General features: G+C 41.5%; 7 protein-coding genes and 1 long non-coding RNA gene across 10 annotated transcripts in view; 4 read left to right on the forward strand and 4 right to left on the reverse strand.

Moving 5' to 3' along the window:
• Window positions 1-19,623: 19,623 nt before the first annotated feature.
• Window positions 19,624-22,770, reverse strand: LOC115743563 (probable glycosyltransferase At5g03795). Its single transcript, XM_048282621.1, has 4 exons — window positions 22,383-22,770; window positions 21,450-21,697; window positions 20,487-20,835; window positions 19,624-20,362 (listed from the first exon to the last, which is right to left on the reverse strand). The coding sequence occupies exons 1-4, from the start codon at window positions 22,707-22,709 to the stop codon at window positions 19,694-19,696; spliced, it is 1,593 nt and encodes a 530-aa protein (XP_048138578.1). The 5' UTR covers window positions 22,710-22,770; the 3' UTR covers window positions 19,624-19,693.
• A 2,903-nt stretch (window positions 22,771-25,673) lies between these two features.
• On the reverse strand, window positions 25,674-28,755 carry LOC115743592 (pentatricopeptide repeat-containing protein At5g03800). The gene has a single exon (XM_030678433.2). It carries the CDS (start codon window positions 28,670-28,672, stop codon window positions 25,952-25,954), a length of 2,721 nt encoding a protein of 906 aa, XP_030534293.1. The 5' UTR covers window positions 28,673-28,755; the 3' UTR covers window positions 25,674-25,951.
• Window positions 28,756-30,805: 2,050 nt separating this feature from the next.
• Window positions 30,806-32,799, forward strand: LOC115743599 (protein CHUP1, chloroplastic). Of its 2 annotated transcripts, XM_030678444.2 has the most exons (3): window positions 30,806-31,933; window positions 32,164-32,185; window positions 32,351-32,799. In XM_030678444.2, the coding sequence occupies exons 1-3, from the start codon at window positions 30,851-30,853 to the stop codon at window positions 32,650-32,652; spliced, it is 1,407 nt and encodes a 468-aa protein (XP_030534304.2). In that variant the 5' UTR covers window positions 30,806-30,850; the 3' UTR covers window positions 32,653-32,799. The 2 variants fall into 2 exon arrangements, with proteins under 2 accessions (XP_030534304.2, XP_030534303.2); XM_030678443.2 differs by having other exon boundaries at window positions 30,809-31,933; window positions 32,164-32,799.
• Window positions 32,800-36,876: 4,077 nt separating this feature from the next.
• Window positions 36,877-42,030, forward strand: LOC115743601 (peptidyl-prolyl cis-trans isomerase FKBP16-4, chloroplastic). Of its 2 annotated transcripts, XM_030678448.2 has the most exons (10): window positions 36,877-37,030; window positions 37,127-37,273; window positions 37,831-37,886; window positions 37,969-38,024; window positions 38,511-38,568; window positions 38,730-38,804; window positions 39,830-39,919; window positions 40,351-40,428; window positions 41,483-41,523; window positions 41,615-42,030. In XM_030678448.2, the coding sequence occupies exons 1-10, from the start codon at window positions 36,967-36,969 to the stop codon at window positions 41,640-41,642; spliced, it is 693 nt and encodes a 230-aa protein (XP_030534308.1). In that variant the 5' UTR covers window positions 36,877-36,966; the 3' UTR covers window positions 41,643-42,030. The 2 variants fall into 2 exon arrangements, with proteins under 2 accessions (XP_030534308.1, XP_048139159.1); XM_048283202.1 differs by lacking the exon at window positions 41,615-42,030 and having other exon boundaries at window positions 41,403-41,512.
• Window positions 38,080-38,544, reverse strand: LOC115743602. The gene is made up of 2 exons (XR_004015710.1): window positions 38,317-38,544; window positions 38,080-38,273 (listed from the first exon to the last, which is right to left on the reverse strand). It is a non-coding gene; the product is annotated as an uncharacterized LOC115743602 (long non-coding RNA).
• A 1,137-nt stretch (window positions 42,031-43,167) lies between the features above and the next one.
• Window positions 43,168-45,677, forward strand: LOC115743598 (wall-associated receptor kinase-like 20). Its single transcript, XM_030678442.2, has one exon. The coding sequence runs from the start codon at window positions 43,449-43,451 to the stop codon at window positions 45,393-45,395; it is 1,947 nt and encodes a 648-aa protein (XP_030534302.1). The 5' UTR covers window positions 43,168-43,448; the 3' UTR covers window positions 45,396-45,677.
• Window positions 45,678-47,541: 1,864 nt separating this feature from the next.
• Window positions 47,542-56,253, reverse strand: LOC115743596 (cactin). Its single transcript, XM_030678440.2, has 13 exons — window positions 55,834-56,253; window positions 55,645-55,736; window positions 53,506-53,605; window positions 51,871-51,942; window positions 51,692-51,754; window positions 51,428-51,568; window positions 49,639-49,734; window positions 49,067-49,351; window positions 48,862-48,991; window positions 48,617-48,759; window positions 48,352-48,528; window positions 47,988-48,254; window positions 47,542-47,899 (listed from the first exon to the last, which is right to left on the reverse strand). The coding sequence occupies exons 1-13, from the start codon at window positions 56,182-56,184 to the stop codon at window positions 47,780-47,782; spliced, it is 2,037 nt and encodes a 678-aa protein (XP_030534300.1). The 5' UTR covers window positions 56,185-56,253; the 3' UTR covers window positions 47,542-47,779.
• A 5,229-nt stretch (window positions 56,254-61,482) lies between these two features.
• The window catches only part of LOC115743600 (DEAD-box ATP-dependent RNA helicase 38), a 9,583-nt gene continuing 1,595 nt past the window's right edge, over window positions 61,483-69,470 (forward strand). Inside the window, exons 1-6 of the mRNA XM_030678446.2 lie at window positions 61,483-61,909; window positions 62,079-62,372; window positions 62,729-62,956; window positions 63,939-64,004; window positions 68,075-68,476; window positions 68,599-68,710. Of these exons, the coding sequence (XP_030534306.1) occupies window positions 61,637-61,909; window positions 62,079-62,372; window positions 62,729-62,956; window positions 63,939-64,004; window positions 68,075-68,476; window positions 68,599-68,710 (1,375 nt within the window). The 5' untranslated portion in view covers window positions 61,483-61,636. The remainder of the gene's footprint in view (window positions 61,910-62,078; window positions 62,373-62,728; window positions 62,957-63,938; window positions 64,005-68,074; window positions 68,477-68,598; window positions 68,711-69,470) is intronic.

Consider the following 69,470-nt stretch of genomic DNA (forward strand, 5'->3'; position numbering starts at 1 on the left):
CCTCTGCGTGCTTTATCCAAGCGGACTTCACATTCGTCTATCTCCTCTACTTCCTTACCATCTTTAACGCTCATCAAATATCCCGAGGATTTCTTCCAGACACCTCCCATCATAGCTTTCATCGCGAATTCCTCGGACAGCATGTCCACAGCCACATATGTTCCTTTAAAAGCGACATCCTCCATTTTTCCTATGACGCCCAAATTAATTAGCTTTTCCAAGCAAGCCTCCTTTTGCTCCCGGGAAATATTCTCTCCTTCCGGGTATTGTGAGGCCAATGTTAAGACATCCCGCATTTTACTCATATCCACTATAAATTCCAGAACCTCTTTCTCTTCGCTTCCAAAAATCGCGTTCACCTCGCGATGCTCGGGTAACGGGTTCCGTTGCACATTCGGTTCAATTTTGTCAAACTCCAAAACCTTACCGTCAATCAACGCTTGTACTTTGAATTTGAGAGCGAGACAGTTGTCCACATTATGCCCCCTTTCTCCCATATGGTATATGCACGTCCGAGTCTCATCAAACCCGGGAAATCTTGGAGGATGAGATCTAGGTGGCTCTTTTGCAACTAGGCGGTTCTCTAGTAGCATGGGTAATAATTTGGATAAGGGTCGGGATAAAGGGGTAAAAACAGGTTGGTTCCTTCTTCTAGGTTCCGATGGTTTAGAAGCGGTCCAAGAGGACGTTCCTTGGGTAGGGGTGGAAGGTGAGAAATTTCCGGGCTTAGGCGGGTTTGGGACAAAGGCCACTTCCCCGACTTGCTCCCTATTGTCCCTTCTCAAAGGGTATTGGCATCCGAAAGGTGCTTCGGGTATCTTCTTTTCACTCGGTGCCCATTCATGGCGTTACGCCACCTTGATTAGGTGCGCAAACGTCCGACACCCAGAGGTGTTCAGCTTGTCGAAATATTCAAAGGGAAGTGCCTTGAGGAAAAGGTCTATTAGTTCTTCTTCGGGGACGGGCGGTTTTACCTGCACGCCCAATGCTCTCCATCTACGAGCGTAGGCGCAAACGGCCTCGTTCTTCCCTTTTGCGGTTCTCGGAAGGTCCTCTCTAGTAAGGGCGGTCAAGGTATTAAACTTGTATTGCCGAAGGAACTCGTCTGCCCGCTTGTCCCAATCGGCGAGCCTCTCTGGCTCCAATTCAATGAACCAAGCCAGGGCTGCCCCAAATAGGCTTTCTTGGAATGTATTGACCAGCGGTGGGATGTTGTCGGAGAATTGTGACATTCGGTGCAAATAATACTTCAAGTGCACCTTGGGACACCCGGTCCCGTTATATTTCCTCACGAAATCCGATTCCTTGTAATCGGGGGGAACTTCAATCTTTTCAAATGGCGCGACCTTATCAAATCTCGAAAGTTCATATCCCCGACTTGCCAAACATTCTTCGATCTTAGCAAGCCTTTTGATCTCCTCTTCCATTTTGAGGACTTGCTTCTCCTTCTTTTCCGGATCTATCACAATGGGAGGATCCTTAGATGGTCGCTCCGGATTCAAAGTGGGATTAGCGGCGGGTGCCGGATTAGCATTTGCTCCATCGGATGAGCCCGCAGGGGCTTGAGAATTAGGATTAACAGGGTATCTCCCCTGACTTGCAATCATCATCGCCTTCATCTCTGCCACCATTGTGGCTATCATATTCATTTGGTTCTCCAGATTGCCCACACGAAGTGCGAGTTCTTCCTGGTCCATTCTTAATTTGCGCGTCTTGCTACGAGTCCTCGTGTTTATCACTCACCTATTTTTCGGAGTATCAAATCAGTATGAAAAATATTAAAGGATTTGGAGACGTTGATCCGCGGTAACTAACTTTTCTACATGTATGCATGAAATGCTCATAAAAGGAATAATATGTATTTATTACAAACCAAATTGTTCAAAAGTGTCCAAAAGATAACAAATATGCGAAATCTAAATGGGGGAATAGATCTATCCAAGTCGAGGACGCTTCCTCTCTTCTTGCTCTTCTGATCCATCGGAATCCCACAAGTATGGGTCTTCTCCTTCTTCGACATACACTTGCTCCGAATCTTCGGGAATGTACGGCTCTACTCCCAGTACGTACGGTATTATGTACTCTGGCTCGTAGGACTCCACTTCTTCAATGCGAGGAGATACGCACTCGGGTACATATGGCTCAACCATTGATTGGCGATACTCCTTAAACTTCTGGATATACTCCTTGGAGGCCCTATGAATGTTCATCTCGTCATCCAAATAATCCGGCCATTCAACTTGTTGTAACGGGGAGTTCTTCAAAGCATGGAGAATAAGCTTAATCCGAGATCGATACAACTTCTTTGATTCCTTGGTGAGCTTTCCTCGTGTCAAATCAAACGAGAAAACCCCGAGACAAACATCCGGCGACACCTCTTGTAGAACTCCAAATTGCCTCACCACTCGGATGGGGTAATACGCCACAGCACAAGTATATCCCAATAAGGGGATAGGGCTATCTTCAACACCAATAATGCGAGCCTCCACAATCTTAGGCCAAGTCAAACGCCATCTAATGTGCTCGGGCTTCAAATTGTCCAATAGCTCAACCCACTTCTTGAACGAGTATTTGGGTACAAGGGATTGACACTTGAATAAGGATTTAAAAGGGTGAACGTGCTCATTGATCTCATAACACCCCACTCGGAGTTGAAAAGTTTTCATATGAGAAGTGAACCACATGTGGAGTAATCCGTTAGATGCTTGGAAAACGGCATTTTTGGAAGTTTTAGAACGGTTTAGGGAGAGAAAGGTCTCGGCTAAAATCATGTACGAATAATTCCAACGACAACATGCTTGTCTGACTATATGGACTATAGAAGGGTCAAAAGTGGTCCTTGAGGTTGGGAATATGACGAATGCAAAGAAAGCCAAAATAAACACCTTTCTCGATTTATGACCGGTTTCGGTGGGTAGAGAGGAATAATTGTCAAAAAGGAATGAGAATGTAAATTTGCCAAAATTGGACTTATAAACTTTTTCTATCTCGGAAGTTTTAAGACGAAGAAAGCTCGATAAAGAACGAGTAGAGTCCATGTCTAAAGGGGGTTGAGCTATACGTTCGTCAAACCCGGCCCCGATAATAGCGGTGTATTCCTCAAGCGTAGGGTTTAATTCTAAACCTTGGAAGTTAAATGTCATTGTGCGCGTGTCCCATGCCTTGGCTACCGCTTGAATGAGGGCCGGTTGATATTCCACTTTGATCGGGTCCACTAATCGTCCCAAACATCCTTCAACGTAGGCCTTGTTGATGATGTCGAGGCGATCCCACCATATAGAAAGCTCCTTGCGCGGCATCGGGATGACTTTGATGTCTCCATTCCCCATGATCTAAAAAATGCAAAAATGATGATCCTAAAGTCAATTACCACGGATTTAATATGAATATGCATGAAATGTGATGCAAATGCACTAACCAAATTCCATGTCATCTTTTGGTAACATGAGGGTCAACTACTCCCATTTGACCCAAATAAGCCAAATAGGGTAGTTATGGACCTAATCTCACCCAAAGATGGCATGTAATTGATTAGGATCGTTTAAGCGTAATCGGGGTAAAAAGTCGCTTTTACAACTCCAAATTTGTCTACTTATAAAATTCACAAGTCTAGTACAATAAAGTCGAAAGAGATAGGACATAATAGCATCTAAAGATGTTCGGACTACAAATGTAAATGAAAGTACACAATTGACTCAAAATGTATTGAACCCTAGAAAATGCCCTAAAGTCATACTAAACTAGATAGTTGAAGTAGTGTCTTCATCGGATGAGATCTCCACTATCTCAGGAAGCGCGATATCTTCTTCATCATCGGAGGATATGGTGATGACCTCCTTCTTCTTAATTGGGGAGTGCTTTGGGGTCGTCTTGATTGCACGAGGTTTCTTCATCAATTTCATGTATAACTCCCAAATTCTCTCTTTTTCGCACTTGATTTCCAAATGGCGTCCACAACGAGTATAATCGCACCTCTCGCCACGAGTGCGGTTCCGTCCATTGAGCTCCCCCGTCCACGGATAAATCCAAAGACTTGAAAAGTAGCGGGTACTCGGTCCTTGCGTCGAATGGTCTTCCGCTCCCATGTGAATACATCGGGGACATCAACATAACTTCGGGGCGCCATCTATCCTAAAAAGGAAAATTTAACCTTCAACCCCGATCACTTAAACGATCTTACAAATTGTGATGACATGTCGTGAAAATGCATGATATGCAGAATTTAAATTTACAAGTTCAAAATAAAAAGGGTAAAAAGTCTTACCAACCGACGTTACTCTTTTTTTTGGCTTTTTGGTTTTAGGTATACCAACCGTCCATTTCACATGCGCATGAGACAGGTGAGGTTCAATTCTAAAGAAATCAAAAAGGCTCGAGTATGGACCTAAAAAGGCTCCCGCTATACGAATCGATGAGCCGCCCACAAGCGCAATCAAACAACAAGTGGGTAGGATCATCAATCTCGCATAGCGAGCGGGATCAAATATGGTCAACCCAAGTGCAATCAAACACAGGAGCTTCGCATACCGATCCCTATCTATGGCAACCTATAAGGGTGATTCGCGGCTCAAGTTTAGGCGCTTGTGTGTGCGATCTCGTGATCCTCAAAATATGCAAGACATGCACAGCAGTTTATATTCAAAACACCGCTTCAATATGTGTATAAATAAACACACAACCCAAAACACCATATCTGCATCAAAAAGGTTAGCATAGACACCACCCCTTATAACTCCCATCTGCATCAACATTTAACACTTTTGTTAGTGGACGTACCTCGCCCTCAAGAGCATCCGTAGAAAGCGGGGTTAGAAAGCATTCAACATTTTTATCGGCTTAAGTCCTCTTAATGGTTTAGCAACCATAGAGTCCCCGGTGGAGTCGCCGGTTTATCGTGACCCTCCGGAAAAAATTTTATTTTAATCTCCCAGGATGAATAGGGCTAACGAGCCAATCCATTTTTATATGGGTATAACCCCGGTTGTCGGCGGGATTCTTAGGATCGCGGGTCTCTCCCAAGACCCATTACTCGAATCACGATGTCGGAGAAAATTTATATCGAACATCGACCTTAGTGTGGTCGGGTGGCATGTGCAATATGTACATGCAATTTGGAGTCGCCACCGATCAATTTATTGGAGGGTATGATCGAAAAACCCTACCGAGCGGTCGGGAGAAATCGTTCGGTTCTACGAGAACCGGAGATTTTTGAGTCCGGGGACTTGGTTACGCCAAGATTTTCATTAACACCCTTTCGGTTACCGATGTTGAGTGATTTTCTAACCTAAGAATTCATGCGGATGAACTTTCGGGTGAGGTAGGGCCTAACGATCTAAGGTATTCATGCAGATGGGAATTTTACTATTCTAACGTTCACAATCATGAAAATTAAATGCGCAATCAAGATAATCACAACCAATCCAATCAATCAATCAAGGCTCGATATATCTAAAAATGACCTTATCGGCCCACGTAAATGTCAAATTTGGACTCTTGGGGTAGTTCGGAAAAATTTGGGGCGGAAGGCCCGGAAGGGTAGAATGGTCATTTTTTGGGGTTCGGGACCCGAAAATCACAAAATCGGGGTCGGGCCAATTGAATGAGGCCATTTCCCATTTTTTGTGATTTTCCAGAATTTTTCTAATTTTTTTGAATTTTTTATTGATTTTCTAAAAATGTTGGGAATTTTTCGGATCAACATAGATCGAGCCTTCGAAGTCTCAAAAAATTTTTATCCAGACTTTATGAGTCCCGAATCGATCTATGAATTTTTAGAAATTTTTTATGAAAATCTGGAAATTTTTATGAATTTTCTAAGTATTTTTGGATTTTTTGGAAATTTTTATGTATTTTATTATTATTTTTTATTATATTCTGGACCGGGTCAACCCGGTCAACCCGGTCCGACCGTTCCCCGACTGCTCACAACACAAAAATGACGTCACATGGTATTTATTTCTAATTGTTTTTGGAATTTCTAAACTAATATTCGAATATTCTGATATATAAAATGAAATGGACGGCTGAGATCAATCCCGCATTTAATCTCAACCGTCGACTCCCCTTATTCAAAACGACATCGTGTCGGACACTCTCTGCAAAACGACGCCTTATTTGACTATTGAACCGACGGCCACGATTAAATCCTAAGACACGACCTGGGCCGTAGACTCTTCTCTGAACAAAACGACACCATGCCAATTAATACTTCGGACGGTCACGATTAACTTCAAGTCCGATCTCAGCCGTTCACTAATCTAAGACCTAAACGGCATCTTATGAATTCAAGGTGTGGACGGTCACGATTAACCTAAGATCTAATCTGGACCGCTCATTCTCTAAACCGCAAAAGGACGACGTAATCACCTATACCCTAAACGGCACCGTTTTGATTTTTATTTTCTGTCTAATATATCTAATATTCGAAAAAAAATACAAAAATTAGATCCGACGGCCGAGAATTAAACTCCTCGATTTATCCTGGCCGTCAGATCAAGTCCGACTCAGCCTATTCGCGCCAACGACTAGGCCGAGTCAGCAATGACCTGGACCAATCTACACGCGACACCTGGACTTTTGACCTCTTGACCGAGCCACGTCAATCATCTTCTTCCCCTCGACGACAACAAATGAACGGCCGAGAGCCCTCCGGCGAGATCCAACGGTGAGATCTCGCCGGAATGGCCTCAAACCAACGCCGATCGACTCGATTTAACCTCTATATTAACATATCTCGGAATCAAAGCATTTCATCCATAAAATCAACAGAAATCGAGCTCACACATTCTAGTAATCGCAGACCTCAATCTCAACATATAGAGCATAACAATCAAATCAAAGCTTCAGACACACTTAGATTAGGCCAAGAATACTTACCTCGGGCTCCGATCGAGCCCGGAGTTGCCGGATTTTTCTGGTCGAAGTCCGACTAGACCGCAATGGATTTGAGGTTCGACTCAAGTTTACAGGCAAGATCGATGCAAGGAACGGATGCGATTGTGGTCAGCAAAGCACAAGGACAAAACGCACACAAGAATTGCAAGAATCATGCATGAATCAATGCGATGCCATTGATGCTCAGCAGAGAAAATAGAAGTTCGACTCACCTCTTTTTGAGATCGCAGGCCGATCCAAGTGGCTCGATCGCTTTCCGGAGCTGCTATGAAGCTTCTGAAGTGGATCGCGAAGCTTGATTTGCTCTGGATTGGCCCGGCGAGCAATGTACGGTTCGAACTCGAGATTTCTTCAATGGCGGACACCGAGGGCTTTCTCTCTCTCTCTCTCTCTCTCTCTCTCTATTCTGTTTCTGTTCGAGCGCAAATGAACCCCCCTTTCGCGAATATTCTCCCGAGCCTTTTATACCAACTTTCAAATTTTTGGCACGTCGGGCAAGCTTGAGTCGGTGACGATTACACGTGTTTGTCATGTGATTTTTGGTCGCTTGAGGTCGGACGGCGACGAGTAACTCGGTGAACTCCGTTTGGTTCTCCGTTAGTCGCGAATTGAGCTTGAATTCATGCGTTACGTGAAATGTTGACTTTTTTGCCTCGCCGAAGCTTTGACTGCTAATTTCGACCCTCTCCGGCGACGATTGTCTGCGCCGGCGGCGGCAATCGACGGGGTATGACCTGTACCACGAAAGCCCTAAGTCAATTTGATCAATTATGGTCGAATTGGTCCCCAATTTAGCCATTGAAATTGATCATCCAAATCTGCAAATGGCTCGTGCGAAAGGTAGAAGATGACATTGTTTGGACCGGTCCGACCGGTCCGACCGGCGTGGTCGAACCGGTCCGAACCGGTTCGGATAGTGTACATTGCAAAATTTTCAAAATTAAACAAAATTGGTTGGGAATTTTTGCAATTAAATCTCAAAATTGCACTTAGGGGCCTGGATATTACCTAGAAATGTGGTTTTGCCCAAAATTTCCAATCAATTTGCACAAAAACCCCAAATTTTTCTAAGTTGGCAAATTAGGGAAAAATTCAATTGAGTGTCAATTTGACCATATTGGACTATGAGACCTATGCCAATTGATTCAGAATGTGTAAAAACCTAGGGGGAGGGTCCAATTTTGCCACGAAAGCCCTTCAATTAAAAGTAATTTCAAAAATTGGCACATTGAAGGACTAAATTGCAAATATTTTGGGGAATTTTGTGCAATTCGCGCAATTTAGGGTGCAATTGATCAAATTGAAGTTCAAAGGGACTGCAATTGAATGTCTAGACTCTAAATGTGCAAAAATTGCAAATAAAAAAACTCAATTGGTATTTTTTGTGCAAATTCAACTCTAGGCATTATGAAGAAACACCTAAAATTGGATTCAATTTTCAATTTTTTATGAGGCCAATATGAAAAGGGATTAAAATAAAAATATTGGACATTTTTCTATATTTTTGTGACCTCGAAAAGTATTTTTTATGAATTTTCTAATATTTTCTTATTTTCCAAAAATATTTAAAAAAATGTGAAAAATATAAAAAATTATTTTTTGTTCCAAATTGGTTCCTTAGGCTTGACCAAGGCTTCCAATGTTGATTTTTTAATTTTTTGATTTTTTGTGAATTTTTAGTGAATTTTGGAAAATAAAACTAAAGAAAAATTGATTAAAAATTAGGTGTCATGAGATGTATGCCAACATCGACGAGCTGGGAGAAAACCGAGCCGTGGCCTTGGAAAAGCTAATGGTTAAAAAACGATGAGTGCCCAAAGCATACAACAAGCATGTGAGAGTTAAGTGTTTCGAGGTGGGAGATTTGGTCCGGAAAACTATTCTGCCTACAAATCTTGACAACAAAAAGTTCGTCAAATGGTCACCGAAATGGGAAGGACCGTATTCGATAACCAATGTTCTCCCAAGAAACGAATATCGATTGATGGAGATTGATGGGAAAGAATTACAACGATCGATCAACATGAAATATTTAAAGAAATTCTATCCATCTATGTGGGAAAAGTAGAGAGGAAATAGGGGGAACAGAATGAGAAAAGTCATTTCATTCCCGGACACCTTTCATACATTTCTCTCTCTCCCTCGTTCCTTTCCCTCTTTCTTTCTCTCCCTTTCTTGCTTTCTCTCTCTCTCTCTCTCTCTCTCTCTCTCTCTCTCGCTTCTCCGGGTGCACCTTCACTTCTGATTGAGATGCTCCTTGAAGCAGACGACAAAATAACGCAGCCAATCCTCAAGCAAGGTGTTCACCTCCCGAGCACGGTACTTGGCATAGGCCGGTTCGTCCAACGAAGCTTCCAGGGCATCCTTTTCACCCTATAGCTGTTGAAGGCATGTAATCCGGGCCTGTAGAAGATCATTGGCAGTATCCACCATGGTCTTTAAGGCCTCGGCAATGACTTCAACAAAGGTCAAAGAACGAGCCTCACAAGCCTCACCCGGTTCGTACTCCCGGCGCTCGGAATCCTTCAAGGACCCTCGCAAACGCCGCTAACCGACCTTCAAGCGGTCGGAGACAAGGTTTCTGAGTTGAAAAACACCGAAGTGGGACAAGAGAAGAGCTTTTTGAGCTTTGCAAAGCTCCTTGTACTCCACTTCTCCATTCTCAACTTCCTCTATCTTGCACCACAGTTCGTGTTCAGCAAGGTCATGCTTGGAAATTGCAACCGCATTTTGTCAAAATCGTTCGAGCCCATAGTCAAAGGTGACCATGAACTCGTCGTAGGTCGCTTGGAAAGGGTGGTCGGCAGGGACATTCGGTGGCACCGCCCATTTCAAGAAGGAGTTCAGTTTTTCAAGAGTCTTGGAACGCACCGTCAGCAATGCGTAAGTATAGCCCGGAAGAGAAATAATTTCTTTCCAAAGGGCGGTGAACTCACTGGTGAAAGGTAAAGGCGAAGAAGCGTAAGAGGTTGTGGGCTTCATACCGGCAAAAACGAAGGCTCGCTCTCTTATTTCGAGTTTGAGAAGTTTGAATGAGGAATCACTTCAAATGAGCCGTGCTATTTATAGGCAAAAGTCCAAGCGACGTCTCATCTCACGATACAGAGAACTGGTCCACGATCTTCTGATTACTATGGCAGTTATGATCGTGATTGAGTATCGAGTTACGAGGCAATCAAGTGCATCGTGGAAAAGTGGAGGGTACAGTTAATCCTAGTGACGTGGGTAATGGCTTCTAATTGTCCGCAATCTCTATCGAGGAGCCGTAGCTATCGGACTTCCGGATAGGCCTGAAACGACGTATAGCATTTAAATACTGCAAGAAAAAGGTGATATTTTGAAATCAACCCTATCAAGCCATGCAAGATTCGACGTCAAACTCGGGAGATTCAGATTGGGAATGAACCAAAATAAGGACAACGTAATTGAAAAAAAAAATCATACCGATATAAGACAAGTGACAACAGATCAGAGTACATGCTGTTTAATGCTTAACACAAAACCGTGAAGCTGCATTTCACTATTACAGTTGACATCAATAATGGATTCCTTCTAATATTTAGCCCTTAACAGCTCGAGGTGTAGAGATTTGCAGATAACCTCTTGCCGCTTGATCGTCTTTAGTTGAACGAACAAAGCTTTCAAGGAGGTATGTCCGTCATTCTCTAAGATGCTAAGTATGCCATGTTGGCGGGACAACTCTTCATTAATAAAGAGAGTGGCCTCTTCCGGTTTGTCGATAGCTTTTAGATCATGTTGTCTCATCTTATATGATTTCAAGGTCGAGCCAAATGTAAAAAAAAGTTCATTGACGGCAAACTCCAAAGCATGACATTGGATTGGGTAAGACAAATGAGCCAGGAAGGTAAAGAGATCTTTGACTTCATTTTCGACGACCACATTGCGACATATATTAGTGTATCCTCTTTCTAGAAGATCATAGAGTCGTAGCCACTTGGCATGGATGAATTGGTAGTTATCACGAAACATATTCGACGAACCAATTGAAACACCTATCATGTTCATAGGAACAGCCCACATGTTGTGGGAATTCCTTTAGTATGACCATCAGAAGCCAAAGAATCACCTATGGTATAATGAAAATCAGTTTAGCACAAGTACTTAGCAAGAAGACTAAGGAAAGGCTTACCTTCATCAATTAGCCGATCAAGTGCAGCATTTGGCATGGATAATGAAGCAGGCTTCCTTAGAGGATGTAGTAGGCCTAATGGAGTTCGACGGACCTTCGAGAGGGCATCGCTTATGCTATCGGGGAACAAAGAAGAACTATAGGCTTGCCACCATCTCTCGAAGAATGAAGAGCTACAAGGGTGGCCGGAAAAATTGATAAATACGAAGTGTTCAAAAGTAGCATATGCAATTTTGATATGGCAAACCATGTCGGCAACATCCCCTTGGCTATCGAAAAAAGGGAAATTCATATAATACACCACCGGCATTGGAACACCCCGAGTAAGTCCAAATTGGCGAGCACAATAATGAGGATTATAAATCTCGAGCCCTAATGAGAATCTGCCACCGCTAGATAAGTTCACTCATCCATAATAGGTAAGCGTCGAAAATGCTTCTTAAAGAACTGTAAATGCCATCTTCGACGGGTAGCTTAAAGAAGTCAAAGCTAGTGAGAGATAACAGTATGACGAGAAGATTATCAAAAGGTGTAGAGCCATCAGACGCATGTCGAAGTGTTCGATTAAAAGCCATGGCACATAGTTCTCTTTAATGGCTGTCAAAGAAGATGTTTCGTCATGAAACATTTGGGAAAAGTAAACCCGCAACCACCAGTGCAGAATCTACAAGGGACGGGAAAACGGATAAGGATGTTCACCCACTAGTGAAAGTTGTGCATCCGTCAGACCACGATATAGCGCGGCCAAGAACATTCGGCCTAGCTCGACATCGATACCCCGTGCAAGTGCATATGCTATATCGAGAAACTTCGAAGATACTTGACATGTAGGGAGGTAAAAGACATACTTGCAGAGCCAACACCGTAGAAAAGCAGTATGTTCTTTTGACAAGATAGGTCCCGAAGTCTTGGTATGGTAATCAATGAATTCATCATAAAGAAGATTGAGGCAATAAGCCATATCAAATAGAGGTTGGTCACTTGGGAGTTGGATATCACACTCGACGAATGGAGAGAGACCGGTCAGAGACCAAATATCAAGCAAAGTAGGGGTCACTAGACCGGTGGGAAAAAGGAAACAGTTCAATGAGGGTGACCAGAAACAGCACAAGCCGCCAACAAGACCATATTCTAAGGGATCAATGGACATACGGCAGAATGATAGCAAGATGTCAATCCTAGCTTGTGCCTAGACGGTAGATAGCTCTCCTTCCAGTCATTTATACCAATTATAAAATTGGTTATCAAAGGAGGGGTATGAAAAGAATCTATGATTATTCGACAACCAGGTGGAGGCATAGATAATGGATTGTTCGATGGGTAAAGCTTCTTTAAAACAACAAGGAAAACAATCCGTCAATATTGAAGAGGTAGCAAGCATGTGATATGCGGACCCAAGCTAATATGGTCATTTCCTAACCGATGGTCCATAAAGGATAGGACTACTTTTCCTTCGTCCTCATAGCGAGAAAGACCGCTAAGACGCAAATGACATGTAATCGCGTGAGCACCTAATCTACTGGGGTAAAAGTTCGCTATGGTTAATTGATATGCAATAACATTCAAAGACGCAGTTATATAAGAAATACCAAGGAACCGACTCGAGTAAGTGGTCAATCGGGCGAACGTGGGGAAGTCACGTTGTTCGTAGACGCGACAAATTTTGGCGCGAAGACACAAGGAAAGAGAAAAAGGACATGATCTCATTAACGGGGCTCGGGATATAGGATTCTTTGGGCTGCCTTAAGTAAACTACAGACGATAGACTCGAACTTCCTATTGAGATCAAGACTAACACTCCTAGCTTGACGTCAGCCTGCTTCTTCTCCTCCAAGGAAGCAGTAGACGTCCCGAGATGTTCCTCAACGGCAGCTTGGCGAGAGGATATGACGCACCGCCGACGCCGGATCTCTTCTATCTCTTTCTCTATTGCCAGTCTCTACTAGTCAAGGTCAAGTTCTCATTCATTTAAGTCAGCAATCTCAATGGTGATGGATTGCAAAGATTGCCGCTCTCGATTCACAAGCTGCTCCGCTTTTTTAGTCTCTATACTAGGTGTGAAGGACTCGCGAGTAGATTTGGTGAGAGCAATCACTTGATTTTGATTTCGACGGAAATGCTCGAAGCCCGTAGAGAAGTGCTCCAAGAAAATTCTGAATTTTTTAACCAAGCTCGCAACGAGTTTTGTTTTAGCTTCTCCCTTGACTAGTTCTTCCATCACGACCCCGATTTCCTGAAGAGCTTCTGGATCATTGACGAAAGAAGCAACCCCAGAGTAGGTTAGATCAAAAGAGCAAGACAACATGATTTTCAGCTTCTCGAAAGCCTTTGTGGATAGAGGAACGTCGGTTTGAGGCACAACTAGGTGGTCAGAAGAAGAAGAGGATAAGTTAGCAAAGTAAGTCCGGACATCTCCCACAGGTGCTAAAGAGGTAGAACAGCAGGAGGATCTTGAATGATCCGGGCACGCAATGGGTTGTCAATTAATAGTGTCGAAGCAACGGTTGGAGTTGAAGAAGAAGCTTCTCCGTGAGCTACCCCGGCTAGCAATGGAATATCATACGATGCAATCCGAGGCAAAGTAGGAGCAGTAGAGGGCTCGTCGCCGGTCTTTGAAAGCAATAGCATCAAAATTATAGCCAGAGCAGCGAGAACAAATGGCCGATCAGCAACGGGGACATTGTCCAATTCTTCAACAGGTCGGTTTGCGCCTTCATACTCGACAGCCTCATCGGGACCACTCGAGGACTCTGTCGAAGGCTTGAGCTTTTTTGTTGTTGAAGGAGAGTCCTTCCTTTTCCTCTTAAGCGAGGAAAGCGTCTCTGCATCAACTTCATCATCCGAGTCATCATCCAATAAGAAAATGCAAATGAGTCTATCTGAGTTGTCGATAGCTTCGAAATTACAAAAGGATAAATGAACTTACCACCAATGAAGGTAGTCGAAATCTTGGGATCGCCAATTTGAAGGGCCTTTGCCGAACCCTTCCTTCCCGTTTTCTTAGACGATGGGACAAAAGGCTTTATCTTTCCGCCTTTGAGAAGTGATGAAGTAGCTTCCTCAAAAGGATCGTCGAAGGCAAATGACGACCACCAAGCTTTGAATTCGGAAGATACCTCAAGATTCGGTAAGATAACAATAGGAATATCCTCAAAGAACCGTCGGTACATCCGGGCAATAACTTGTGCGCAGCGAGCAAAGGATTCGTCATCCTTGATGTTGTATACCTTCTTGTTCATCATAGGGAAATCCATCACATAAGGGATAAGCATAGGCACGGTTTGTCGAAGACCGAATTGACGGGCGCAGTACTTAGGCAAAGTCGAATCGGAAGATCTCTGGGAAAGAGGATGGAGGTCAAAAAATCGTGATGATAAACCACTTCATCGTTCCGGAGTTAAAAAGGAAGCTCAACTCACCAGAATGGTAAGGAAAGAAGTCTACCCGACTTGTCTCTTGGGATACCACCTTTTGAAGATAAAAACGCAGAGGTAAGGCATTGATAGGAGCCTTCAATGGAGTAGCCCTAAGCGGTCGTGTGCCTAGAAGGGAAGGCGCCTCGGCCGCCTCATAATTAGGGACACTCTCAAATATAAAAGGAAAGTAGAATGCTGCCCAAGCCTGAAGAATCCAAAGCGGACTTGCCAAGACACCGTCCTCCTCGGATGACGCCATTAAAGAGGCAGCGTGGGAGATTCCTCTATATAAAGACACAAGAACCAGAGGACCAAGGGCAATCTTCTTTCCCTTAGCCGGACCGGATGCAAGTGCAAGGTAATCCTTGGATACCTTGACGGTTAGGCTAAAAAATAAATACCTCGACAACCAGAAAAGAAGGAAAGCCATCCGCTCGACCAGAGTGACAGCACCTGAAGTTTTGCAATAAGTCTCGAGACACTTCCCGTAAGTAAGAAAGTTGTCAGGAATGGAGATGTCTGTCAACTTTTCAAGGTCATTAATGAGGGTCGTATAAGGAGAAAAGCCAGCAATAGTGAAGGTATCCAAAAGGGTAACAGACATAGGGTCCCATGGAAAAAAGAAGTAGTTGGTCGAAAGGAACCAGAAACCGATGTTGGAGCCTAGTAAATCCCTATTCGGGTCATGGGATAACAGGCTAACTTCAAGAGCCATTTGTATGTTCGCAGTAGTCCAAGAGGAGGCGATCGGCGCATCATCTCGAAGCCAATAGAACCAGGCATAGAATTTGTCATCATATAAGGGGAAGCTTTTGAATCGCTGGGCCGGAGATAACAAAAAATCTTTCAAAGAAGTGGCCCGAATAGGAAGCTTTTCACCTTTCCGCATTAGGAAACAAGATTGAAGAAGTACTGGAATGCGACGATGGTCGTAAAGGCTGGGCCTAAGAATGAATCCAGCCTACTCTTGTTGAGTGTTCGGTTGTATGAGGAAATAGTGGTCAGCATCCTTGCTGTTAGATAGCTCGCCAAAGCGATCAATGAACCGGTGCGAAGTGAACTTAGAAATCTCGGTCGCCATAGAAGGAAAACTCGGGAAACCGGGAAGGGTTTAGGGTTTAAGAAAAGTCTCGGTAGGAAGAAGACGACGACGTAAACCTTTACCCATAAATTAAAAAGGGGGACGAAAAGAGTTGAAGCGTCGTATAAAGGTATGATTACACTTCGGGAAGGCAAATCGAGGAGAAAATGTGCAAATCACAGCTGGTAGCTGTCAAATCAAAGAAGATCTCTCAAAAGAGATAAATCTTCAATTTATATCTTTTAAAGGGGGCATTTGTTAACACCCAAAGTTACTCCAAGAGCCACGTGATAGGCACGAGCAAGAGTTTTGATCGCCTGTGGGCAGGAGTACCGAAGACAAACTCAAGAGAACCTCGAAGATGCCATGTGTTTAAAAAAAAAAAAAATTGGCGGCATCTTCCTTGAGGGACGAAAGGAGAAGTGCGCGAAAAGAGCTACGATCGGGGCGATTAATTGAAGATTGGCGGTAATTCCCACGAGATGAAAAGAAAGGGCGCGAGAATCGAGAAACTGTCAAAAAGCTATCCACACGACTTATCGGAAAAGGATAAAACGTGGAGCCTAAGGAAATAAACCGCTCGACGATTACCGGAGCTAGTCTATAAATACCCCACGGCCACAATACAGGGAAAAAAGACAAAAAAAAAACAAACACCAACATGTATCTTTACAATTAAACTCTTAGCCTTTAGCTTGGCTGTAGTTTTCAGATTCCCGTCGTTGATTCAATTCCGGCGAGTTTCGTATCCAGAGTTAAGTGTTGTTGATTAAATTCCGGCATATGCTCATTAGGTTCGGTACCATCGATTCAATTCCGGTGTTGTACCATTCGCCCATCTTGTCCAATACCGTCAATTAAATTCCGGTATTGTGTCCTACATCCCCCGTCCAATGTCGTCGATTAGATTCCGGCATTGTGTTCTACAATCTGGTTCGGCCTCATTGATTAAATTCCGAAGTCGCATCTTGAGTTCTAGCACGTCGAAGTTCGTCCCACTGTCAAAAGTGTGGGTTGTCGAATCGTCAAGAGTTTGTATTACACCTCTAGTGTCAATATAATTATCCTTTGCATTTGACACTCTCCGTCCAAAACGACTCGGTAACTCCTAATTGGAAAACAAACGGATTAAGTTCGATAAAAGATTCTCGCGTCAAGCAATTCTTCTAGGCCTCGACCCCTTTTTGGGCCAAGGTTTATCTGCTCGGGGCTCGTCGAAGGATTTCGACACGCAACAAGAACACATATTACCCTCATCCCCAAAACTCCTAACCCCGAAAGTTTGGATCAGCATTGCCCCATTAGCCTATGTAACTTCTCTTACAAGATCATCTCAAAAGTCCTGGCAAATAGATCGAAACCGTGGTTGACCGAAATAATCTCTCCCAAGCAAAGCGCCTTTGTAAGCGGTAGACGAATTCGGGACAATATTTTTATTGTCCAAGAGGTCCTACATCAGCCCTGAATTCGGGAGAGGAAAACAAAATTTCGGGCTGTGTTAAAATTAGATATGCAAAAGGCATACCATCGAATTGAATGGGACTTCTTGTGAGCTTGTTTGTTAAGGATGGATTTTCACGTCAAATGAATAAATTGGGTTATGCAATGCTTAATGACTTGTACAGATTTCCAAAGAAATCCCATTAATTGTGTCAATGTTGGATGATCGGATAGTGTCTCTCTTTAGTCAACATACAACCGATTTTTGTCCGCATCAACATGATGGTGTTGCAGTCAAAATCCCCCCGATAAATGAGTCCAAATTGCAAGTTAATGTGATTATGGAACATTGGTGAACTCATTCGCTAGAGATCTAGGAACACGTTAATTGTGAAAAGCATCGGCATTCCTGTACATCGGACCTACGTAGGACGTAGTCCGGGTCCTTCACCGGATTCCCAATCTTAGCTTCTCTAAGCCCAACTCCAGCTCTTCTTAGCCCCGCTTCTAGCCTCTCTAAATCGGTGGATACTTTTTTACACCGTGGTTTCCTAACAAGACCGTAAGACCTATTTAAGGCAAGCACATCGCCAACAACGTTTACGGGAAAGTCCGAGGTACCTTTCTTCGTGGCATCTGCATAGAATAGAAAGTTGTAGTGCTGAAAAAAGTTGTCATACACGTGAATAGTGTAGATTTTTTTACTAAGGTAGTGAGTGCAGAAAAGTTTGAATAGTGTACAACTGCGCTAGGTCTCAAGAAGCAAGAAAAGTACTCACCAAGTAGGAAAATGTTAAGGTGTGGTTCAAACTTCCCAACAATAGGAAAGCATTGGGGTGCAACACCCGTGAGTCGACGAAGGGCTTTTGTAGTTTAAGCCCATATTTTTTTATTGGTAGTTTGGGTTTGAATCCATAAATAACTACTGCTATATATACTATTTTTCGCTTGTAATTGAATAATGCAATAAGAGCTGCGAGGTGCAAAATATAGTGAAATTCTCTACCGAACGTAGCCCATTTTAGGAGTGAATTAAGATAAACCTTGTGTCGATTTTCTCTTTTTCACTTTATGTTTTATTTCATTGTGGTTGTACATCAAATCCTAATAGTTCCATATCATGAAACAAATAGAAAAAGTTTTCTTAATTGAGGTTACCCTCAAATTCTGACACCTCTACTTTTATTTCATATCATTCTCCTCGCAGCCTCCTCTTCTTCTTCTAACTTGATAATCGAAATCACTAGAGTCATCCTCTAGTGTCGATGGATTCATCACCGGAGTTTTGATGGGGATTTGGATCGTCATGACATTGTCCGTTGAACAGAAGGTACCGATGGCAGCTCCTATCTTGCTTAATTGTCCAAGAGGTTGAGAACTTGCTCCATTTCTGCTGGAGATCCGTCATGGCACGGTCACTCCATTCGTTGTGTGCTTACTCCAAAGTTAAATCTCTTGGAACCTGATGAACCTTTTTTTTTTTTTAATGAAAGTATGAGATGATAAATAGAAGTAATCACTCAAGACGAGTTCAACCTTGAGGCTTGAGCTCTTATACCAATTTGATGCGAGTACACGGTGGGGAATGTATTTCGAGTGATAATATGAGATGTATGATAAATTACGACCACTGTCAAGACCTAAAGGATGTGCCACCAGTCAAGACAAAGATCGGAATTGACAAGGTTCACCACAAAGGCTTAAAGGACAAGCCACTTGCTAAGGATAAATGACTTATGGATAGGAGAAATTCACCACCAAAGCCTAAAAGAAAATCACCGGTCAAAAATAAAGGGTTTCTTAGTTCATCACCAAGAATTTAATCCCCCAACCAAGGATAATTTTTGTACCTTCAAAAAGATTGCAACCAAACTTTCAAAAATCACAACTCAATTACCAAAAAAGTGCGGATTGCAAATTTCCGTAATCGTGCTACTCGGACGATTACATTGATAAGGTTTGAGATCTCCCTCAAGAGAAAATTGTGATCGAAGTGATTCTCATGACATTGAAAAGCACAAAACGAGATTACATAATCTCTTCACTTGATCCGTCAAAATCGTGATTTTCTCAATTACCTCAAGATCGCATGGTCTTCATTAAAAAGTAGGGATATTCAGCTATTTGTCATTCGATAGAGTCAAATTAGTTGTTGTTAGAAAGCTCTCCCAAAACATGACCCTTATTGTATCCTTTGATCGAAATTGGACAAAATCTTGGCGGGCTGACTTTGGAACCAAATTTGTTAAAAAAACTAGGTGTCTACATTAGTTAAGGCCTCTTTGAACCAATTATGAAACGGCGAGTTAGAGGACAAGCACTGGCTCGCATTTCAATGTGCATTTGCCGGTGGTCATTACCGTTCCTCACAAAATCAAATTCTGGTCATAATTTCCGGGAAGTCAATCGACCAGCCACTGCCAAGCATATCGGCAAAGTGAATTGGTTGAATACTACTTGTAGCCTCCTAGAAAACTATCCCATATTTTGTTTAGTAATATAGTTGGAATTATGGACTTGAGACCGTAACTTCCTTAGTTTCTACCTTACAAGCCAAAAATAAAAAATGAAAAATTCTGGTCATTTCCCTTACTTTTAGGTAAAAAATGCATGCCTTAAATTTTGTTTTTCTTGAAATTGTGCAGAACCAATGCAATCTGTTCCGACCCACACATTTACCATTCAATTCAATAGTATCTCTCTGCCCGCGGATCACTGGCTGTCACTCAATCTAACATTCAGTCGCCTGAGCCACACAGAATGAAGTATCATGTGAAACACGTCGTATCTCTTGGGCGGAGAGTGAACCTCGAAGTGCCTCCGCACCTGCACCACCCTCCTCTGCATCCTTATGTACTGCCTCGACGAGATGCTCCCGAGTATCCTCTTCAGGTTCGGGATCTCCCTCACCGGGACCTCAACCGAGAACGACCTCCAGTTCAAGATGTCGTTGAACGGGGGCACGTAGTGGTCCGATATCAGCACCGGCACGCACCCCGTGTAGATGGCCTCCACGACCCTCGGGCTCGCGACCTCGTACCCGCTCGGGCAGATGCAGAACTTGCTCTTTCTCATCATGTCGTAGTAAGACACACCTCGAGGGAGGTACCGATGCACCTTCACGTCGTCATCCTTGTTCTCCCAGTGCTGGAGGAGAATTGGCCTGATGGGCCCATGAACCCCACCCGCGAAGAATGCCAATATCGGGCGGTGCGACGGTGATGGCCCTCCAATTAGGCCGTGTATCCCGCCGGTGTGGAGATTTACTTCTGGAAACGAGACATCCTTGGACGGGTCAAAGCCTTCGGAGGTATTTGCATTGCACAAGACTCGGATCGAGTTCCTGCGAAGCTGCGGAACGGCAAGGGATGTCTCCGGCCCCTGCAAAAGAATCTCACCTTTCAATGTACACAGCTATTAAGCTCATGCTGTTCTCAAGTCTCGCGCAATTTTACATCCTTGCAAGCATCAAGCGATGCGATCTAAACACAAACCGAAAACCTACCCAGTCATGACAGGCCAGCATAAAATGATCAGCTCCTGAGCTGCGATTCCAATATGGGTACTTGCTCGCCAAGACATTGATGTAGTCGATCACGGTCCGCTTTATCGGGCCGAAATCATGCGAATCCCGCACATACACGAACTGGACAATCATCACCACACTGAAAGGGAGGAAGAAGACGTGCGCTTTGCGGGGATCTCGGGTGCGGAATTGCTTGTTTATTTCGGCCATGTGGATGAAATTACCCTCCATAGCGTAAATGCTCCTGCAAGGACCGTTGTGGAATACGGGGGGATCGCCCTCCTCGTAAATGAATATCTTGAACAGTTTTTCCATTTCCAGATAACTCCTGCAGCAGTGTCCATCAGTCAGTGTTTCATAGGGAATCAAACAAGAGTTTCTGAATCAAACAAGGTTGCTGGATTATGAACTTTCGGTAACATGCATTATTAATTAATTTAAGAGGAAAACGACATCCATTCTGGTTATTGATTGCGGTCAAAAGTCATTCTCGATCGAGTTGTTGAGGCTCTTAATTTGTCGATCAAGACCCACTAATCTTCCACGGCATCTTATCAAAGATGCAATAAATTGCTTCCTTCTGGTTGGTGATCACAGATGTTTAGTGACTTGTCCAGATTTAGAGAGGAATCCCATTAATTGTGTCAACGTTGGATGATCTGATAGTGTCCGCCTCTTCAGTCAACATACAACCGATTTTTGTCTGCATCTACATGATGGTTATTACAGTCTCACTCTCTAATTCATTGCTACTTGTCTTCCTCACTTAGTGATCAAATCCAAATACCGCGTCAATGCGTAAAGGTTGGGAACAACTCCGAAGAAATAAATAGTGACAACCTCCTGTTTACTAAGATCCCTTGTACATAGTCCTAGTTACAAGTTTAAGGTGATCACGTGACATTGCCGAACTCAATCGCTAGAGATTTAGGAACACATTACCTGTGAAAAGCATATGCATTCCTGTACATTGGACCCACGGGGACGTAGTCCGGGTCCTTCGCCAGGTTCTCAATCTTAGCTTCTCTAATCCCGGCTCTAGCTCTTCTTAGCCCCGCTTCTAGCCTCTCTAAATCAGTGAATACCCTTTCACGCCGCGCTTTCTCAACAAAACCGTAAGACTCATTTAAGGCAGGCACATGGCCGGCAACACTTATGGGAAAGTCCGAGGTACCTTCCTTCGAGGCGTTCTGCCCAGATGTACACAATGAATGAGCTTCATACCACCAAAATGAGGAATGCAAATGAATTGAGAGAGGGCACTCCAGAAATGCTAATAAGGATCCACACTAGTAGTGGCAGTCACTACCAATTACAGATGATAAAACTCACATCAAATTAGGAAATTTCTGAGCAAACTATGGTGCCACCAGGTAATGACATAAATGCAAGTGGATTTCATTATTTTGTTCCAATATCGGTGTCGCCTCCTGTGCTTAGCAGACACTTTTGAAGGTAACTTCTGAGCATAAATCAGGACAAATTTTGCAGAGAGTGAATGGGAGTCTGCGCCGTCACATAGCAGAAGGGCTTTATGGAGCTTTGCACCAACACCAGTATTCAGTAAGAGACTCTACTTAGGTTTCTGAACAGAGCAATGAAACAAGAGAGGATGCAACCAAGAATGATTTTACCAAACCCAACTGGTTTGATCAAGCTTGTAAGAAGTAAAGCCCAGAAAACTTTATGAAGAGTTGATGGGCATTCAAGAATTTTTAAAAAAAAATTAAAATAAATAAATAAATAAACAGAAAATTTTCTGCTACACAAGCCATTCCATCAGTAATTAACTAACTTATCTGTCAAAAAAGCGTTAATCAGATAAAATGTCGCGAAAAGGAAAATTACGCTCGGGTTATTCGGTGGCCTTTTAACTGCAAGTGGCGGAGGAGCAGAGGGCTCAGTAGCCGCGAAATCATCTGCGACTGCTCTCTCCTTTTTCTGAACTCCGACCACCACTGGCGGAGGGTCCGGCGCTAAAGACCCCTCCGCCGATGCTCTGCGGCCGCTTCTGCCATCACCAGCCTCTGCATGCAAAACGGGAACCTGCAGAGTGGCGTCCATGGTTGGAGCCCGAGTGGGGGAGGAGTAAAAGCGAGAGGAGCTCCACGACCAAGAGTACTCGGATGCAGAATCCCCGGCCAGTGACTTCCACGGAGCGGCGACCAAAACGAGCCCTGCTACCGCAACGAACGGCACCATGAGAAGAAGAAGCCTCGTCGACGGTGACCCAGACCAACATGAACGAATCTTTTTCTCACGATCCATCTCTCTCTCTCTCCAGTATAACCCCCGAAAAATGCGGGGGCCAAGAAGCGAAAAAGGCGAAGATGTTCGTGTGTATTGGTAGAGCGGACTTGCTAAGTGTTTGCTCTGACTCTGAATCTACATGGGACTGTACAGAGAGAGAGAGAGAGAACACACTTGGACATAAATGGTTTGCTCAATCCCGCCAAGCGTCTTCGCCTCCGGACCTCAAATTGAGCTTTCATGCAAACATATCGTATTCCCCGCTGGGCCCTTCCGCAAAATTTCTTTTCCTAGATTCACTCAGAAAAGAAAAAGAAATCTCTTGTTTACCTTTCGGGAAAATGGCAAAAATGATCCCGATTTTAACTCGTTATACAATATGATTCACAAACTTTTAATTTGTTCGATGTGAACTCTAAACTTTAACCCAATATCTAATGTAGTCTTTGAACTTTTAGTTTGTTCTATGCAATCTCTAAACTTTTGATACATGTTCATTCTAGTCCATGAACTATGTGCTAATGCTCAATGTTATCTCCGAACTTGAATTAATTAATAGATAACATTAAATATTTCTACGTAGTGTCACATTGGAATTCTGTTCAAAGGCTTAAAATTGAATTGACATCCGTACAATAGGTTTAGAACTAATTGGACAATTTTCTCAAATCATATCTTATAGAAGCCTAGATAACTCTTGAGGGATAGTAGTAGCCATCATCTTGTGCATAAAAGTCCATAGATTACATGGAGGGGACAAATGAGCTATTAAAAATCGTTTTGACTAAGCTTAACTTGAAATTTCGACCATCACCGATTTCTTGTATGTATAGAGCGAACTCGGAAAGGGATTTTCCTAGTCGGATGTTTACCTAAAATTCTATGTAAAATGATAAGATGGATTCTCAAATTAATTAAGAAAATAGATAAAGGCGGCATTTGAAATTATTGGAAATGACGTGATTCTCAATACCATGGATTTTATCGAATTATTAATTTCAAGTCTTTCAGGTTAGGAACCAATTTTTAGTTCATTTTCCTTATAAAATTGATAAAATAATTGAAGATCATTTTCATTACCTATACAAAACATTTTTGCCTTCGTTAATCGTGAATAATACAAGAGGCTTCCGGTTTCCGTGAATCCCTAGTCAATTTGTAGGCACCGTTTGTTCGGATATATTTGTGATTTATACAGACTTCTAGTAGCTATTTTTTAAATTTATATATATACATATATTATCTTGCGGGCATTCGACAAGCATACTTAACAAGAAATTATTCAATTTTTGAACTAGTGATATTGTTCATTCGGAAATTGCAATATTTCTTTAGCTGTTTATGAAAATGGTCTCCCGACACTTTTTTTCCCCAACAAAAATCCGAAGAAAACTCCAAAGGGCAATTTCGGCATTGGAGCAGCCCTTGTCTGATCTAGCCGGGTTGCCTTTGCCTCTCTCCGTCTCTCGTGCGTAACCACCTCTCATTTACAGCAGCCACGGTCAAACCCCACTTGGCCTCTGACGACGCACCGCGTTTGACTTCAATGTGGGGAAATCGACGAACTTCGTAAATTTAAAGAGTAACCGCCCACGTCAGCTTCATGGCTCGTATGTTACGTACCCCATTTTCTTTTTACGAGACTGAATCATCTTCACGTAATCACGTATTAATCAAAACCCGCCTCCCAACAATTCTTCTTCTTCTCTTTTTGTCGTCTTTTTCTCAATTTTACCATCACTTTCATCGAAAACCAGTTCATATGATTTCTCAAGGCGCGTTCTCTTTTTTCGCCTTTCACCTCAACACCACATTCCAAGCTCTATTTCCAAAAGTGAAAAAAGTTTGCATCTCAATGTTTTGTTATTAAATGTCAAACTACATCTCACGCTGATTTTGTTGACGAGCGCCTCGAAACACTTATTCAGCGCATACCTATTAATAGAATATGCGATTTTCAAAGCGCCGATTTGGCGTATCGTCACAAAGATAGTCGATGTATTGAAAATTGCAACCTTCTTGTTATCTTGGTATTTAATAAGTGCTCCCATAGAATTTTTTTATCTAAAATACCTCTCTAATAAGTTCGCATCTCTATTTTGTGATTTCAGAATTAGGGTTTTGGACATTTTCCAAGTTACTCATCATCCACAGTATTATCCTTGAGCATAGTTACTCATCTTAATGCAAGCCACGCCATAAAATAGCTACCAAGTCGACATAGAATTAGACCATATGATACAACTCATGGAACTACAAAGGAAAAAAAAAAGACACTGGTGTTCCTCCCCTCAAATTTGAACTCCAGCTTCATGAAATCATTAAGTTCTTGAGCAAAGTTGGACCAGTGAGATCCAAGAGGCAAAGAACATATTAAGCATAAAAGAGGGTTTCCACTCATCAAAACGAATATTTTGACACCCACTGTATCATCCCAACCTGCTGGTCAACTTTTAATCCTTCAGAACCATCGTCTGTTTTCCACAAAATCAGGAAGTTTGCGAGTTGTCGATTTCGATTGCACATCTCGCACTTAGATATTGCAGCGATATCCAAACGCAACAAAAATCGGGTCCGAAGGGATGTCGAGCGAGTGAAAACCACAAGTAAAGGTCTCAGAATCGAATGAAATTTTCCAGACCTCTCAAGTTATGGTAAACAATGATTTTTGCAAGTAGTAAGTTACGAAAACTACCACCGATTCATAAACTCAAGCCTTAGATCCCGATATGAGTTGAAATTGTCGGATTTAAGTTTTCGCGATGCGCCTAACAATATTGAGCTCGTTGGAAAGCTCTCAATGAAAGTGTTCCAATAGCAAAAACAAGCAGATCATTTCAAATTCAGGGGTTCTTTTTTTATTAGTGTAGGTAATTTTAGGGGGTGCAAGAACATTGGGCTGCAGATATTTATCTCTTCAAAATGATCCAACAAAAATCATTACCTCCTTAAAGAAGCAGCTTTTTTGGCAAGGACATTGAATTTTATTCATAATCTTTCAACTCCAGTATTCCAATTAACTAAAAGATGTTGCCAAAGACTTCCCTTCTTGGAATTTGATCTGATGTTTTTAAGCCATCAACATTTATCTACTCTTCTTGGAAAACCTAAAAAATAAATTCTATGGTACAAACATACTTAAGACAACTACACACTTTGATCAAAAGAGGTGGGGAGCATAACCTGCATGAGCCTTACCACCGGTCGTTGCATGAGCAGTGCCCACTTGAGAAGTAGTGAAATCCCGAAGCATCCCTCAAGACTATTTGTCTATTTGTGATGGCTGATGTGTATTTCAAGAACTGATGGCAGTCCTCACAAAGGCTGATGTTCTTTACAATCTTGATGGGTTTTCCTGGTCTATTCATCAAAAGCCCGAATGCTGCAGCAAGTTTTGCACTGTGGTAGAACAAGAAATCCTTTTTCTGATGTTCTCCAACTTCATGAAGAACATAACTTGTGTCAGGCACATATCCAGCTCTTTGGCATTCTGAAATTAGGATTTCCAACCCGCTATAGATGTCCTTGGCTTGCAAATGGGACTTGTCTCTTGTATAAAATGATATGGTCTTGTTTTGATGGATGACCCAACTCCGTGAAGGCTGTTTCCGAAACCCTTTGAGTCTCATTTCTTTCCTCACTGTTTCAGAGCAATGCCCTCTTCCAGATGCAGAGTACAGATTTGCCACAAGCACATAGGTGGAAGGATCTCGCGGTTCCATTGAAACTATATGCTTCATGACTGTTTTACCGAGAACTGCATTGGAATGGATTCTACATCCATCAAGCAAAGCTCGCCAGACTAAAGCCTCCGGTTCAAAAGGCATATTGCTGATTGTTTTCTCTGCAAGCTCAAGAAATCCCCAGATTCCTAAAACACCAACAAATGCAGCATAATGCTCCTGTGAAGGTTCTATATCAAATTCTTTTCGCATGGACGAAAAGAATCCATGACATTCATCAACTAAACACATTTTGGTATATTTGTATGCTAATATAACTAAAAGAATGCTGATCTTGTCAGGCTTTATCCCTGCATCGCGTAAGTTTGACCAGACTGTGAGGGCATCATCTCCCTGCCTATGTAAAACGAACCCGGCAATCAAACTATTCCATGAAACTACATCATGCGCAGGCATAATGTTAAAGACTTTTTTAGCAGAATCCATATTCCAACACTTTGAGTACATACCGGTCAACGCATTTGCTACCTCTAAATCTGAAAATAATCCAGATTTAAGAACATGACAGTGAATCTGCTCGCCCATCTTATGAGACCCTAGAGTTCCACAAACACCAAGTATTGAAGTTGATGCAGCTTCATCAAGATTTATGCTCCCTCCTGCTTGACAACGGCAAAATAGTGACATTGCCTCGTCTGGCAGCCCATTACGTGCATACCCACATATCATTGAAGTACAAATGATAGAGCTATCCCACTTAAAAGGCCACCGTTTGAACATCTTTCCAGCATCCACCATCCTCCCACAACGAGTGCACATATCAAGCAAAGCTGCTTCAGCACAAGCATTTTCCAGGAGACCAAACTTGACAATAAACCCTTGCAACTGCTCACTAAGTTTCCCAGCCCCAAGCAACCCACAGGCCTTAGCAACAGTAGTTAAGGTGTAGTCAGTCAACTCCAAGCCCTCCTCCAACATACTAATAAATAAATCTAGCACTTCAAAGGCTTTGCCATTTTCACAAAGTCCTGCCAAAAGGGCATTGCGAGAAACACAATTCTTTTCTGGCATTGTATGAAACATCTCCATAGCCATATCAATCAACCCAAAGTCCGCATAAGCTCTAATCATCTCTGTCCAAGTGATAACATCCCTCATGGCCATCTTCTCAAACAAGGCCTCCACATCGTCTATGGTTCCACATTTTGTGTAAAACCCCATAAGCGCATTATTCACACTCAAGTCAGTCTCCATACCAATCCTGATGGCATGAGCATGGATTTCTTTTCCTCTAATTAAACTACTAGTATCAGTACAGGCCGTCAAAAGTGCAGAAAGAGTCATATAATCAACTCTAAAGACATCATTTTGGTCCATTTGCCGAATAGATTCAAATGCCCTCTGGTACATTTGGGCCTTCACCAATCCTGAAACTACAGTATTCCAGGAAGCAATGTCTCTATTAGGCATTTCGTCAAACAGTTCGAGAACAGAATCCAGACACTCGCATTTACTGTACATACCCATAAGTGCATTTGAAACGAAAACGCTTTCTAAATAACCTGTTTTAGCCACCAAAGCATGGACTTGCAGACCTAGCTCCAATTCAGTCAGCCGTATACAAGCGGTAAGAATCGCCACGAAGCTATACTCATTTGGCTGAATACCAGAACTAATCAATCTGAAGAAAACCTCCACCGCTTCGAGTCCTCGGCCCGCCTTCGCGAGACCGGAGACAACGGCCGTATAAGAAACCACGTTGGGATGTGAAAGTCCGTCGAAGACGCTGTAAGCATCCGAAATGCGGCCAAGTTTGAGGTACGCCACGATGAGAGCATTGCCCAAACTGGGATTTTCCTCAAGCTTGAGGACCAGAGCGTGCACGGCTCTGGCGAGGTCGACATCGCCGTAACTTACGGAGAAGCGAAGCAAGTCGAAGCAGCCGTCAGCGAGAGAATCCGCCGGGCCCGCCGGAGAAGGGCCATTGAAGGGCTGAGACGGGAAAAGGCGTCGGCTTCCGGAGAGAAAGGGTTGTGGGATTGGTGGCGGTGGAGGTTGAGGTAAGAGAAATTGGGTCGCGGTGGCGGTAGCGGCGGCGGTGGCGGTGGACTGGAGGAGCTTCGGTTTAGAGAGAGAGAGTGACGAGGAAGGTGGAGACGAAGAGGAGAGTTTTGGGAGGAGAGAAGGTGAGGGAAGAGCGGTGGTGGTGGTGGGGTGGATGAGGGCGGCCATGGATGCCGGGCGCCAACATAATCACCAAATCGCGACTCAAAAAAGGAAGCCGAATTCACAAAATAGATGCTCCCGGATATATTTCTCTCAACATAAAAAAATTATTGATATGCAAATTCACATATATTTCTCATCATCTTTTTTTTTTTAATTTCAATGGTATTTTTAATTTTTGGTGGAAAAGAAAGATCGATACTTTTGACTTAATATTAACTCTAAACAAACAATTTATCTTTTGCACGCTACAAGTTTTCCAATTTGAGAGAACCTTGTTTTAACATCTATTCTAACATTTATTTTTATTTTTTTTGGTCGAATTCTAAAATTTATTAATTATATGCTTTTGTGTTTATGTCATTCAAACTTTTCTTCTTCTTCTTCTTCTTCTTCTTCTTCTTCTTCTTCTTCTTCTGTTCTACCATGAATACATATGTAGTACTTTTTGCTCAAATATTTGGGAAGCTGCTCCGATATAATTTAATAAGGGGAGTGCGACAGTATTTTTACTCCCAATGAGTTACGGTGCAATATTTGTCACTCATTTTAGTTGTGATTGGCACATAGAAAAAAAAAGGAATTTAAAAAAAAAATTGTCAATTGCATAGCACGATCACATTGTCATTGAGCAGCGTAACCATTATGCAAGCATTTCCCAAATATCATGAGAAAAACTATGGAAACTTGGAAAATGAGTAAATACAAATTCCATTTTCATAAATTGGAAGATTTGACCGATATTGATATGGTAAGCAACTAATTCATCTTTCTTTTCACCAAATAGTAAATGGGTGTCCACGCCCAAAGTCACTTGATACACACATTTTTCATTGAATTGACAAAAAAAGACCTCATATGAAAATCAATTGTTTTCTAATGCCGTTTCTCTATCGAGGCAAAAGACATACGAATTCAATGTTCACATTTTTTCCCATGTATTTATTTATTTTTTTGTCAAACTTTCCCTTTATTTGAAGAGCTCCAATTCGTCATGGAACGTACCGACTAATCCTTTTTCAATCCAATAAGCAAACGAGAGAAATTAAAGAGATTGTGAAGTTACATTTATGTACGAGTGAGTCGAGAGGAAAGAGATTTTAAACAAAAGGAAGACATGATATGTGCCTAAATCAAACTGTCCAAGTGAAAACATGCTGCATAGATGTTCAAATCCATATAAGTACATTGTCTAGACTTGAAAATCATTTTATAAAGTTCTTTTTTTCTTGCCTCTTTGATATAGAGATTAAATTCTGTCTTATCACATTAAATTCTTTCTCAAAAGCCACGATCGGATATATCTGAATTATATGTAAATTTTTATTAGGATTTCAGTACTAATATTTATTTGAAGTCAATGACAATTTTTTTTTTTTTTTTGGTTGAGTCTTTTTCATGTTTGGCCTTTTGGGATGAAGTGATTCTCATTATAATTTTTTGTTGGGACAACTTAATCAACTAGTTTAAGTTTCAAAATTCATTCCACCTTCGGTGAAATTTAGACTCAGAACAGAAAGGTGGACGTTATGACAACCTTTAAAACCAACCGAAGACAGAAAGAAATCCAATTTCTATTTTTTTTTCTTTTGGTTGTCGGAGTTTCTGGTCAACGTCTGCATTCTCCATATACGCCTCCCAGGTTTGACGACTCTCTTCATAATGGGCTGGACAACTGAAAAAGCCCAACTTGGAGCCCAATTGACAGCCCAAAATGGAAGTCAACCTACAAATCACATCCAAAATAGAGCCCAGACCGGGCCAATGCGATTCAAACAGCGGTCCGGTTCTCCGGTTCAGAGATTGAACCGCTGGTCAAAACGGTTTAATTGGGGATTTTGAGTAATTCTAGCTTGACTGATAACGGACCGGACTAAGGGACAATTCCCACTTCACTCGGTTGAACCGGTGGGTCTGGTTTGATTAGAGTTTAAAAATGTCGAACCTAGAGGCACTAAGTTTGTGCATTGCAAGCTCAAGATCAATAGCAACCACGTGTCACTGTGATTTTCAATTTTTTTTTCCTCCTTTCTGGAAATGGGGAATGTGTTTGATTTTTTTTTTTTTTTGGGTCCTAGAGAATGTGTTTGATCATCACCTTAGAAAGTGGTGAATTTGACGAAAAGGAAAGAGATGCTGGTGAGCAGCGAGGAAATCACAAAGCTTAGACAAAAAGCAACGGACATGCACAATGCTCCTCCAAACAAAAGAAAAGTAACGCAACATCATAATGCAAAGAATCTTTTAGGCAACTTTACTACGACACCATTCATGGATTCCATCACCTCAAAAGGTTGTCCAAACAATTCACAATTGAACTTGCTGTTTCATACTTCCTGTAATAGTCTGCGTTCGATTTGTTTGCCAAAAAGGTTCGATCGGAACGAGCCGGTTTGCTTCAGGATGGATGGCGCATCACCAAAACCAGAGGTCACGATCATGAAACCCGTGCTTCTGAAGGCCGGAGTGCCTCTAGTTCTATCCATGGTGGGTTTCGTATGCGCTAGGATCATGTGGAGAAGAGCCAGCGGCATGCAGTCTAAATCTTCATCGTCGCAAGACCAGGTGAATGTGAACGACTCCGATGGTGAAGATGGTGGATTTGATGAGCACTCGAGCTCTCGCAGCTTGAATTTCACGTGTGCAGACTTGACAGAAGACGAAGAGCGAGTCGTGGCGAATCCACAATCTTTGATAGGAGTTTGGAACCAATCCACTCGTGATTGCGAAGGAGAAGAGATGTTAGCCTTGACAAGCACAGTCAGGGACCTTCAGGAGAGAGAGCTGAAGCTGGAGATGCAGTTTCTCCGGTACTGCAATTTGAAGGAGCGAGAATCGGCGTTGATGGAGATAGGAAATGCGTTGCTGTTGGGGATGTCCCGTCTCGAGCTTTTGGACAGGGAGGTTTCGCACATGGAAGAAGAGAGCAAGCGGATGGCGGATATGGCCGCCGAGTATTTCAAGGTCATGGAGGAGCTTCATTATTGGAAGTCTCAGAATGAGAGGATTCATAGGAAGGTGAGGAAGCTCTTGAGGAAAGTGAAACAGCAGTCGAGGGTCTTACGAGAGAATGATCTGAGGATTGAAGAGAGAGAGAGGGAAACTTTGAAGATCCAGAGAGCTCTCGAGTTGAAGACGAACGATGTCGAGGGAATGGAAGGTGAGATTGACGGGCTAAGGGCCATGTTGGATCGATCGGAGTGGGACAAAGATGAGCTTCGGATCGAATTGAGTTTAGCACAAACATCAGCTCCGCCACTCTCCAAGGTTTGAACTCCTGGCTTTTGGTTTCTGAGGTTTCATGACACTGTCTGTGTCATTGAGAATTCACATGCATAACTAAACGAAGCGAGTCATCCAACTGTTGAAACGTTGGTGAGACTAGACGATCTAGACAACCAATTGTTCAGTCATCTGACCGTTGAGACCTTGCTCATCTTTCGTGTCCTCTTGTTCCACAAGTCGATTCGCCTAACAAGATTGGATTTTTTGGACAGAGCCAAGCGGAAGCGACATTGACCGAAGATTGCAGTCGCCTGTTGAAGGAAGTAGAGCAGCTCCGAACTGAACGGGCGGTGGAAGAGAAGGAACTGGTTTACCTGAGATGGAGCAAAGCTTGCTTGAGGCATGAATTGACGAAGAACCACCATGTCCATGAGCAGGACATGGTGAAGGGCCATTCTTCTGAATTGGCCCTCGCAGATTCGACAATTATCAAAGACTGCGACAACAAGAATGGACTGAAAAGGTCGAACTCTGAGAATGGCGGGTACTCCTCTTGCGCAGGGACTGGCGATCGTGTCCAGTCGAAAAAGGCGAAGATACTGCATAAGCTCAAGAAATGGGTGGAGGGGAATGACAGGACGAATGCGAAAGAAGCCGAGAAAGCGAAGCACAAGGTAGGGTGCTTTGTGAGGCATTCGGTTTCGGATGATGCAGAGGAGGAGCACACGGTCCGGGCTAGAGGATCATGTTCCAGCGCATAAATATGGCCGCGACCAGTGCCGATTTCGTAACCGAAACCGCTAACACCAAACCATGACACTGATTGTAATAAGATCATTCATTGTGTTTCCCTTGAATCTTCCTGAACTTAATTGTCAATAACGAGCCCAGTACCACTTGCTCTGATCCCTGTCTTGTTCATGAACAAGTATATATTGATGCTTGGATCCGCCCTTATTGTTTTTTTTTTTTTTTTTTCTGAAAAACATATATAGTAGTTTGATGATGGGCGTAGACGGTGCGACAACGCCTGGCGCAAAATACAATTTGAGTTGAGAAAGAGAGGCTTTTCATGTATATTTTCCTCTAAGATATTGAGATATATGTAGTTAGTAAATTGACTAAAGGAACATTGGAACGTCAAGAGACCATCTACATGGAAAGAATTCATCAGTGATTCCGGAAAATAGTTAGATTTCTTGTCCAGGGAAAGGGAGTAGCCGAAGCAACACTTGCAATGATGCCTTGACATTAAACTATCAAGTAATTAGATAATTTGCTTGATAATAAAATATTATAATTAATTATTTAATCGCATATGATTAATCCACAAAAACCCACCACATCATTATTGTACAAAATCCATGTGTCTATATATATGTCACAATCCTCTGGACAAGGGCGAGATGAGGTAGAGGTGATGTCGAGTTGGGGATCAATAGTTCAATTGATACAATTGTCGTGACCCTCGCAAGCGGGAGCAAAGGAGTTTAGCGGTGATTACCATGTCTAAGGATCCATGGTGATCCATAGGTTGGTTTGGACCAAGTCCTCACCTCTCAATAGGGGTGTCAAAAAGGCCCGGGCAGACCCAACACGGCCCCGCCCTACCCGACCCGACCTAAAAATTAAGAGTATTTTGGAGCCGGGCCTTGGTACCGGGTCGATAGGGGCTGGTGTCATTTCGAATAAGGCCCGGTGTCATTAGATTTCAGCTGATAGCCCGAAAAAGCAAAGCCCACGACGCTCGGTCGCTCACTATACTGCTCACGTTTTCAAAACCCTAGTTTGAGAGAGAGAGAGAGAGAGAGAGAGAGAGAGAGAGAGAGAGAGAGAGAACGAAATGGAGATCGGTCTGCGAGTGCAAGTGTGATGTTGACGACAAGATATCACTTATCTTTGATCGACATCTTCCTTTTGATGACATTTCTTCTTCTTCACGGTCTTTGCCGGTGAAGATCTCGAGCAACAACTCTTGAAATCGCGAGGTATGCTGATACTTTCCAAACAATTTGCGGGGCTTGATTTGAAGGGTTGGATTGGTAGCTTCAGTTATGCTTGGTATCGGATGATTCGTGTGGGTCATTCTTTTTCAACTCGCCGACCTAGAGGCATCCCCAATCTTTGCCATCTCCATCGCTAGCTCACCGATTCGCCGTCAAAATCAAGGCGAGTCCCGTTCCCCCTCTGTTTTCTTAACTAATCGACCTTTGGTTCCTTCATTTAGAGTTCTGACTTTTAGAGAGTGGATATTGCGCTGAGTTTAAGTAGCTTTGCAGATGTACCGAGATTCAAGTTTTCATCCAAGCTAATCCTCATGGTTAACAAACTTGATAGAAGTTCCCATCATCGCTATCGCCGTTTAAACCATTTGGCACGTGCCATCATGTGTGGAGGAGAGTCGATAATCCCCACCCCGTGCGCGCCAATTTCTATTCAAATTGGATAAAAGGAAATTGACTTTTTTCGGGCGAGGGGTCGTTCATTCTGTTCACAAACGAAACATAATAGAGAGAGAAAATTCTCTCTATGAAGCCGCCATTGAAGCGAACTCGGGCCAAAGCTTTGCAGACTTCACCGTGACAATCTACAGCAAATCAAAGCTCGGGATCACTTCGGGAAGCTTCCCGAAGCTCCAAGGAAGCGATCAAATCTACTCTCGCAGCTCAACTCCTCCGAAACAGGTGAGTCCGAGCTTCGAGCTTCTCTCTGTGCATCAATGGCGGAGCTCGACTCCGACCAGGTTTTGTGAAATTAGTTGAGGCATTTTACTCCTTAAGCTCGTCTAAGCATGATCGCACTTCATTTTTGCATCGATCTTCACCGAAAATCTCGAGTCAAAACCTCCGCCATAGCCAAACTTGTCGAGACTTGGCCAGCCAAATCTGGAAACCTAGAGCTCAATAAGAGCATGAGGTAAGTCTTCTAAACTTGAAATCATGCTATTCTGTGATTGAATTGAATTCTTATGCTATAGTTTGGGAGTTTGACGTTGCCATGATCGTACTAGTTTGAGCTTAATTCATGTTCATTTTGTCGATAACTTAGGCTAGATTTCATATATGTTGATTTGGAGGAGTAGACGATTCGAACGAGACCGGTTTCGAGCCATTTGGCGGAAGTTTAGCCGTCGATCGTCATCGGAGAAAGCTCGGCCGTCCGTTGGTTGTCGTCCTTGCGAGGAAGACGAAAACTAGTCGGTCTTCGCCGAATTGTTCAATATCTACGTGGAGTTGTTGTAGCGCCTCGTGGCTTGACACATGGCAGCCACGTCGCCGAGGTGTATATTCTAATATATTTTTTGAAAATTAAAAAAACGATCGGATGGTGGGGACAATGCCACGTGTCTTGATCTGGCTTTTTTCGAAAATAAAAATGATTTTTTGAATTATAAAACCATTTTCAGAATAAAAAAAAATAAAACCTAGATCGGACGGTTGGTATTAGACCACGTGTCACGATCCGGTATTTTTCAGAAATAAAAATTAATTTTCGGGTTTTATAATATGATTTTCAGAAATATAAAAACAAAATTTTGGTCAAACAATCGAGAATTAGTGTCGATGTACAATCTTGGCCATAGGATTTAGTATGTACATCAAACGACGAAAAGTTAGTCTCCTCGTTCGATCTCGGCCGTCCGTTTTAGTATGTTGATCGAACGGTCTAGGATTTAGTCACCGCTCGATCTTGACCGTTGATTTTAGTAATCAGATCCAAGGGTTGTGGCTTAGCCACGTGGGTAAGTTTGGATCATAAGATCTAATATTAGAAATTAAAATTCTCATAAAATAGATAAAAATCAGAAAAATTAGAAAATAAATAAAAAAAATGTATAAACGATGTCTTTTAAGGTCGACTCGGGACCATTCCGGTCTGGGTCGGAAATCCGGTTTGTGTGGGTCGGGGTCAACCCAATCCGGAAAAGTGAAAAAAATAAAAAAGAAAAAGAAAAATGAATTAAAAATCATAAAAATTCCAAAAAAAAATTAGAAAAAAGGGAAAAATTCATAAAAATTCTCAAAAATCACAAAAAAAGGGAAATGGCCACGTGCAATAAAAATGACAGTTTTACCCCTCCGGGCATTTCGTCCCAAATTTTTCCCAAACTATCCCCGAACTTATATAGGTCATTCTCTAAGCCCATAGGACTTTACCGAATAGCGGGGTCGGGTCCTAGGGTCGTTACAATCTTGGTCTTTCCACGCCAATTCGCCTACAATTCCAGCCTACACCCGCGAGATCCAAGGAGCTCTAGGCTCTCGGTGAAGCTCCAATTAATCCTTGTGAGTCCCAACCAAGCTCTCCTCGGTTGAAAGAGTTCTAGTCCGAGCCAAGCCTCCCGCATCATCACAAGCACTAGCCGAGATCCCAACCGCGACTAGCGCTCCCAACCAAATCGTAGCTCTCCCCAACGAGCGCTAGAGCTAGCCTCGGTAAATCCATCAATGAAGAAGCACCGGTGAACAATTCCAGTAGTCCTCGATGAGCCGGACCGACAACTTCTTTCGATTGGTCTTTAGAGATGGAGAGACGAAGGAGGAGGACGAACTCCGGAGATGGAGAGAGATGAGGAGCACGGAGGTGGAGAGGAGGAGCAAATCTAGAAGCGAAGAGGCAGAGGAGGAGCTTTGGAGCCAGGCAAGAAGAGAGAGGAGAAGGAGTGTATGAAGGAGAACGATACTCTTTAAAAAAAAAAAAAGAAATTATTTTCTTTGTTTTTAAATATACTTTTTTATTAATAAAAAATAATTTTTTTCATTAATATTATGAATCAAATGTGGAAAAATTCAAAAAAAAAATCTCAAAAGTTATTTTTGCGCTATTATTTAGATCAAAACACATGATAGGTTTTTGTCCATTAAAGCGAGGAATGAAGAAGGCCGGTAGAAGAAAACTTATCCAAGGGGTTCTCTGCCAAAAAAATGTGGACCAAATTCATTTTCTATCCTTGTTCTCTCTCTCTCTCTCTCTCTCTCTCTCTCTCTCTAATCCAAAAGCATCAGACGAGCTACAAAGCCGCTGTTGCGTTGGTTTCCTGACTTTAACTGTCACTGCAACGAACTCTTCCTGCCATGGGACTCTCCCTTCTCCCTCTCCCTCAACAACAAACCCTCTTCTCGCCACCATTCTCCATAAGTACTTCCTCCCCTCTCTCTCTCTCTCTCTCTCTCTCTCTCTCTCTCTCTCTGTGATTTTTCAGCTGATTATCCCTTTGATGTTCTGAATCCACAGGAAGCAGACAGATAAGGACGGCGCCGGCCGTCACTCTTTGCCGATGCTCATCATCTTCCTCCGGCGATTCTGGGAAAGCAGAACTCGCGCCATTGTCGCTGCGCCCGGAGGGAAGGAGAGCACTCCTGGCTTGTCTCCTGCTATCGGGTTAGCTTTTGTCGTTAGCAGAGACAGTTGGCGTTTTGCGCTCTTATGCCGGCTCCGCTTCAATTCGGTTTCTAAGGCTGTTGCAATATGGTGTCATTAGATTGACCCTGATTTACAGATTTTCTTTTTCGATAGTTTCAATCGTAAGTAAACATCTATGTAGCATGCCGAGAAAATGTCGGTTCCTTCCGCCGCTTTAGGAACCACAACACAAAGATCGATGTTGCTGTGCGATCGTGGAGGAAACTGCTTGCGTGAACGAAATAGGATGTTTAACAGCCGCAGTAGTAGCAACTCGACCAAAGCACAAACCTTTCCTTTTGGCTTTTAAACTTGAAGTCTTTTGATTGGTAATTTGGAGTCGTAAACGTGGTTTTTCATTCCTTTTTCTCTCCTCAAGTTTTGAGTTTGACACATTGTATACTATATAAGAGCGGGAATTCGTCTATCTGGCAAGTTTTTGTATTAGAACCGACCCAAATCTATTCATCAGGGTCCTGTCATCACTGACAGCTCTCTCGAGTTGTATTGTTGTCCTAATGAGTTGCTTATACCAGCTGCTGGAGTGTGTGTATCTGATGCGGCTCATGCTGTTAGCACGAGTAGAAGAGCTGTAAGTTTTATCTCCTTACACCATTCTTCGTTGGTGAGATGCTGTTTACGTGGGCAATGATGCACTTTTGGTGGTGCTGCAGCTCCGAGGAGAAAGAATACCCGAGAGTGATTTCAAAACCCTCCCCAATGGTCTGAAGTTAGTGGCCTGAATCTCTTTTCTTCTACTTTTATTTTTTTCTTTTTATATGCTCGGTAGAGCAAGTTTCTAGCCAGGACTCAAGTACTGCTTCGTTTTATACACTTTGGAAGCTCATTCTCCTTAATATTCAATCTATTTTCCAACTATTTAAGGGTTGATGTCAATATATTGACGCTCTATGATCATGTTATAGTTGCAGGGAATGTGACTTCGAATTAGATTGCATAGTTCATTTTGGACAGAGTCCTAGTAAGGAAAGTGAATGATCCAGACTTATGCAGAACTTAACAGAGTACATAGTGGAATAAATTTGCAGAAACTTTTTAGAATGTCGCATGTCACAGAGTGTCATTGCTCTCAAATTGTCACTATTTTCTACTTTTGAGTGCAATGTATACTTTTATATCTCGAAAATTTATTTGGAGGTGTAATTTTGGTGCGAGCGGACTCATGTACGGTAACTTTGAAAATGTTCTGCTCCAGGTATTATGATATAAAAGTAGGAGGTGGAGCTGAGGCTGTGAAGGGATCAAGGGTTGCAGTACGATTGTAATTCAGTTTTGAATTTCATGTTTGCTGATATACTTCAGGCCTTTTACTTCTCCTTTGTTGATGTAGAAAGAATTTGCTTTCTTTGATTGTGTTATGATTAATCGAATAACGAATCACTATGTACGATTTATGAGTAATAACCTTCATCAGGTCCACTATGTTGCTAAATGGAAGGGCATTACTTTTATGACTAGCAGACAAGGGCTTGGTGTGGGTGGAGGCACGGTAAGATTTTAGAGTTCAAATTGCCTAATCGGAAGCTATTTAGTAAGTTCTAATCATTTGTGGTTCAACTAAAGCATATAGGAATCTGTGATTAGAGCATAATTTGGATCCTAGTGGAGCATTCTCTGTGTTTTAAGTTTAGCTTCGTCAAGAGTTTTTAGTCATTGCTATCAGATGATCGAGCTGATACATGGTCTAGTTAAAAATCAACACAATGTCAGCTCTTAATCTGGATTTTGTTGTTTGTTAGTAGAAAAAAAAATTGGGAGGATTTTGTGAACCTTCTTGTAACTGCAAAAAATTGAACTATAGCCTTCTCTTTTTGAGTTAGCAACTTTAGTCGTGTGAGAGCCACTTCCTCTTGTCATTCCACGACTAGTACAACTCCGTTAACAGACTTAGCATGGATGAAGTTTAAAAGCTAAAGTTTGTGGCTTCAAGTTTTAAGAGTCCAGTTTGAGAATTAACGACATCGTTGGCATACTCTTTTATACTTAACGCCGTCTTCCTTTAGTTGGGGGTGCAAGTGCGACGTAATACTACTTTGTTTAGGCTTTCAAAACCTTCGATCAATTTACTATACTCTCAAATTGGTTTCAATCTGGTTTATACCATCAGATACTTGATGGAGAGTCATGTGGAAGGGCTCATTATCCACATTTCATTACTTTGCAATGGATAGCAATGGCTTGCTTGAAATTATTCCAAAAGCATGGTGAACGAATCGGAAGTGTTAAAAGCTCATTGACCTCGTTGAAATAGCATCAGAATGAACCACCAAGCGGGTAGTTCATCCTAAGCTCCTGTTAACAAGTTTCATTTAATAGATCTTACTGTGTTTTAAGATGCCATGAACCCCTGTTTTAAGGATTCGTGCACAGTTACTTGATGTGTTGATAAATATCTAAACTTTTATTTACATCGTTACGACATGATATTTGTGTTTCCAGTTTGTATAGTTTCTATGGCATAACATCCTTATGGCATTAGCTTGGTTATTGCTATTTTTTTGTAAATTGCTGCAGCCATATGGATTTGATGTTGGCCAATCAGAGAGGGGAACAGTCCTTAAGGGTTTGGACTTGGGCGTTCAGGGCATGCGAGTAGGCGGCCAGGTACTATGTTTTAAATTGTAGGATGATATATCTTTGTCTACTTTGACTGACTCAGCATATCATCTATTTTTTTATTATAAATTTTTCGTAGTTTTTTGTCTGCTATGGTAAAAATTCTTAAGCTGCTCTGTCTACCGTTCCTACATGGAACCAAATTAGGAGGTATTGCCTTAGTAAGTGGTTCTTTTATTAACTGGCAGAAGAGATGTTAGGTCACTTTTGCCTAAGAACTACAGTGAAGTATGAGCATTGGAGTACATGGTATGATAAGCAGATCTATAGAGTAAATGTGGTACATACGTTTCAGTAGCGCATAAGTGGATGATCCATAGAGGGGCAACAAGACTTCCCTGTACTTGCCTCTGTTGTAATTGTATTCTCTTTTACTTTTGTGTGTTTCCAATATGAAACCCAGCTGTTCTTGAACACAGAGACTACTAATAGTTCCGCCTGAGCTAGCCTATGGAAGCAAAGGGGTTCAGGAGATCCCGCCAAATGCAACAATAGAGGTAACCACCTCCTTTCTGGCCTTCTCTGCACTTTGATTTATGATCGTCATTGTCTCGTCCAGTGAAGAAGTTGTTCCCTGTTCAAAAGTAGCACATTGTATCATATAGACGAGTTTTCCACACTCAGAGGGAGCTTGCAGTATCTTATTGGAAACTAGTAAATGATAAGTAATGCGTGCATATTTCCAAGATATTTTAAGATAGGACTTCAAAATATTAACCCATCTTGAATTTTTTCAAAAGGCTGATGCAATCAAACAGAACCAATCTATAGCCAGAAAGAAGGAATTGCTGTGATGCAGTTCAACCACTTTTTTCTTTACTACTAGGAGAATTCGAAGTGCTCATTGAATCCAAGACTTCTGCTATTCTTGTTATCCTGCTGAAGTCATACCAGTTCTCTTGTTATCTTGCTGAAGTCATACCACTGAAGGAAGGACAAGAAAGAGATTGTCATCTATCTGACTCTTCTGTAGCCCTTTGCGCAGCCATCTCCTCGCTTGATTTGCTTGAGACATTACCCACAAGTAAAGCAGTAAAAGTTTCCATCCTCTGCAGATCAGAACAACTTGTTTTTTTTTGTTTTTTTTCTATACTTCCCTTTTGCCTTGGAAGGTTACATTTCTCACCCGATGAACCTTTCGGTGACATCTAAAGTATGGTCTGTCGTGTTAAAAAGAAGATGTCTCAATACTGGTGTTTGGATGCCGTCTGATGAACTTCACTGCCATTGAGTCATTGACCACTTTATTCCCAGAAGTCAATTGTGTCGCAGAACCTTTGATGGTCCTCATGAGTTACTCATATTGGCAATGTTAGGCTCCCATGATTAAAGCAGGAGCATCGCCAGTCCACCTGTATGCAAAAAGCTTCGACTCTACGGCCTTAATTGTCAAATGTAAATAGCACATATTTATGCGTAACTAACTTACGACATCCTTTGCATATGGCTATCTTCACGTGATTTCTTGCAGCTGACCTCACACAATTATTCCCTCTACTGCCTCCTTTGGTGTCGGGCTTGACCTATGTATCCTCTCTTGTGGAATTGCAGTTGGATGTTGAACTCCTTACCATCAAGCAAAGTCCCTTTGGGTAAGACATGCACATCAAGGAGAAACCGAAGTAGCGTAATGACCTTAACATGTCTCCAACAAGTCGGTGAAACTGATTGTTTGTTCTGCAGATCTCCTGTCAAAATCGTCGAAGGTTAGATCCTGTATCTTCCCAGTTGCTCGCCGTGTGGTCTTTCTAAGCAAGATGGGAACAAGGAGCTCGAAGCTTTTGTGAAGACTGAATTTTTATGGAGCACAAGTGTTGCAGACAATATTGTGCGTATGGCTGGAGATGCAAGAGTCTGCTATCCTGCAAGTTGCTCAATTTTGTTTGATTAGTCCTACACCAACTTCTGCGTAAGAACGTGTCTTGTTGAGATGTCTGCTGAGTGCATTGATCAATTACTGTTGTTATTTACCTGATTCTCTCCACACGTTATCAGTTCAATTCAGAAAAAGCGATGACTCTTGAAATATGTGAGAGACAGATAAATTCATTACACAATAAAAGAAAGCTGTTGAAGACAGAATAATGATGCCAATTTCCAAACAAAGATGCCTACTGTTAAATTCTCTGTGCAAGTAAACTGATGTGGCACATAATGTGGTTTAACAGTGACGTTTTAGAGCAATAGTTAGCAGAGAAAAGAGCTGCAATGATATCCTAAAACGTACTGGAAACAAATTAGTCCTAACTAAGAGGAATTAAAAAAATGACCATGTTAAATTTTCGGCGAACCGCATTATTTGGCTTTTGTTGACATGTCTATGGCATCTTTTGGCTCAAGCGGACATGCTCTTTTTGCACACATCAGTACCCTTAGCTACTTCATTTGCCAGGAAAAACTTAATGGCACGTATTTTTGTCTATCGAGTAAAAGTTCGTGAGCTTTTTTGAGTCCTTTAAAAAAAGTCAGGATATTTTTGTCCCTTTTTTTTTTTAACCCCGTGATGCGGCCGCCAAAAAGAGGGTGGCACATTGCTTTTGGCAAAGTGCAATAAGCATCTCAAGGGAGGAAAAGAAAAGATTTGCGAGACAGGCTCAGTGCTTCATTATGCATGTAGAAATACCTTTTCCCATGACTTTTAAACTTTCCTGCAAATCTTACATACAGAAGCATGTATGCATAGAGGCACCGCCTTTTCATTACTATTTCAGAGTCGAGCAGCCAAAAGGATCGGAAGAAGATGATCTGCGGCCCTGTTTATCAAGTGATTACATACCGACTTCTCTCTTCGCATTAGTGGCAACATGGATAAGCAAATTCTGCTCTTCCTTTTTCATTGTTTTCTGAGGAGGCTGAGGCTGGTATACTCCCCAGAGAAGAAACTGTGCATAACATCACAACTATAGGTAGTGCAGTGGCCACTAAGAGTCGTTGACTTATCCCTGGTTAATGTAAATTAGTCCGTCAATGGAACCAACGAAGAAAAAGCATGAATCCCCATTAAAATAGGAACAAAACCATTTTTAGAAAAGAAATTCGTCACAGGCGTACCGGTTTGGAGCTTTTCGTGGTCGAGAAATTAGTTAGGGGGTAAATTTGTCAAGTGCCAGCTTGGGGTTTTTGTGGTCATAAATTTAGTTTGGAGTAAATTTGTCACAGATGTACCGGTTCGAGGGTTTTTGTGATATTAACCCTTGATATAGATTAGTCTCTCAATAGAGAAAAAACATGAATCCCTATTAAATGGGAACAAAACTATTTCTGGAAAAGTTCTCCTTCAGAGAGGATTCAACTTCTTGAACATCACTTCCGCAGCATGAGAGTGAGAGGAATCAGATTTCCCCTAGAAGGACAAAAGTTTCAGTGACCCTAGATTCCCTGCACCCACTTTGGAATTTTTAGAATTTTTTTTACCCCCACTTTATTCCCATTCTGAGCTCTTTATCTACCCAAGCCTCTTCCTCTGTCATGGTATTACAAATTTCCTAGCAACTTCTCCTCCTGGTTGCATGCAACAATGACCATGCCAATGCCAAGGCCTAGTCATAAACTAGGCTTCCTTTGTGGATTTTTGACTGTTCATCTTTGCTTTATCCATCAGGGTTCTGCACAGAGGACATGCCCAAACTGTGGCTCCATGAGCATCCCCTACCCTCTGAGTACCAATCCCGCCTGTGGCAATCCGGATTACTCGCTCCGCTGTGATCCTGGGTCTGGAAAACTGTACTTCGTCTCGCTCAACGGAAGCTCCTATCTGGTGAACCGGATCATAGCTTCCTCTCAACGGATGGTCGTGCAACCATCGCCCTGGACTGGCAGCTCATGTGTTACTCGCGACGCGCTAGTCAGCGAAGGCCTCTGGTTGAATCAAACTCTCCCCTTCAACATAACTTCGTCGAACACGATCTTTTTATTCAACTGCTCACCCCGGCTCCTTGTCTCTCCTCTCAACTGCACTTCCTCGAGTCTCTGCCACCGCTACCTGGAGAGCTCGGGACATATCGACAAAGCGCGAGCAGCTCAGTGTGCCGGCGGTCTGGACCCGTGTTGCACCTTCGTTGCTGGCGGCTTGCCTTCTGCTTACAAGATCCGGCTCCACAGTTCGGGCTGTCGGGCATTCAGGAGCATCCTTCATTTGGACCCTTGTAAACCGCCCAATCAGTGGGAAGAGGGTCTCGAAGTACAGTGGGCTCCTCCACCTGAACCTCTCTGTAGATCGCAGCTGGATTGCTCTCGAAACTCCCAGTGCTTGAGAGTTGCACCAGATGGTCCCTTACGCTGCCTCTGCAATAAAGGATACTTTCGCGACCGTGCTCTAGGGACTTGCTTGAGGACGAAGAAGCATAGTTATTCCACCCTCAGCATAAAGATATCAACCGGTGTAATTTGCTTTCTTTGCCTAACCACAGTAGCAGCTGCCATCACCCTAAGAAAGTCCCGCAGGCTATCTAGTAGGGCGAAACTGGCCAAGGCGAGAGAAGATATGTTGAAGTCGAACAATTGCGGGAAATCTGCTAGGATGTTCAGCTTGAAGGAGGTGAAGAAAGCAACTAGCAATTTCTCGAGAGACCGGCTCTTGGGAAGCGGCGGATTCGGAGAGGTCTACAGAGGCGAGCTTCCAGACGGGACTCTCGTGGCCATTAAGTCGGCCAAAGTGGGGAATATCAAGAGCACACAGCAGGTACTGAACGAAGTCGGGATACTATCTCAAGTCAATCACAAGAACCTAGTTAAGCCCCTCGGTTGTTGTATGGAAGCCGACGTTCCGCTGATGGTTTATGAGTATATCGCGAATGGGACGCTCCATGACCATTTGCATGGAAAGAGGTCGACATTTTTGGACTGGACGACGAGGCTTAAAATTGCTCTGCAAACTGCAGAGGCGCTAGCTTATCTCCATTCTGCAGCATACACGCCCATTTACCACAGAGATGTCAAATCCACAAATATCTTGTTGGACGATGAATTCAATGCGAAAGTTGGAGATTTCGGGCTCTCGAGGCTTGCCGAGCCAGGTCTTAGCCACGTCTCGACTTGTGCTCAAGGGACATTAGGCTATTTGGACCCGGAGTACTACCGCAACTACCAGCTGACCGACAAGAGCGACGTGTACAGCTTCGGCATTGTGCTGCTCGAGCTGCTGACCTCACAGAAGGCAATTGACTTCGCTCGGGACGACGATGATGTCAACTTGGCCATCTTTGTTAGCCAAAGAGCTAAGAGTGGGGATCTGATGGAAGTTGTAGACCGGAAGCTGCTTGTGACGGAACCCTCTACCGATATATTGAACAGTGTGAGGCTCTTCTCAGAGCTGGCATTCGCCTGTCTCGGGGGGAGAAAGCAGGACAGACCAAGCATGAAGGACGTTGTCAAAGAACTCCAGTGCATCATTCAACCGGAATGTCAAGCCGAATGGCATAGCGTTCCGGTGACGACGGGACAGCAATCATCGGATGGACCCTAATCTGATGCTCTTTTTTCTGCGCCATGCCAACCGGACGTTGCTATCTCGGATATTCACACCAGAAAAAGAGATGGAGCGTCGCTGATGCGGGCGGAAACGACGACGCCGAGCGGTTTCAGGAATATAGATTCGGTGGGTCAGGGAGGGAAAATGAGGGAAAGTTAAGGGATCAGATGCCAAGCTTTGAGCAGAAAGTAGGATCCATGGAAATGGGGACCTGTGGATCTCATTTGAGATTGGTGGAATCTTTTGAGGATCTTGTAACTTTAGCATTTGTAAAAGATGAGTATATTTTTGTTGTGATTTTCTTGTCTGTTCATATGATCCGAAGCTTTCTTGGTTCTGTTATTTGTTTTTAGATCCAGCTAATACAAGGAGGCAAACGAACTAGGAATGCTTTGTTGCCTTGTCTTCAAGACATCATGATTCTAGAAGTGGTGTGCATCGCACGTGTAGTAACTAAATAAAACAAGAGTCAAAGCACATGGACAGCGATGATCGGTCGGTTCCTCATCACATCGTCCTCGCCACGCGGCCGTGACTGTCTTGAAAATAATCATCCGGGTGACGCTGGTGCCGAATGACTCGGACCGGCGCAATTACTCATATGGTAAAGTTACTTGAGTTATTGCGCCAATTTCGACACACGCCCTTTTAATAAGCGTGCTCCAATTCCGAAACAAACATTTTTCTAAGCTCTCCTTGCCTTGTTGGTTTCACATCCAGCACTGGCGAGAAAAGCATGATTGGCAGATATGGCTTGCTTCGCTTGGAACCAGACACATGCCGAACCGCTTCTTTCCTCCTACTGGTTGGAAGGAAGAAAGCTAACAAAATGGGAATGAATAAACTGGAAAAAAAAAAAGACATCGGAATGGCATTAGTCAAAAGCAGAGGAGATTTGATCCGTGAATCCTTTCGTAAAAAGACTAATCATTGTCTCCACAGGTTTCCGGGGTGGAGATGAGCAATCATGCGCACCACACAAATTACAAGAGAAGCTTTCCCGAATACTACAATAAAGTCAATCGCTTCAAAACAGTGAGAAACTTTTGTGATACTAATTAAAAAAAAAAATTGACACATATGATGATGTCTCAACTCTGATTGCGCGTGCAATGCGATATCTGAACTTTAAGTCGATGTGTAATGCAGTCTCCTCATGGCAAGCTCAACATGCTCTAGTGGTTTTTTCTGTTAATGTTGAGGGGTCCAACATCTGACCTTTTAATCTAATGCCTAGAAAAAGTTTCCATCATATACATAGCGAATTTTCATTTGGGCCCCACATGGAGGGCCCACGAAATGGACTTGCTACGATGCATATAGTCCAGTGGACTCGGGTGTCCCTTGCAATAAAACCCGTTATCCATGACCGCTAGGCCGATAGCTTAGGTCACGATCAACTTGCTCTAATGATTTAGGCGGTGGGCGCAAATTATCTTCTCTCCGGTGGGAAATATCTAGTATTTCCACAGTTTTATATTGGGCCATCCATACGAACTCGTTGAAGTTTAAAGAATGGTATTCCCACCAAACAAACAAACAAACAAATCTTGATCTACCCTCGAACGAACTTACTCGCCAAAAAGTTCTCTTTTGCGTCGTCGGGTGAACCTTGCTTTTTGAAAGTACTTTTTACCTCTCGTGTACAGAATTAAAGTCCAAAAAGAGTAATTTGTAGAAGTCGCTTGAATGTTTGAACAAAGTTAAATCACCTTTGCACATCACTGTTCTAAAACGCCTATTTCACCTGTTTGTTGCACTAGACCGAATGACATTTTCACAATACTGGAATTTTCCTGTACAATGGTTTCAAATTTTACATATTGTTGGACCGACTTATCCTGAACAGCTCAACCAACCGCCATTTGAAATATGTATAAACCATCTTAAAAGAATAATTAGAAGATCTCAGGACAGGCTCTTTATGAAAGAAGGATATTAAGGTCTACATGTGGTTGCTTCATGAAAATAGCCGGTATCATCATCAAATGAACAAATGATAACCCGTGGGCAGCTGCTGCCTCGCACATTCCGAGGAAGCAAATATCAATAACATTCCCCATAATGCAAGTATACATAACCCCTCCTATCACTTTCCAACCCATAATTCCGATATAGCTTGGCCAAGAAGATAAATAAATCAATACAACAACTATAAGTTAGTAAGTAAAATAGCAGTTCAGCGAGTATTACAAGACTGTTCAATGAACATGCAATGATACAAACTTCAGTCTCCTAGCTCCCGAAATACACATTGCTAGTTTAAGCTTAGAAGTTAGAATCCACAATCCCACTGGCAATTCGAAGTGTCAGAGAAGATCCAAAACAAGTTGCAATTGTTTGCCTATGGTTTCCATAGAAAAAGAAAAAAAAACTGATCATCGACGGTAGCGATGTCGTTTGAAGTTGAAATAAACATGCAAAATCCCTCTTTCAAAAGTGCATTTGAAGCCCTTCTTGTGTGAATATTCCCATTCTTTATTCACAATCCTAAAAGCCTGCAGCACACCAGCAGCATGTGAATCATATAATCACCAAAAGGTTTACGAATTCACAAAAGGTAATTTTCTGATCAAATAGACTCACAATGTCCTCATATGGAGGCCCAGCATGGAACCGGATGATACAAGTCTCTGAGCTGTTCCCATCCTTCTCAATGGTGTATGTTGGGGCCTTAGTTTTGTCGACAAGATCAGGATAAAAAATATTGAATTTATACCCTTGCACGATCTTCGGAGGTGGATTATCATGATCATAATGTGTTTGATTGTACTTATTCCACTCATATCCAGTGTGGACACGGTTGAAATATTTTGGTTTTCTCGGTCGATACTTGTCATGCCACCAATAAACCTGCATCCACATGGATAAATTCCAGGATCAGGTTATCTGAGAAAAATATGACATGACTAACTCGAAGCCAGACGAGAAAATTGGAGATATGAAGCACCTGTGAGTCCAGATTCACCTCCGCACCGGTGCCAAAAACTGCATCACCTTCCTCCATGACTCCCATGGCTTTGATGGCCTTCATTTCAAAATTATCTTCTGATGGCGCTGGCTTTGACGCCATAGCTTCTTGCATCCGTCTTTGTTGTTCTTCCAGTACGTCCATTCTTTTCCGTTCCTAAGAATATACACCAGAAAACCTGTGGTTAGATGCACATCCTTACTCACGTTGCACTGAGTAGTCTGCAGGGAGCAGAGGAAGTTACCAATGCAACCCTGTCCTCTTCAGGGTCAACAGCCCCTTCAGTTTCATCACCATGCAGCAGTTGCGGAGAAAATGATCCAGCCTCCTCTTCTGACTCCATCACCTCTTCTTTAGGTAAGGGTTCTGGGGACATTGATCCTTCATCTAAACAATAAAACCACGGGAATGGTAAGCTTAGTACCCAGTCTGAACTGAAAGGCGAAACAAGATTTCTATAGAAAAAATTATCAGTAGACAGAGACATACCATCAGGCACACCTTCTTGTATAGGACTGAGGACATTAGTGGTTTCTGATTTATCAACAACATCCGCAGGTTGCTCCAGACGATGAAGATGCTTGCGCAACATTCTCGCATGAAATTCTTTCAAAAATGCCTATGATTCATTCAGTCAAAATTGATTTACCAAATGTGCATTCTCAACAGTGCAAGAAAATTTCAATAAACATACCTTTGCCTTGTATATGTGGATCCGTTTGAGGATAGCCTCCCAAAACTCCACGACCTTAGCTGTGCCAGAACGCAACTGAGTCTCCACACCAGCATGTATATCCTCCAATTCTCGGTACGTCTTCTTATGCAGATAATCCCTCACATCTGCTTCAATGCGAGAATGTATACCCCTTTCTTCTGCAAGCAACTCAGCAGGAGGCTCCTCCCCACGCACTCTAGCTCGATCGAGTGCATCCTTTTTTCTAGCTTCTGCCAGCTCCCAATCGCAAACCACTAGAAGTGCCTGCTCATTAAGAAAAAGAAATAAGAATCTGTAGATCCAGAAGGTCAACTTTTCGTATTCTACTCCGAATAATTTACCCTTTTAGACACTACTTAGAGGTAACATCCTTGCGCTGGTCAAAGGCCAAACACCATTTTATGTGTCAATGATCTCATAGAGCTCATATAGCACTTCCACGACTAAGATAGATACCAAAACCAAGGATTCAGAGAATTGATTCATTTAGGATAGACACAAAATGAAAGTTCTCTAAACCATTCGCATGCAAATAAGAAAAAGCATATTACCTTCCAGTACTCAACATGTGTCGGTGTCTCTGTGTCCAAATCGAGATGCATTTTGATGTCACCACGAAGCTCTTCCATTTCTTTCACTGTTAAGCCCTGAATCAAATGCAGTGGCAAGGACAGCTAAGCTACTATAACAACAAGCCTCTCCAAATTCAACTTATCAAAAATTTATTTTGAATACTTTATCAGGAAAACAAACCCAACAGTTTCTCATTTTATACTTTCTTTGGAGATACCAACAGGAATATTTATACACAATAGTTTTAACAATAAATTCACTTCATAGCCAATTAAAGCACAGTTTGTATGGCCAACAATTTATGACCCATCTCCCATTGACCACTGAAGTCGAGTATAAAACTGCTGAACGCTCAATCAAACCCCCAAGAGATGCACCTTCAAAGCAGGTTAATTGTCCCATTGAAATAAAATAAAATATTAAGAGCTTGTTGAGGAGCTTTTATCCACACTTTTTTGTGGCTTAGGACTTTCAATCCAACAAGCTGTTAGGCACCAAAGCAACAGAAAGAGAAGCTAGGGCCAGAAGCAGCCCCTATTACCCAGCTTTTGAGAAGAGATTTTGACTTCCAAGACCCAATAAATCACAAGATCGTCTTTATGCTCATTTCTTCCTGTTTGTTGTATCTTTGGAAATGCAACAATTTCAAAAGTTTCAATTCCTAAACACTCAGTCTAATAAAATTCTAAATGAGGGAAAAGAGGAGGATGGGAAAGAGGACTTAAGGCTAAAAGAGATGCTGCCCGCTAATGAAGAAACTTTAGACAATGATAGGAAATAAAACCATGGCAAAAGACATTCAGTATCAGAGGAACAGGTACGCCTGTCAATCGTCAGACTGCAGACACCACAGGTTGAAAGATCATGGATAAAAAAGAGTATGCTGGATTATCCTTAAAAGAGAATCCATCCCCTGACATTTTCAGGTCAGCCACAGATGAAGAGGGTATATTGTTGCTTGTACAAACATAATTCACTGGAGCTATTCTTGTACATGGATGGCTCAAAAGTGGCAAGTAAAACAACTTTTTAATCATATGTATAAGATACTTGCGCAGGGTAGCGCAAAAATAAGGCTAGGAGTGTTTAATGCAGAATGAAAATTTTCAGCCAACTCTTACTGAAAGTTCCTTTTTAAAAGATTTTTTATCCCAAGCATCTTATCTCATTCTGAGAAACTTTCACCATTTGGAGGCTCTATAAGAGGGCATCTAAACAGTGGACAGTGTGCAGAATAGAGGTTACAGGCCAGCATATAAATGTCGTTATATAAAAGAGCACGTGAATTAGTAAACCATGGAAAATCTTATTGCTCTTTGTTGAGACGACAACTCAATCTGCTGCTGCAATTTTTCGTATGCAGGAGGCATGAGCTCTTTAAGTCAGCAAGTAGCTTGGAGCTTCATCAATGACAAAAACGAGAGAAACTTGTCTTGTCCTATTCATCCTCCAATTTCTAGACTTGTTTCAAGAGTGGGCAAAGTTCTATCCTTTACGAACCAAGCAACTACATGTATGGTGAACAGGGTATGTACTTCACAGAAGTTGTGTTTTTATTAACAAGAGAGAGACTGTTCATTTATAATCCTAGTTATTAGCATACTCTCTTTTCATAAATAATTTACACATAAAAGTACCTCTTCAATACCTTGTACATGTAACTAATCATTTAGCTTTTAAAAGAAAATAAAATACAAGTAGGAAAGGCAAAGAAACACCATTTCTGTCAAAATAGGCAGTTTAATATTAGAAAAATTAAATTTTCACCTGGAAGACCATGTAAGGTTCATTCAATTCAATATCAAGATCATCTGAACCATTGAGGTGCTTAGATAGAAGATCAATTGCTTTTGCACGCCCTTCACGCAATCTGATCTCTGACCTGACTTTGCTTTGATCAAAATGAAACTGCAAGAGAAAATGTGTGAAAGACTCACCATATTTAGAACAAAGAATTGTCAAAATGATGCCTCTGAAGACTAGACCACACGAGATGGGGAACTCGAATTACAGAATAAGCAGTAGTCATACCTCCTCTTCTTTCTTCTCCCAATCTTGAAACTCTGCTCGAGCACGCTCTCTGGCAAGCAATGCCTGAAGAAAGCAGAAATATAAGAATTATCTCTCGGCACCATTAAAACTACTAGAATTCCACTCCCATCACCAAAGCAACAAGAGAGGTTCTGCTTTGGTGACTGCACCATACATACCATTTCCTCCTCATGCTGAGCCTTTTCAAGTGCTCTTTCTTCCCTTCTCTTCTTCACTTTCTCAATCTCTGCCTGGTGTAATTAGAATAACATTTAATTTAAGACTTTTTGCTTTCTATCACATGAGATTCCACATTTATTTCATATAGCACAACCTATCCTTAAAAACCTATATAAATCAATACATAGAGCCACTTGCAATCATGCAATTTTTTGTCAAAATTTCAAATCTAACCTAAGCTTTTTCATATGGGCAGGAAAGTTGATAAGTAATTTTTTGCTTAAAGAAAGTGGATATAAAACAGCCTAAATAAGTTTTTTTTTTTTTGGTAAAGTACCTAAATAAGTTTATCTTACTAAAAGGAAAGTATAAAGAAGTAAACTTGAATACAACCACCTTCGACTGAATTCATAGGAATGTCATATATAGGCATGAAAGAATCAATTATCCATGCACTAATACTAAGGAAAGATCACTCAAGGCTCAAACAACCTAATGAAAGATGCATGACCTAAAGATCCAAGAGCCTGAGCCCTAACATAGTACCACTTGTTTATGGATAAACCTAGTAGGCAAATGCCAAAGAAATTTCCCGGTGCATTTTTCTTTTTGGAGACATTGAATGGACAAAAATTCGGAGCTAATTGTCCTTTCAAACAAGATTTTAGAGGTCTGCTTTTAAACCTAAATGATTAAGTCGGAGTACATGGGTAGTAACATAACTATGAAAAAAAGAGAGAAGAAAATGCCAATTAAGGTATAACTAAGACCCACAAGTCTCACTAGCTTGGGTTTCTACTTCATAGCAACTAAGACATACGAAAACATTGCTACACCGAGTAGTAAACTTAAAAGCATAACCAGAGAAGTGAAAGGGGCTCCATCAGAGAGGCAAAGAAACTTTAAGAGGACATTTAAGCCAACTATCTCCTACAAGGCATTATTAGAACACCAATTTTTAAGAAAATAAAAAATGAAATCTGAAAGGGCAATGCGTTTGTAGCATAGTATAGGAAATAGCGGATTCCTAAACAAGAAGACTAGCTCAACAAAAAAACCATAACAAAAACCCTGATGAATCTGTAGTGCACAAACAAAAGTGGCAGATGGCCATTAAAAAGGTCTAAAAGATCCGAGAAGATGGAACAAGTAGGAGTAGGCAAGAAAATTATGTGATAAATTCCATCATTTGGGAACAATACCTTTTTCAAAGAACTTGATGGAACAAAAAAGGCATCAAATAGTCCAACCTGAACTTTTGCCTTGCATATTTATGAACTTTATTTCATCCATTCTCAATTTTATTAGACAGTTACGGATGCATTTCTGACTTCCATTGTAAATACTAATTCCATTACGTTAACCACCAGCATCAAACATGCAAGATAAGCTCATAGAGAATCTACCATCCATATTTATATGCTTCATCAAATTATGATGCTAAAGATGGAAAAACAGCAAGATTATCTGTTTCTGCACCCAAATGATTCAGCATCATAGCTAAACAAATTCATCAGAATCGCCACATATGAAATCTATAAGCCAACATCAAGCACACAGATTGTGCAGAAAAAAAAGTATAAACAAGAGAAAAAGAAACCAAATTACAAGAAAAACTTTAACGTTTTTTATACCATTCTTTCTTTCTGCCTCTTTTTCTCTGATTTGATAGAGAACATGTCAAGATCTGCACCCTGGGCGACATCACGCTCAATCTTCTTTTTCCATACAAACCTGCAATTTCATTACCCTATATCAGAATCTTCTTCACAAGAGTGCCTTATCCACAAATAATTTTCAAAAGAAGAAAAGATCCCGTGCTGCAGATAATATTCTTGCTACATAGAGTATGGACACAACAATTCTGAAATGCTCTTGTTTAACCTGCATCTCCAAATATGAAAGGCAAGAAATACCAGCAACAGCTTATTTTTATAAATGCTAAATAGTAAAGTAACATTGGGAAATGGAAATTTTATCTTAACACCATTGGCCGACATGTCAGCATGCAACGAGTGATACCAGTAAGGGTGAAATGCATAGCTAAAAGGTGGAAAAAGGAGAAATAACAATCTAGTTTAGCACGCAATAGGTTTTCTATTTTTCTTTTTTTTTAATTCAGTAGCAGGCCTGGTGCTTGCTATGCGATTTGCACTCCCGCTTGTTTTGCTTCTTTAAGTGAAAACTTGGCAAGCTCCAAACTACACACGATGAAGGATTTATGAGATAGGCTTATAACCAACAAAATGCAGAAGACTAAGAACAAGAGATACGTCAAGAATTTTGTCAACTCTACCATGAACTTCAGAAACTTAAAATGTTGAAATTGGCATGCACCAGTTCCACCCTGCCTTTAGTACTTAGTTACCATGATCATTAAGCACCGATACAACAGCTGGCTAGGCACTAACATGGCACTATGGTGGGTTTGATTCTAGAAACACCAGCTAGAAGAAAAGAGAGAGAAAGGTAAGATCAGCGTCCATCACTGCTACAACAACTAGCGACTAACAGGATCCACTGGGATTTAATAGCTGGAACCAATTTTCACAGAATTCAGCTCTGAGACTATTTACCATCAATATGAAAGTGTGGGGTGGGATCCACCACTTAACAACCAAATCCACTAAGGTTCGAGTTGCCCCTGTCCATTACATGACAATCCTAGCAAATCTGGCGGCAGCTAGATCTAAAATGAAATTAAATGTGATTTGTTTAGTTCTATATTGAACTATATTAGATGTGCATAGTTAGTATCATATCATTGCCAAGTCATCATGTCACCCAAATAGGATGCATACCAACAGTACTAGCCGTCAGTGTAAAAATGAAGGTTTCACCATTTGGATTACAATTACACAAGAAGAAAGCATCCGTTTGATTAGAAAATCCTCCTTCCAAATATCAACCAAATCAATGACAAGAAACCCTTTTGTTCACTTGGCGATGTCATCAACTGCTTATATCTGATAGTCTCCTCATTGAGTGACCAGGTGGTAATATTAAGAAATTGAATCTATCCTCGCAGAAGAGTACCAATCAACAGCATAGACTGTAGTTAGTTTCAAACTCAAACACAACTGGAAAATCACAGTTTGGAAGTAACCGAGAAGACCTCTGTCCACATTATCTCATAGGAGCAATAACATGGAAAACACAAGCAGCAAAGGAATACACATAATACTCTGTTTCCAAGGAAGACAACACTTTCCAATTAACACCCGAAAGAACTCTTTGAACCTTTTTTCTCCACATCGCAATGTACCAGTGGATAGCTCACATCTGTTGACATTGTTAAGCATGTCAGACATTCCGGTCTTTTTCATGACATTATTCTCAGCCTGCACATGTCAGACATTCCAGTCTTTTTCATGACATTATATTCAGCCTGCGCATTTGGGACATATTTCCTTAACCATGCCTCTAAAACCTGCTCCTCTTGTCGGCAGAGCAAAATTAATTCCTCATACTAAATAGAATCGAATTATGTTTTTCCCTATCCAGAAGCCTAAAGGCTCATGCCGTTCATGGAAAGGGCAAAATCAGCATTCATCTTCAGAAGAAACAGCCACGTTATTCCTGCCAATGCCTCCTTCCAGTGCGATAAAAAGATTGAAATTAAGAAGATATAATCGGGACATGATATTCTCTCAACAATTTTGGTACATTAAAGCATTAACTCATAGCTACTAAGCTTGAACCGACAATCACTTCAAGGACACTCTTCAGATCAGAAATCAGGACCCTCTTCAAATCAGAAATCAGATACTTACTTCTCATTGAGGTTTGAATCACCGAAAGGATTTGAAGCATTGGAATAACCAGCGACTGACTGTGACTTCAACTTCTTCGCAACGTGCATCGCCTGATAATTACAGCATGAAAAGGCTATCATCGATTCCATAGAGAAACAGCGAAAACCAAATCGACAAAAAGACCAATCCTGCACGCAACGCGCATACCTTCTTCTGAGCCCTCTTCGCTTTGTACGCCTCAATTTCTTCGTCTGTAATAACCCTCGAGCTGCGCTTCCGGTCGCTTCCGCTGCTGCCATCCGAGTCGTCAGAATAACGAGTAGAGCTCCTGCGTTGGCTCCGGCTCCGGCTCCGGCTCCGGCGACTGCTTCTGCTGCTGCGGCTGCTCCTCTCTCGGCGCTTGCTGGAGCTCCGCGATGGCGACGAGTCACGGCTTTCGGATTCTGAGTACGACGCGGACTCCGATACCGAATCGTCCGATCTTCCTCTTCCTCCACTTCGATTCCGCTTCCTCTGTGAAGAAGACGATGCTTCTTTCTTGCTTCTGTCCGACCCCATCGCCCCTTCCCGCGAGCAGTCGCCAACTATTTTCTAGGGGTTCAGTCGCCAACAGAAAATGATAGGCGTCGGATACAGGTTGCGCGTGATAACACTTTTGGAGGGGTGAATTTGTGCTCCAAAATTACTTTTAAAGCATAAATTCTTTTAAAGCATAAATTCAATTAGCAACGTCACTTTTAAAGTAGAAATTCATTTTATAAAAATTTATTTTTGAAAGAAATTTTCACTTCTGAAGTAAATTTTCACTTCTGAAGTTATTTTCTTTTTCCAATTTGAGTAGTTAAAAAAAACAGCTTCTCTAACTTAAGAATTATTTATTATCTCTCTCTTTTTATTACGCCCCCATCCATTTTTTGATCATATCCACATCCTCCAATCTCTGCGGCCGTGGACTGTCATCGGCCGCCGCCCATAACCCCAACCACCAACCATCGCCTACCCTTGCCCACGACAAACCTCCGCCAACCGCCACCTACCGACCATCCTCGATAGCCAACACCGCTGACCTTCGGCAGCCGCCGCCCATCGCCACCCGCGATCGCCGACCACCGCCCACCGCCAACCTTCGCTAGCTGTGATGACCGCCAACCACCGATCTTCACCGACCATGACCGCCACCGACCGCCGCCGATCGCCGCCAACCGCCGCCGTCGAATCACCATCTCTGGCAACGGGAGTAAAAAATAAATAATAAATTTTTATTTTTAAAAATTAAATAATAATTTAATAATAAAAATTATTTTTAAAGAAATTTAAAAAGTTCAAAAATAAAGTGAAAATTTTTCGACCGCCGATAATACTTTTTCATATAATATTTTGTGTTAATAATATTTCATAAGTAGAAGTTGTTAATGGTTACCAAACGAATTTTTCTGATCAAAAATAATTTCAAAAGTAGAAGTAGAAAAATCAACTTTTGCTTTTAAAGAGAAGTAGAAAAATCAACTTCTGACAAGAAGTTGATTTCCGAAACATAAGTGTTACTATGCGCGCCCATACATATGGAAGAGAATGGAAATTCACATAGGGGGTTGAAGCCGTTTCCTGGAATAAGTTTAAACCGAACCTTTCTGGTTAATACTAACAAAATCTCCAAACTAAAAGACGTGACAACTTAATGATATATTTGTGATAAATTTATTCTAAATTAATGTTATAAAAAAATTGAATTAGTACATCTATAATAAATTTATTCAAAACTAATTTTTTAATCACTAAGGATCCAAAACCGATAATCATGTGATAAATTTATCATTCATTAGTCTTTGTTAAAGTTTAGGGCCAAAATCTATTCCAAGTTCAATTTGAAAGCAGAATTCGCGCAGCTAGGATTTTACATCCCAAACCAGCATTTTCAATGGACTGTTGTCCCATTTAGACTCAAAACAACCCATTCTCTCTTCCAGAAAGCAATGTGCAGAATTTTCCAGCCTGTTCTACCACATGCCCAAGCCTATATTGACGATATCCTCCTCTACTCTGCTAATGAGGAATCCCACTACAAACTCCTGTCCCAATTTGCTGATATCATAAAAAGATATGGCATCATGCTTTTCTAGAAGAAAATGCTTGTAGCACGTAAGGAGATTGAATTTCTTGGTATGTATCTTAAGAAAGGAACTTACTACCCCGGAGTAATCTTCTTGTTCTCTGAATAGGCTACCTCATAGAGGTAATCTATCTTTGAAGCAGTTGATTTACGTAGTTCATGTGAAGGAGCTAATGAAATGGGGTGATTCATGATGAATTGGGAGAGTTACATCCGTAAGAGGTTCCATGAGAATGAAATTTTCTTTCCTTACAGGTCCAAAACTAAGAATCCTAATCTTAACTTGGAATTTGACGATACCGGCTCTGATACCAAAAAGGAAGCAAAGAAAAGCCTAAATCAAGAAGTAGGTGTGCTAATCCCATATCAAGCCGTTGGCATCAAGCCGTTGGCGATTTCGAGGGGTCCGCCCATTAACGTTTAGATTTATTCTTGAAACTCAACCCTCAAGACACTAGATATTTCTAATCCACGGGTTCTATTAAGTGCAAGTGGATAGCATACTGAACCAAATCGTACATGATCCGGAAGATTTCCCAAAGCACGGGGAATTCCCCTTGATGATGAAGACGTCGAATCAGTCTTCTCTATTGAAGATGAACCCTCATCCGAAATCATTTGTGCCATAAAAGTATATTTATCTAATTTCGATGACTTTCCAGGAGAAATCTTTGCCTTCTTCCCGGATCCCGTTGTAGATTCTTTTCACATCCAATCCCTTGTGTTCCACTCTCCCTACATTCCAATACAAATATTGTTTCCTAAACAAAATAAGCCCTTCCAAGTTATAGCACTCATAGATATTGGAGCTGCTGCTTCCCTGATAGACATCGAAGTACTTCCGGAAGAATTTTGGACACCTCATACTGGTAATACTTTTGCTACCAAAGTGCGCACCAAGTCATTAACCCTTAAGATCTTTCCCCAATATTCAATCACCCCAAAAATCCTTAGATGTCACTCCCATGATAAAGATCTTATCGTCGATTGGGATATTTTAGGCTATATCCCGCAACTTAAAATTCTTCCTAATGGTATGCAATACAAAGATCATTTCAAAGAATTTGTTGACATCCAAAGGCTTTTTTAATCATCCAATCCGAAATTCTTGACCCTATCACTCAAACCATCCTTTCTTGTTGTGCTGAAACTCATTCCCAGTTTTCTCAAATTTGTTCTCATCCTCTCTAGAAGAATTTAGATTTCTTTGTTTGTTTGCTATTTAAAAAGAATGAGGATATCAATCCCATAAAAGCCAGTCATTCCGGGATGAATCCCGATCATCTTGCTCTCGCCCAAAAAGAGTGTTCAGAATTGCTTTCTCAAGGTCTCATTGAACCTTTAGATTCTCAATAGGCTTGCGAAGTTTTTTATGTCAACAAAGAGTAAAACAAAACCGTAGGGAAGGAACTTACTGCCTCGGACCTCACATTGTAGAAGACCTACAAAAGTTCTAAAACAAAGATTTAACTATCAATCAAGTGCAATCATTTCTTGGCATTGTCAATTATCTATGGGATTTTGTTCCGAAAATTTCTAAGGTGCTCCATCCACTTCAAAGGATGTTAAAGAAAAATTCACCACCATGGGGATCAAAGCAAATAAGGGCAGTCACTCATCTAAAAGAGGTATTACAAAATCTCCCTCCCTTACAGATTCCATATACGGGGAAAAGAGTTTTGCAGATAGACACCAGTGACAAATACTAGGCAGCCATACTTCTTGAAGAAGTTGGTGGTAAGCGTTGAATTTGCACTTATAAAAGTGGATGGTTCACCTAGGTAGAAATGCATTATCATTCCACCTTTAAGGAAATCTTGGCAATCAAATATGGCATAAAGAAATTCGAATTTCACCCCATAGGGCACCATTTTTTTTTTTTGTTAAAATGGACATGTCCTCTTTCCTCCGGATGCTCAAATTTAGGCAAAAGCAGATTCCCCATCCACAACTTTTGAGATTGGCGGAATGGTTTTGGAAATATTATTTTGATACCAAACATATTTCGGGAAAGAAGAATGTGCTTGAAGATTTCCTCTCTAGGCCAAAATAGCCAATCTCTTCAATAAACATGTATGGGCAAAAATAATTCACGGGTACATTTAATGCGGTTAATATGAGAGAACACCGGTGACCTTCATACCAGTATCCTCCTCATGCTCCGGATTTAATCAAGCAGAACCAGTTCACTCCTAGCCTCATAGAAAGATTTTGGCATTATCATTATCTCATCTTTAAAGATTATGGTGGATTAATGCTAAAATCACATGATCTTAATTATGACTACCCATTCATCCATCCACTTTAGTGGTCTCCAGATCTTGATTTCCCGGAAGGCCTCAAATGGATGTTATGGTACATGTTTAATATCTACCATGTTGCTATTGAGTTCCCCACATACAAGATTGTAAGGGCTTTGTCTAAGGCTTTCATGGGAGACTAAGTTTTGGCTTGAAATATCAGTGTGAAATTGTGATACCATGAGTTTCTAAGTTAGATAATACATGACCCTTGACAAATGTACCAGATTGATGTTTTCACTCTCCGTTTGTCACTAATATATCGATTTGAAATTTTTCGTGGTATCAACCCAATTTTACTGAAACTAGATGATAAGTAAATTTGTCACATGTGTACCAATTTGAGATTTTTAGTTATCAAAAAATTAGTTTGGGATAAATTTATCACATATATATTAGTTTGGAATTTTTTGTGGTAAATTTCCGAAAAAATCCTCCACTTTATGTTCAATCTCAATTTTGCCTCAATCTTTTGTTTTGTCTCGTAAAAAATCTGAAATTTTCACTCTACTTCCAAATATGTCCACGCGTCCTAAAATCACTATTAGGGGTGATTCTAATTCCCAATTTTTGAAACCCGAAACCTACCATTTTTCCTTGAAATCTGCTTTGGATCCTATCCTTTTTTTTCAATTCGGTTCCAAGCTCTACCCGAGAACCTATTTTTTTGTTTCTTTTTATGGTTTCCTCTTTTTTTTTAGCAAAATAATATGAGTAACAACGAAACAATTCAAAGTAAAATTTGAATAACAAAATCACTATCCACCAAAAGCAACAATTCTTAAGAGAAAAGGTGAATGAGTGCTGCCCTCTTGCTGAAGTGCAATTGCTGAAGTTAGATTTTATGCGAAAAACATATTAGGATTTGGTTTTTATAAGTCATGAAGCCGGTTTCAAAACCGGTTCCATAACCGATTCGGTTCCCAGGTGGGTATTCACTCAGCATTGGGAATCGAACCCGCTCCAACCGATTCGAAAAATATGGAACTTGTTCCTGGACCAGTGCTAATGGGAACCTGTTTCCAAATCTATTTTTAGGGTGTCCGATCTGGTTCTCGAGTAGAACCGATCCAGTTGCACACCTCTAATCGCTACTGATTTCAACATACAAGATGAGTGACCCGTAGTGTTGATGAAAATGAAGGTTATGATAATGAACTTTCTACTTGGTTCGATCTAGATAATTATGAGTAAATTAGTGGCGACTTTAGATGTGTTGATGGACTTGGGACTATAGCGAAAATTGAAATTTTTTTACGGAATAAGAAAGAGCCTGGGATATAACTGTGATTGGACATAAAATTTGGGATTTTTTGGGGCATTAGGCTGAAATAAAACTAATTTAGCACCAATGGAGGTTGACTTTGTTGACTCCCGTTCGAGACAATTTTTAACCTTTGTGAATTGAAATATTACCGAGTCGGCGTCACCTCTAAGCCAAGCCAAAGCTTCTGCGTATATTTAGTTCACTTTGCCGTCGGGAACGGTTAATGCTGAGCCCTCTCTCCATCTCCACTGTTCCCGTCACCCCCAACTTCACGATAAACCGCTCTCTCCACATTCTTCTCACCTTTCCGGCGCCGATCCCAGCCTAGCTGCGATGGCCGACGCGAACTCCGCCTCTAACAATAGCTCCACCAACGCGACCGACACCAGGCGGTCGTGGGGCGACGAGGTGGAGGACGATGCGGAGGAGCAGAGCGCGGCGCCCGCGGCGGAGCAGAGCTCGGCGCCCGCGGCGGAGCAGAGGGCGGAGCCCACGACATCGGCGGATAAAGCGGTAGCGGAGCTGGATGTCGATTCCTTGGCCATCGACGAAAGCAAGAAGATCAACAAGTTCCTCGACGAACCTGAGGATTCGAACATCAGAGCGGTACTCCATCTATCCGTCGAGAGGGTTTTCTAGGGCTAGAAAATCCAAACTCCTTGTGCTGCCTTATTAGGTTTCCATACGCTCAAATTTTTCCTCCTCACTAGATACGCAAGACCTGACGGATGCCTTTCTTGCTGTTTGGTTGTATGATCAATCTTGACTGTTGCAGGTGACATCTGGTGATACGCCATATACATCAGCAAGTTCTTTTGAGGATTTGAATTTGTCGCCAGAGCTCCTGAAGGGTTTATATGTTGAGATGAAATTCGAGAAGCCCAGTAAAATCCAGGCCATCAGTCTGCCTATGATCCTCACCCCTCCATACAAAAATCTGATTGCTCAGGCACATAATGGTTCCGGCAAGACGACTTGTTTTGTGCTTGGAATGTTGAGCCGAGTTGATCCAAACTTGAAAGCTCCTCAAGCTCTCTGTATCTGTCCCACGAGAGAGCTGGCAATTCAGGTTAGATTGATGGAATTACCACATTTTGTGACTGGCTCTGCATATGCTTGATTTTTTGGTCATGCTGTTGAGAAAACTTAGACAAATGAACTTTTAACAAATTTGACCAATCCGCCATGAGAGAGATATTGACTATTTTTTCAATCATTTGACCGATGTCTCAGACGAGAGGTTTCTTTTCCTGGTTTTATCAGATATATTCAGGTTTCTGGTCAGTGTTCTATAGTGCGTCCTATATTACTAGCATAGCAAATAGAATTTGAGGTTTCAGCCAACTTTCTGATCGCTTTTTGTCAGTTCAATGAAGTTATGTAACTTTTGTATGTACTGACACAAGTCGTGATAAATTCCTGCAGAACATGGAAGTCTTGCAGAAAATGGGAAAGTACACAGGAATATTTGCAGAGGCTGCTGTGCCGATGGATAGCACTTTCTATGTGGCGACTGCCAAAAGGGCACCTGTGACTGCACAAATTGTGATAGGCACCCCTGGAACGATTAAGAAATGGATGTCATTAAAGAAACTCGGTGCAAATTTCATAAAGATTCTTGTATTTGATGAGGCCGATCATATGTTGGCAGAGGTAGTCAGCCTCCAAAACTACCTTGTTGTGTTGTGTTGGCTTCTTTTCATTTTCTTGTCTCTGGTAGCTATTCTCACTCCCTTGGTAGCTATTCTGCTCATTTCATTTGGAGTCTACTGAACTAGTGGATTTCCAGGGGAGGAATTGTGGATTTTTCCCCTAATGGTTTTGGCCTGCTTTTCTGTCATTCCTTGCTGACAAATGAGCAGAATTTTGTTCTCTTTATCAGCATTAGCTGAGTGGCATAATGTTCTCTCTCTTTCCCCTCTAGTCTCGTTTCTTTTTGGTGCGTCAGCCCAAGGGGTGGTGGTTGTGAAAGCAAGCATTGAGAAACTACTCAGCTAGTCCCACCTCATGGGACATACTAAATCTCAAATAGAATGAAGAGAGGAGAAGGCATGGACAAAATAGGTTGGACAGAATGTGTTCTATTACCAGTGCCACCTCTTCGTTTCTTGTAGGATAGATAATCTTCTTAGGCTAACTTTATATCTCACACATATTTTTGTTCTCTTGCTCAAAGATTACTTTGAGCTTGATCCTGTGGTAATAAGATGATGCCTTGTCTTATACTCTCTCCTAAAGTAATTACGATTGCTGTATTGGAAATCTTTAATTTTCACAATTCAGCATTAGATTCTTATGTCAGATCCATCTCGTCCCCACAAGATTTAGTGGGAATTCTATTCTGTGGAAAATGCCTTTTTTATCCCTGTATAGTTTTTTTTTTCTGGTTTGTTGGTTTGTGAACCTTTTCTAAGCTACCGTGCTCTTTCAATTTACCATTAGCTCAAAGTTTTATCCATCAGTTGCTAATTAATAAAGTCATGACAATTCTTGTGCTAATATCATCAAATGGTTTCCTATACTTCCCATGTAGTTTTAGCTGTAAACTTCATTGACTTATCATTTAATTGTCATTTTTGAGTTCCTCTTTTACTGGAGATCAGGATTTATATTTAATCTGTTTGGTTCAATGCAGGATGGGTTTAGGGATGACTCTTTGAGGATAATGAGGGAGATCGAAAGGGCCAATGCCAGCTGCCAGGTATGTTCCTGAGTTTGATTTGTAAAATCATACATAGACTTTATCTAGGGATGGTATTCCTGGTAATTAGTTGCTACTATCACATGAAGGTGAAGTCACACAAACATTTGGACGATCAGTTTGATTTTGAATTACAAGTGTGGAATAATAGTTCCCTAAGTGCTAGTGTTTTTCAAATTGTAGCTAGAAGCATATGAAAACGGACTTGCATCAATGAGGAAAGTCATTTTTCGGCAGTTTCCGTTGTCATTGTCTCTAATGCATGTCTTTTGGGGCAACTGAGACGAAATAGATGGAAGGAAGAGCTGATGCATTATATTGTACAGTATGGTAGAGCTAATTCTCTCAGTGCTCAGTCTCAGACAGACTCGCTTATTCTTTTCTTTTTTCATTCTTGGTTTTTACTCTCTAACATTATGAATCCGTGTGGGCTTTAATTACTCTCACTCTCCACCCCCTGACAAAATCTATTCTTGAAAATTCTTTTCCTGGTGAAGTCTTTTGGTATTAAGAACATGATGAGGCTGTTAATATGTTACACCCTTTCACCTAATGATATGAAATGGAATTACTTTTTGATAATAGAAAAAGGGTGGATGGGTATAATAGTTTTTGTAAGACTAGTGTGGAAGACCTGTTCACTGGTTTGCTTTGTAACGTCTGCTACTAGACTGTGAAATAAATATTGGAACTTAAAAGACCTCTCCAAGTAACTAGGTAAGCAAGAGCTATCACGTCTGTTCCATTAATAATCCCACCATCCCATTTCTGATTATGCAAGCTTCAAACAGATTGGTCCTCTCCTTACACTTGAATTGCTCCCACTTCTTGTCTTCATTTCCTTACGTCGCCGAGCTGTAATGTCAAATTCCTTCACCACTCACTTGATTTTATCCATAGGTGTTGCATCGTTGGCAATTTTACCTTATCAAATGGTAATGGTTTTCTTGACTTTCCATTACATACCTTGCGAAGTATGACTTGTCTACATTCAGGATAAGGTTTTGAGGATTAGGTTGTTCGATATTGGTATAAAGGGCATAGAAACATAATACTTTAGAAGAGATGAAGGATTTTCACAAACTTTTTGAATACCCTTACAAATACAAAGCCATTTTTTCCTTCTGTTTTTTATGATAATCTTATTGTGTTATGTTCCCTTTTTTTTTTTTTTTTTTGGTTAACTAAGTTATAGACAAAGCAAAACAACAGTGAAACGTAGCAATATTTAACCAGAACCGTCACCTTTTTTTCCTTGTTCTGATTGATGTTTATTAGTTGTAAAGTTGTGATACCCATATGATTTAGGCTATGAGAGTAGAAGAAAGGAGGGGATAGAGAAAGGTGGGTTGTCATGATACATCATCAAATTAGGAATCTGTTGTAAGAATATGTCTTATAAAGTTATGTTTTCCTCTCTCTCTAGCAATGTTTGTTTGATGCTGTTTCTTGTGATCATTACTGTCATTACAGTGTCTTGTTTCTGTTAAAGAAATTAACCCCATGAGTTGTCTGAATGAGTTGACATGGGTGCATATTTTAATAAACTATTAGTGTGTGAAATTTAATACATCTGCTTCCTTGTGAATTTTTCCAAGCAATTTGAAAGTAATAATGATCTTGTTGTTTGTATACAAGAATTGTAAGATTATATCCAAAAAGCTGTCTGAAGTGTAGAAAGGAGTTACTTTGCTTCTTTGGGCATTGTCTTTTTGTTATATTTGGACTAGTAAAAAGAATAACTGAGCCAACAGAGAAACGTAAGTCAGGGCTGAGAAACTATTAAGTTTTATGTTTTCTAATGGAGTGGCGCTTAGCATTTCACTAGGACAGGTGATCCAGAGAAAATTGTTAAGAGGAGTTGCTGCGCTTTTGCATATAGCAATTTTCTTCTCTTTTTAAGAAACCGCAACAACCTGTCCTCTCTCTTTGGTTTTTCAGACACCTGCTAATGTCAGGAAAATATGCTACATTTTGTACTCCAATCCACTCATTTTGAGCTCTTCCTTGTAAAACACGCATTATTTTTTCTCAGTCTTGGTTCTTTGAAGAGTAAATTAGGGGTGTCAAAAAGCCCGAAACGGCCCAATCGGAACTGAATATCTTGGGTCTTTTCATTCGGGTCTCTTTCCGGTTCAGGGCATATGTATAGAATCGGGTATCGTAAACTGTTCGGTTCGGCTCGAAACACTTAAAGCACCTACACTCTACCATTTCCAGATCGTGAAGCTCTCTACTCTCACTTCCAAATCCATCTCTCCAAGATGTCAATAAAGCTTGATCTAAGCAGAAGCAAACAACACAACTTGTTGCTCTTTCAAAATTTTCCTTCCAGCTAAATCATACCCTTGCCCTCACAATCCTAATTCTCTCAGAGTAGGTACGAGCTTGACCGCCGTTAAATATGACAAATTGAATCTAGAAAAGACCATGTTCAAAGCAAAGTATATGAAGCTAATTTATCCACGAGAAAACCCCGGCAATTTGAGCAGCATGGCCGGGCTCATCCCGGGGCACTGCGAATAGCAGCAACGGGAGGTGGTGGTGAAATCACCTAACCCTGGGGCCGTTTCTGCTTGAATTGGAACTCCCGCGGAAGCAGGCTCTCCGGTGGAGGAGAGCGGGTGCTGAGCTGCAGGAGAGGCCATGGTGCCAGGGAGGAGCTGGGGAAGAGTAATCGTTTGAGTTGGTGAAGAAGCTGGAGACGAGGGTCATTGGGCTGGGGCTGAAGCATAGGCCAAGGCTGAGTCCCCCTGCGGAGGTGGCGGCGCCGTTGGAGGAGTCAATGGAGGTGTGTGGGGGGAGAGTGATGGTGGGTTGCGACGGAGGCTTCATGGCCGATACCGACGCTGATAATGTTGATGATTGTCGCGGTTTTTCATTGCGGCCATACTTGGCGAAAAAAAATAGAAAAGGAGGAAAATCTGTCTCTCTCTCTCCCCCCCTTCCTCCCTCCTCGTTTCTCTCGTGATCTTCTTCTTCTTCTAGAGCAGGCAATCGAAGTTTGTCTGCTTCTTCTTTTGCTGCCAGAGAAAGACCATCAACTTCAAGGATGGCTAAGTTTTGTTTCGTTTGCTATCCTAATCCTTAGAAAGTACCATGGTGAGCTTGAAATTGTGCTTTTCTTCATAACTGGGCAATTATGCTCAGATGGCATCACCTGATTGTGTCCTCGAGCTGTGGGTCACCTAGGGGGAAAAAATAAAAACACCTGAATTGACCCTATTTGAATGGCGTTTTCGGTTCACGTCACAGCAAATGCACATCCCTTATGTTTGGCGTCGGGTCTGGTATCATGGAAACCCGAGCCTACCTGTTGACATCCCTAGAGTAAATGTTACTGGCCATTTATGTACATGTTCCTCATTTGATGTATGAATTAATTTGTTTCTTCTATAACGCTTTGATGAGCTCCTCAATGTATTTTATGCATTTCTACTTTGCTAGTCTTGGTTATTTGAAGAGTAAATTCTTCCATCTCCAAGCGATGTCGATTTTTATAAACACTATCTTTCTAGTTGTGATAGTAGCTGCAATGTAGCCGCTTAATCACAATAAATTGTGCATCATGTTAAAGTACTTAAATTCAAAGGGAGTTATTGATAGCAAACTCGTGGCTGTCATACTATACTATGCAGTGTTATTCTCCTAGCACATTTTTATTTCGGTAGGACCAATTATTTTACTCTGTATTGATGACAAACACATAATAACGATTATACTTTATGATGCAGTGTTATTCTCCTTTTGAATTTTTATTTTGATAGGACCAAGTATATAACTCTGAATGTTGATGACAAACACATAATATATTGGGTTGGGGAGAAAAAGATTTGTTTAAATGTGGCTGACCTATCTCAGTCAGAAATATCGAAGATTTACTGGATTTGTGATACAACCTAGTTCATTATGTCAAGAATTCTAGTTCATAATGTTTCAGTGTTATGCAGTATTGGCTTAGAAAGAATTATGGGAAGGAATCATTTTCTCTTGGATTGCCATTCATTTCTTCTTTTCTTTTTCTCATTCTGGTTATATGGATTACTCAAAGGTTGGTTATTTTATTCCAGGTCCTTCTATTTTCTGCCACATTCAATGACATGGTGAAGGATTTTGTAACAAAAACAGTAAAAGATTACAATCAGCTTTTCGTGAGGAAAGAAGAACTATCCTTAGAGTCGGTGAAGCAGTACAAGGTGCATTGCCCTAATGAACTTGCCAAGGTTTCAGTGATCAGAGATCGAATTTTTGAATTAGGAGAGAATCTGGGACAGACGATAATATTTGTTCGCACCAGACAGAGTGCAAAAAATTTGCATGAGACACTTGTAAATTTTGGCTATGAAGTTACCACTATCCAAGGTGCTCTTAGGCAGGAAGACAGAGACAAGATTGTCAAAGAATTTAGAGATGGTTTAACACAGGTTCTCATATCAACTGACCTTCTGGCTCGAGGCTTTGATCAACAGCAGGTACTACTTTCATTATACTTTTCCTTTATCTGAAGTTGATTGGTCTCGTCTCAGCTTAAGGGAATGCTACCTTATTTTTGTTATTTTGTAATACGTTGACATGGTTTGATGACTACCTGTAGATCAATTTGGTGATCAATTATGATCTTCCTGTAAAGCATGATAAACCATCGGAGCCTGACTATGAGGTATACTTGCACAGAATTGGAAGGGCAGGGCGTTTTGGGCGCAAAGGTTTGTTTCCTGATTTAAGATTGTTATTTGCTCCAACTTTTACATATTTCTTCGTTGGTGGTTTTTCTCATTAAGACAATATGTATGGTTTTAAGTTGAATAGATTGGTAGGCCCAGTATTTCACATTCTTATGTTGTCCATCCTTTCTAGGCCTAGATTTCTTTTTTTCATAAAATGAGGGTTTAAGAGAGATCTTGTGATTTTCTTTTCTTGTCCTCATAAATATACAACATGTCATTGAAATTGCCACATGGACAGTGCCTTAAATATCCCTCTAATTTTGACAAAGAGAAAGATTCACTCTATTCAAAACTTGGATTCCGACTTGTTTTCCAAAACTCAATGCACTGAAGTTACTCTTAAAGTGCATGCTGTGTGCTAACTATTTAGCAAGATTCGACCATTGAATTGGGTTGAAATCCTTTGATAATTAGTCTCTCGTAGCAGCTCTCATTGGTAAAGTTCCCTTAGGTTCCTACATTGACTAGACAGGTTTCAGTACAAAAAGAATATACTATTGACTTTGATAAGGTAGATGCAGGTGTAGGTTTCCTTACCTTTCTCACTCATCTAGGAGCCAAACTTGCAATGATGACTGTGGTATAGATTAAATTTAACTTTCCTGCTCCTAAAAATAAAACTAAATTGACAAAACCTCAGAAAGAAAAAGAAAGAGCAAGTTCCAGGTTTCTTTTTTGGTATTGACCTTGATGGGGTAATCAACCCCTATCAATTTTAGGCTTCTTATGTATCTGCTTA

The sequence above is a fragment of the Rhodamnia argentea genome, chromosome 7, assembly GCF_020921035.1.
Source record: "Rhodamnia argentea isolate NSW1041297 chromosome 7, ASM2092103v1, whole genome shotgun sequence".
NCBI lineage: Eukaryota > Viridiplantae > Streptophyta > Magnoliopsida > Myrtales > Myrtaceae > Rhodamnia > Rhodamnia argentea.

Excerpts from the sequence above, each read along its gene's own strand:
- LOC115743563 (XM_048282621.1), bottom strand. The coding sequence starts at position 22,709 with ATGGTGCCGTTCGTTGCGGTAGCAGGGCTCGTTTTGGTCGCCGCTCCG. Across the intron at positions 21,698-22,382 it reads CTGCTCCTCCGCCACTTGCA|AACGCCTCGAAGGAAGGTAC; the intron begins GTTAAAAGGCCA and ends ACATCTGGGCAG. Across the intron at positions 20,363-20,486 it reads TGCTGGCCTGTCATGACTGG|GGGCCGGAGACATCCCTTGC; the intron begins GTAGGTTTTCGG and ends ATTCTTTTGCAG.
- LOC115743592 (XM_030678433.2), bottom strand. The coding sequence starts at position 28,672 with ATGGCCGCCCTCATCCACCCCACCACCACCACCGCTCTTCCCTCACCT.
- LOC115743599 (XM_030678443.2), top strand. The coding sequence starts at position 30,851 with ATGCACAATGCTCCTCCAAACAAAAGAAAAGTAACGCAACATCATAAT. Across the intron at positions 31,934-32,163 it reads CAGCTCCGCCACTCTCCAAG|AGCCAAGCGGAAGCGACATT; the intron begins GTTTGAACTCCT and ends TTTTTTGGACAG.
- LOC115743601 (XM_030678448.2), top strand. The coding sequence starts at position 36,967 with ATGGGACTCTCCCTTCTCCCTCTCCCTCAACAACAAACCCTCTTCTCG. Across the intron at positions 37,031-37,126 it reads CTCGCCACCATTCTCCATAA|GAAGCAGACAGATAAGGACG; the intron begins GTACTTCCTCCC and ends CTGAATCCACAG. Across the intron at positions 37,274-37,830 it reads GGCTTGTCTCCTGCTATCGG|CTGCTGGAGTGTGTGTATCT; the intron begins GTTAGCTTTTGT and ends TGCTTATACCAG.
- LOC115743598 (XM_030678442.2), top strand. The coding sequence starts at position 43,449 with ATGACCATGCCAATGCCAAGGCCTAGTCATAAACTAGGCTTCCTTTGT.
- LOC115743596 (XM_030678440.2), bottom strand. The coding sequence starts at position 56,184 with ATGGGGTCGGACAGAAGCAAGAAAGAAGCATCGTCTTCTTCACAGAGG. Across the intron at positions 53,606-55,644 it reads GATTCAAACCTCAATGAGAA|GTTTGTATGGAAAAAGAAGA; the intron begins GTAAGTATCTGA and ends ATGAAATTGCAG. Across the intron at positions 51,569-51,691 it reads GGGAGAAGAAAGAAGAGGAG|TTTCATTTTGATCAAAGCAA; the intron begins GTATGACTACTG and ends TTTCTCTTGCAG.